The 72,089-nt window shown below is 44.5% G+C and overlaps 1 protein-coding gene across 3 annotated transcripts; it reads right to left on the reverse strand.

Moving 5' to 3' along the window:
• Nucleotides 1–8,478: 8,478 nt before the first annotated feature.
• LOC143960471 (prostaglandin-E(2) 9-reductase-like) lies at nucleotides 8,479–55,145 on the reverse strand. Of its 3 annotated transcripts, none has more exons than XM_077469115.1 (9): nucleotides 54,948–55,145; nucleotides 49,154–49,321; nucleotides 43,519–43,635; nucleotides 42,315–42,392; nucleotides 40,575–40,697; nucleotides 38,122–38,231; nucleotides 34,085–34,250; nucleotides 29,926–30,008; nucleotides 8,479–8,670 (listed from the first exon to the last, which is right to left on the reverse strand). In XM_077469115.1, the coding sequence occupies exons 1-9, from the start codon at nucleotides 55,128–55,130 to the stop codon at nucleotides 8,628–8,630; spliced, it is 1,071 nt and encodes a 356-aa protein (XP_077325241.1). In that variant the 5' UTR covers nucleotides 55,131–55,145; the 3' UTR covers nucleotides 8,479–8,627. The 3 variants fall into 3 exon arrangements, with proteins under 3 accessions (XP_077325241.1, XP_077325240.1, XP_077325239.1); XM_077469114.1 differs by lacking the exon at nucleotides 8,479–8,670 and adding an exon at nucleotides 21,920–22,013 and having other exon boundaries at nucleotides 40,587–40,697; XM_077469113.1 differs by lacking the exon at nucleotides 8,479–8,670 and adding an exon at nucleotides 21,920–22,013.
• Nucleotides 55,146–72,089: the final 16,944 nt, after the last annotated feature.

Raw genomic sequence — 72,089 nt, forward strand, 5'->3', positions numbered from 1 at the left:
CTGAGGGAGCATGAGCAGTACCTAAGGATCAAGCGTGTTCTTAAAAAAAGTAAGTAGTTGTCATGTGTTCATATCATTATTCTTGCTTGCATACATGCTCCATGTGCTTTGAGTTCATGTTGTGCATTTTAAAATGGCCACTTTCAAGGTCATGGTTTCGTTCGTTCGTATGAAAGATCGTTCTGCAGGGAAGTATTCCAGCTTAACAAAGTGGCCCCAATAATGTTCTCACCTTGTAACTCGGCCCAAAAACACAATTGTACAACAATTCCAAGCAATGTTTCAGATTCCTATTTCTGCCCTCTGTGTGCTAATTAATCTTTGTTTACATTCTCATAGGGGAGAGAAGACTCGGCAAGTATGAGGACACCAGGGACCATGAGGACACCAGGGACCACACCCCTCCCAAAGAAGGGCAACTTCCAAAAGAAGAAACAGAGGAGCAGGAGCAGGAGCCACACCACAACAGGTAAGCTCATCAATGTATATCACCATATTTGGATTACATGGTGTGTTTGTTTGCTTTGTTTTCTAGGTGATGTGGAGGAAGATTCCCGTTTTACCAGTGAAAGTGCCCAGATCTTGATCGGGGAGATAATGGGGTGCAATAGGGATTTGGAAATTGTACAACAAAACATCAATGATGTTAAAAATAAAATGAAGAACATCATTGATGTTTTGGGGAGAGTGTGAAAAATAAAAAACTAGATAGGGTTTTATTTTTGCTTTTTAACATAAAAATGTTGTATTTTGCATAATTAAAAATTTGGAAGATGCACAGAGTGTGTAAACATGCGCTATCTCCCATCATGGGGGATCGATGTACATGTTTTGTGTAAAGTGTCTGAGATGAAGGGGTTGCAGCTCCAAAGAATGTACATTGATCCCCCATGATGGGAGTTAGCACATGTTGACACACTGTGTGCATCTTCCAAATTTGGATTTTTCAGGGGTCACACCCCATGTGATGAAGGCAATATCAGCCCAGTTTGTACATACTCATGTCTGATATTGTCTTCACTTTTCCAAGTTGAACTTTGTAAGTTCCTGTGTTCTGTATTTTACGGTTTGATACATGCCTGTTTACACAAAAAAACAAGTAAAAAATAAATATGATTAAACTCGATTTTGGATACCCAAAATATCTTGGTTTGTTGTAAATACCTTTAAGAAACGCACATATGAATGTGCTTGTATTAAAAAGTTGAATTCTCAACAATGTGTGGCTTCCTTTTTCATTGGGCTTAAAATGTATTTGTAGTGAAATTTGAGTTTGTGCTGAGAAGGAGTGCGATTTAATAAAGGCAACTCCACTTTGCACTCCAAGTGCAGTTTCAGGTGTACTTTTGCAGTGCACTTGTAGTGCATAGTGGATGTGCCTTTAGTAAAAAGCACCCACAGTGATGTGTAAATTTGGACAATCATGCCATTTTCCTGCCATGGTGCTGAAAATGAGCATGATTTTGATCAGTAATGCACTACACATTAGTTAACAAAAAGAAGGTGTGTGTGTAGCAGACCCACAACATAATAAGCTTATCTAAAGAAGAGACTGCCCCCTCATCTCGCTCTGAACTTGGGTTTGTACTGTTGGTGAAAAAGGCACAACTATAATAAAAATGGCAAAGTGGGAGGCCACAGTCTGCCATTCCTGTGGCGTTGAAGGACACTGTGTAGTGACACAAGAAAAAAAACTAGTAATTTGACAAATCAACATTGCATGCAGATTAGACACCCACGTTTTTTGGCAAAATTAGTATAACATTTTTTGAAATGAGTATTTAAAGCCTAAAGTATAAGGTCCCCTTATGAGAGTCCTAACCCCCCCCATCTGATGGGCCCTTGCTAAAAAAAATGAGGGGGGGATGTTTAGCACAGGTAACGCTCTCCACTTGATTGAGAGCTGAATGCCTAAATAATGTGTAAAACTTTGTAAAGCCCCTCCTTAGTTACACTATTGGCAGCCCACCGGACAGGTAAGAAGTATCATAATAACAAAATGGAAGGACATTTTGACATTCTGCTATTACATAGCAAGAAAATTAATGTGTTTAAAAAATAAAAATAGCATTTGAAAGTATTGAGGCAGGCCCTTACACTACATGCTTTGGTGAATTTGTCCATAAATGTGATCATGATAAAGGTATTTCGAGTGTGTATTGGGTTTGGTCAAGTCATCAGATAGAGGATTGCTATCAGCTGAGGTAGTAGTTGGGGAGAGGGGGGTTCCTAATGAGTTTGGCACAACTCCAAAAAAACAAAAAAAGGTCACTTTGCATGAATTGAAGCACACACATCACATTTGTAGAGATTTTAGGGGGTGTTTAGGGGAAAGCAATACTATGGAGCTGCCAAAAGACATTGTTAAGTGACTAGACTATAGTTTTAGGGGCCAAGAAGAGCATGGTGGGGAAGTTAGTGAGGCAAATATGCATGAGGACAAAGGGGCAGAGCATATGAATTAGAGCATATTGCAATGATGGTAATTAGGGAATGAGGAAAGAAATGCAAGACATTAGCAATCATGAAATACATAGAATGTGATGTTTAAGGCTAAAACTTAGCATAATATAGTCCTTCTGCAGGAGCTGAATGATGGCAGAACAGGTCTCTGGAATAATGATCCCCAGAGCCTGGGGGGAGATGCCTGTAGAGAATTTGAGGTCCTGAAAACTTCTCCCTGTCGCCAAGTAGCGCAACGTGGCGATGAGCCTCTGCTCCGGAGTGATGGCTTGCCGCATGCAGGTATCCTGCCTGGTGATATAAGGGGTGAGCAACGCCAGCAGACAGTGAAAAACGGGGTCCGTCATCCTGAGAATAATCCAGAAATGATCAGGATTATTCTCGCGGTTCTCACGGAGCAAAGGCATGTGGGAGAACTGGTGACGCTGGCGCAACCAATTCTTGGTCCACAAACGCCTCCCCTCCCTGTTCATGGACTGGGCTTGTGTCAAAGTCAAAGTAAGAACCCCTGCACAGCACAAACTGTACGATGAGTACGTAGACGAAACATGTTTGGAAAACGGTTGGCTGGTCAGAACGGACACCGGAAAGCACCGATAAACAGCAAGGCCTGAAAGGACGACCTGAATAGCAGAAGCAAGCAGACAATAAAAAATGCCTTTCAAATGTACTATACCAAGATATAGTCCACAATGAGAAGCAAATACTTAATGACTGCACGCACTGATTATCAGATACGCAAAGACAAGCACAAACTGAAGAGCGGTAGCGATCTGAATCACTAATCTGAAAAGCGCGAATCGTCTCTCACCAAACTTCAACTAAAACATGAGATCAGCAGAAGGAGCCCAAAGGGTGCAGGACGTGGTGCTGAACTTCCTTTTTCTAGTCCCGCCGTACACGGCTTACGTCACCGCGTTCTTGGCAACCGTTAAATCAGACAACTTGGCCCGACCGTGTGTATGCAACAGTTTCGGACACAATCCGTCGGACTAAATCCGACGGGCAAAATCCGACGGATTTGGTTGCCAAAATCTCCGACCGTGTGTACGTGGGCTTAGAGTTAGGCTCTCTCCTAGCTTACTCCCGATCAGCTCCTTGCTGCTTTGTCACAAACTACATCTGCCTTCTGCAGACATGCATGCTTTGGCTGCACCCATGCAGCCCCTGAATCCTCTCAGAGGAATGGGAGTCCACCTGAGTCCCATGCACAGAATTCCTGCCTGTTGGGTGGTGCCCTGAGCCATAGTCAGGTCACAACTAAATAGCCCAGCGCACAGCTGTACAAACAGTGTGCTTTACTCTCCAAAATCTGGTGTAAACCAGCAATCTTCCAGGTAGCACAGGGTCCCACTGCCACACATGTGTAGCCAAGAGCTGGCTATTTTTCCTGCAATTCAGAGACATTGTGTTATAAATGTGGGGTTGGATCCCTCTAGTGTTTGCTGGACTCTATGTGTAATTTCCTTCTCTTATGACAAAATGTAGAGAAAAGCATCATGAGAGGTGTAGTTCAAAATGCTGAAGTTTCAATGTCAGCAGGACTGAGTTGAACTACATTTAACAGAATGCTGAGTGGACAGAACAGACTGCTGGAAAAGGATAAAAAAGGACTGGGACAGCCTAGATCTTTCTCTTGGGATGCTGTTTGACTCTGCAGGAGGTCTGTGTGACAGTGAGCTGCTGTTGATTTGCAGCCTACACAGCTGGGAGCCGTTCAGCTATACCCAGAGGTACCTCTGCCGACAGCATTGTTTCTTCCCTGCAGCGGACCAGAGGGTGTTCCAGGTCATACAGAGACACCTGCACTTCAGATCCAAGTGGGCCGCAGTGTGGTGCAATGGGCACCATTTCCCAGAGCCAAGATAGAGAGAGTTCCTGCATCATTACCAGCTGTATTTGAGTTCCAGAGTGGTGAGCCGGCACAGCCCATCTTATTGTTTAAAGACACTGCTTTCAGACATCGCTCACACAGTTCAGCTTGGTGGTGCTTGTAATTCCACAGGAAGTCAGTTCTTATCTTATAACGAACACTGAAAGCAGACACGGTGGGCAGGATACAGAGAGAGTTCCTGATAAAGTCTTCTTCATCCCCTACATCATTGCCAGCTGTATCTGAATTCCAGAGTGGTGATCTTGTTGTTTAACCGGTTCCTGACCGGCCGCCGCAGTTGTACTGGGGCAGGTTGGCTCCCCTGGGTGAGTCGCCATAACTCTACGTCGGCTCTTTAAGATGCTGTAGGAGGCATGCGTGCACCCAAACCAACCGGGATCTGTGTGCGTAAAAACACAAATCCTGGTTCTCTCAGGGGAGAGGAGACAGATTGTGTGTTCATACTAAGTATGAACACTGATTTCTCTCCTCCCCTAGTCAGTCTCATCCCCCCTACAGTTAGAACACACCTAGGGAACACAGTTAACCCCTTGATCATCCCCTAGTGCTTAACCCCTTCCCTGCCAGTGACATTTATACAGTAATCAGTGCATTTTTATAGCACTGATCACTGTATAATTGTCAATGGTCTCAAAAATGTGTCAGAAGTGTCCAATTTGTCCGCTGCAATATCGCAGCCCCGATAAAAATTGCAGATCACCGCCATTAGTAGTAAAAAATTTAAAATAATGAAAATGCCATAAATCTATTCCCTATTTTGTAGACACTATAACATTTGTGAAAACCGATCAATATACACTTATTTCAATGTTTTGTTACCAAAAATATGTAGAAGAATACATATCGGCCTAAACTGAGGAAAAAAATTGTTAAAAAAATTGATATTTATTATAGCAAAAAGTAAAAGATATTGTCTGTTATTTACTAAAGGCAAATCCACTATACACTACAAGTGCAAACTACAAGTGCAAAGTGCACTTCAAATTGCACTGAAAGTGCACTTGAAAGTGCATTCGCTGTAGATCCGAGGGGGACATGCAAGGAAAATGAAAAACAGCATTTTAGCTTGCATGTGATTGGATAATAAAATCAACTGTGCTTCCCCTCATTTCAGATCTACCCCTCAGATTTACAGCGACTGCACTTCCAAGTGCACTTTCAGTGTAATTTCAAGAGCACTTTGCAATTGTAGTTTGCACTTGTAGTGCAAAGTGTATTTGCCTTTAGTAAATAACCCCCATTGTGTTTTTTTCAAAATTGTCACTCTTCTTTTGTTTATAGCGAAAAAAATAAAAACCGCAGAGGTGATAAAATACCACCAAAAGAAAGCTTTATTTATGGGAAAAAAGGACGTCAATTTTGTTTGGGTACAGCGTTGCACAATTGTCAGTTAAAGTGACACAGTGCCGTATCGCAAAAAATGGCCTGGTCATTGAGCAGGCAAATCTTCCAGGGCTGACGTGGTTAAAGACACTGCTTTTAGACATCATTCACAGAGTTCAGCTTGGTGGTACTTGTAGTTCCATGGGAATCTTATTACGAACACTGAAAGCAGACATCCATGCCTCGTTCACATTATTGATTCTTGTAGCTATACTGGATAACACCATTAGGATCACATCAGAGAAAGTTACATTACAACAAGGATACCTTAAAGTTCTGCCAAATTTGCTATATAGTATCCTGTTATCAAGGATTTCCTTAGTTACAACACAACAAGGCTAGCTGAAGACATCTGGATTTCAAGGAATACCCTTTTACCTTTTGTTATTCTTTTCCTCATCTGCTTTAATTGCATCTGATGTCATTTAAAAGAGAGCCAGCAAATTTGAATACAATAGTCTGCATATTGCTTTCTTTATGTTGTGCAAGTTCTACTGGCCTATGGGTTGAGGAAACAGAAGGGAGGAGCCTGACACAGAAGATATAGGGAGTTATTTACTAAACGCAAATCCACTTTGCACTGCAAGTGCACTTGAAAGTGCACTGAAAGTGCACTTGGAAGTAAAGTAATTGTAGATCCGAGGGGGACATGCAAGGAAAATAAAAAAACAGCATTTTAGCTTGCACACAATTGGATGATAAAATCAGCAAAGCTTCCACTCATTTCAGCCCCTTTAGATTTAGAACGACTGCACTTCCAAGTGCACTTTCAGGTGCACTTGCAGTGCAAAGTGGATTTGCCTTTCGTAAATAACTCCCATAGTGTCAGCTTTTTACCCTCCTGCTGACCTGTTCACATAGGTTTCTGTGATTGGGTTAATATCTGTGTTCAATTACAGTTATAGTTGTATCACTACATTGCCTTTTTCATAGGTATAGATAAGTATTTGTAAGAGTGTCCTTTTATTATCTTACAGTGTTGAGATATACTCCTTTCTGTGTTCTCAATAATACAGTAAACATACTTGAACTGTTTCTTTATCCCCTTCCCGCCGAGCGTACGCAGATGTGTGTACTCGGCTTCCGGGGGTATACCGGGATAATGCCCGCGCCTGCAGGCATCATCCCGGTACCATTTTTTTCAGCGGGCGATTGGCTATCCAGCCATAACAACCGAAGCAGCTAAAAGCCACTCGGCTGTTATGCCGGAGGAGCGGGAGGGGATGTCCCCCCCTCCCGCCGCCTTCCGCCGCCTCCCGCCGCCTCCCGCCGCTGTTACCGGTGCTCCTGCTCGATCGGGAGCACCAATTAAAGATCCGGCACCTCCGGCTGCTAGGGAGGAACTGGAACGAAGCCGTAATCGGCTTCATTCCAGTATCCTAATCGTAAACACGGAAGCGACGTCATGACATCACTTCCCGTTTACTCAGCTGCCAATGGCGCCGGTTTTAAAAAAAAAATACACGGTATTCAGAATCACCGTTTTCGGCGATCTGAATACATTGAAGTGTAAAGGAGGGATGGGGGGTCTTCAGACCCCCCATCCCTCCATAAAGAGTACTCCATAAAGAGTACCTGTCACCACCTATTACTATCACAAGGGATGTTTGCATTCCTTGTGATAGCAATAAAAGTGATCACATTTTTATTTATTTTTTTAAAAACAATTTTATAAATAAAATAAAAAAAATAAAAAATAAAATTTTAAAGCGCCCGCCGTCCCCGTGAGCTCGCGAAGCAAAGAAAACGCATACGGAAGTCGCGTCCGCATATGTAAACAGTGTTCAAATCACACATGTGAGGTATCACCGCGATCGTCAGAGCGAGATAATTCTAGCACTAGACCTCCTCTGTAACGCTGACCTGGTTACCGTAAAAAATGTTTAAAGCGTCGCTATTGAGATTTTTAGGTACCGTACTTTGTCGTCAATTCACGAGTGCGTGCAATTATAAAGTGTGACATGTTTGGTATCTATTTACTCGGCCTAACATTATCTTTCACATTATGCAAAAAAATTGGGCTAATTTTACTGTTTTGTTTTTTTAAATTCATGAAAGTGTCCCTTTTCCCAAAAAGTTGCGTTTAAAACACCACTGCACAAATACCGTGTGACATAAAATATTGCAGCAATCCCCGTTTTATTCTCAAGAGTCTCTGCTAAAAAAATATATATAATGTTTGGGGGTTCCAAGTAATTTTCTAGAAAAAAATATGGATTTTAACTTGTAAACACCAAATGCCAAAAATAGGCTTAGTCATGAAAGGGTTAATACTATGTGAGTCTCTCGTTATTAATACAGTTGGTAAGATGACTGAACCCAGGGTGTCAAAGGTAATGGAGGATTTGCAGAGTCAAGGTAATCAGTGGGGTACAGAGTCTATTAGCAGCCCTCATGGGGGTACCGCTACACATGTAAACATTTATTAAAAGATAGTTACACTTAAAATAATTGTGAGTAGGCAGCTTTTAATTACAGAAGATATGTCTCTTCAGCAATAAAACCCCAAATTACCTGCCTGTTCACAATCTTCTAATGAATATACATTGACCTGTGCAGTTCAGCATACATTGTAGGCACTGTGCCTGTGTGCCAAGATGAGTGACTTGTGTGTGCAAGTTTGGGAACTGCATCATCCCCTTTGGCCAATCAAGAGGGTGGAGTTATTAGATACAAAAGTCTTTTTAATGGACTTAAATGTAAGTTCATTAAAAAGGGTCAAATAAAATGACAGTCAGTTTTTTTAAGACTTATTAGTATTTTATTTTTTATAATAGGTAGCAGGATTGACTATATTCACATTATCCTCTGTCTAATGGAAAATTTTTGCTATTTAAATAGAAATACAATGTCTGAATTCTTTGGTCAATGCAAGGGTCTTGATGCTTCAATATTCATCATGGAAGGGAAACTCAGGATGATTGATCCACCTGAAAGAAAAGACAGTTTAGCACAAAATATTAAAGCTGAGGTCCATCCTTTCCTTAATTTCTGTACAGTTGCACAGGTTACATAGTTACATACGGTAGTTTGGTTGAAAAAAGACACAAGTCCATCCAGTTCAACCACAAAAAAAAAAATAAGATCATACAATCCCATATACCCAATTCTATCCCCACAATTGATCCAGAGGAAGGAAAAAAAACCCAGCAGAGCATGGTAATATTTGCTAAAGCAGGGGAAAAAATTCCTTCCTGATCCCCCGAGAGGCAATCGGAATTTCCCCGGATCAACTTTACCTATAAATATTAGTACCCAGTTATATTATGTACAGTTAGGAAATAATCCAGGCCTTTCTTAAAGCAATCTACTGACCTGGCCAGAACCACCTCTGGAGGAAGTCTATTCCACATTTTCACAGCTCTTACTGTGAAGAAACCTTTCAGAATTTGGAGAGGAAATCTCTTTTCCTCTAGATGTAAAGAGTGCCCTCTTGCCCTCTTTGTTGACTGTAAAGTCAATAACTCAACACCAAGTTCACTATATGGACCCCTTATATATTTGTACATGTTGATCATATCCCCCCTTAATCTCCTCTTATCAAGAGTGAATAAATTCAGTTCCTCTAATCTTTCCTCGTAGCTGAGCTCCTCCATGCCTCTTATCAGTTTGGTTGCCCTTCTCTGCACTTTCTCCAGTTCCCCCATATCCTTTTTGAGAACTGGTGCCCAAAACTGAACTGCATATTCCAGATGAGGTCTTGCTGATGATTTGGACAGGGGCAAAATGATATCTCTCCCTCTGGAGTCCATACTTCTCTTAATACAAGAAAGGACTTTGCTCGCTTTGCAAACCGCAGCTTGGCATTGCATGCTATTATTGAGCTTATGATCTACCAAAACCCCCAGATCCTTCTCCCCTATGGATTCCCCCAGTTGTACTCCCCCTAGTATGTATGATGCATGCATATTCTTAGCCCCCAACTGCATAACTTTACATTTCTCAACATTAAACCTCATCTGCCACATAGTCGCCCAATTAGACCGAACATTGATGTCGGCTTGTAAATTGGAGACATCCTGTAAGGATGTTATTCCACTGCATAGCTTGGTGTCATCTGCAAAGACAGAAATGTTGCTTTTGATCCCAGACCCAATATCATTTATAAAAATATTAAAAAATAAGGGTCCCAGCACTGAACCTTGGGGTACACCACTGATAACCTTAGACCATTCACAGTATGAATCATTAACCACTACTCTCTGAATTCTGTCTTTTAGCCAGTTTTCTATCCATTTACAAACTGATATTTCCAAACCTGTAGACTTTACCTTACACATGAGCCGTGTGTGGGGAACTGTATCGAATGCTTTTGCAAAATCCAAGTATGCCACGTCCACCGCCACCCCTCTGTCCAAGGTTTTACTTACCTCCTCAGAAAAAGAAATCAGGTTTGTCTGACAACTTCTGTCTTTCATGAATCCATACCGTCTGTTGCTTAAAAAAAAATTTTTCCTGCAAGAACTCGTCTATGTGGTCTTATATTAATCTTTCCAGTATCTTCGAGACATGTGCAGAATGAAATATTTTGTTTCGGAATTTCGTTTTCGTCCGAAAAATACATTTATTTAGTTACTCCCGAAATTCGATTTTATTTATTTCGTTTTTCGTAAAAAAAATTGCATTTGTCCGAAAATCCAAATGAATTAAGGTCAAATCTGTCATTGAAGGCTTATGGTGTCTGTCGAATGTTTAAAGAAGATTCGACGGAGCAGCGAAACTCATTGTATGATGCTGCAATCATACATTCCCAGTTGAATATTTCGACTACAAGCTATAGTAGGATTCTAATGTTGTACGTCTTCTATTGTTTTTTTTAGGGCTATTTGCAGTGGCGGAACTACCGCCATAGCGACCCACGCGGGCGCTATGGGGCCCGCAGCCGAGTTGGGGCCTGGTGAGTGGTGTTAGTAGGCGGGTGCTGGCCGCTCCGGGTGACACCCGCCAGAGGGGTGACACGCTGGGGTAGCGGCAGCCGCCCGCATCACTAACACTGCTCTCTGTAGTGCTGGGACAGGGACACAGCAGCACGGACCGCAGCCGCCTCCCCCTCCTCTCTGTTTACATCCACAGAGGAGGAGGAGCCTACGCTCGAGGAACATGCACGGCACTGTGTATCAGCGCTGTTCTGAGGTATGTAGGGGGGGTCTGCACTACTGAGGGGGTCTGCATTGAGTGGGGGTCTGCTGCACTGAGGGGGGTCTACACTATTGGGGGGGTCTGCACTATTGAGAGGGGGTCTGCTGCACTGAGGGGGGTCTGCACTACTGAGGGGGGGGGTCTGCTGCACTGAGGGGGGGTCTGCACTACTGAGGGGTGGACTGCTGCACTGAGGGGGGGGTCTGCTGCACTGAGGGGGGTCTACACTACTAAGTCTGTACTGAGGGGTGTCTGTACTGAGGGGGGTCTACACTACTGAGGGGGGGTCCTGCACTGCGGGGGTCTGCACTACTAGGGGGGTCTGCACTGAGGGGGAGTCTACATTACTGTGGGGGGTCTGCACTACTGTGGGGGGAGCCTGCACTACTGAGGGGGAAGTCTGCACTACTAAGGGGTGGTCTGCACTACTAGGGGGGCCTGCACTACTGAGGGGGGTCTACACTACTGAGGGGGTCTGCACTACTAGGGGGGTCTGCACTACTAAGGGGGGTCTGCACTACTAAGGGAGGGTCTGCACTACTGAGGGGGTCTACACTACTGAGGGGGGTCTGCACTACTAAGGGGGGTCTGCACTACTAAGGGGGGGGGTCTGCACTACTAAGGGGGGGTCTGCACTACTAAGGGGGGGTCTGCACTACTAAGGGGGTCTGCACTACTGAGGGGGGGTCTGCACTACTAAGGGAGGGTCTGCACTACTAAGGGAGGGTCTGCACTACTAAGGGGGTCTGCACTACTGAGGGGGGGTCTGCACTACTGAGGGGGGAGTCTGCACTACTGAGGGGGGAGCCTGCACTGCTGGGGGGTGTCCCTGCACTGCTGGGGGGTGTCTGCACCGCTGGGGGGGTGTCTGCACTGCTGGGGGGTCCTGCACAGAGGGGGGTCTGTAATGGGAGGTGTCTGCACTACTGAGGGGTATCTGCACTGAGGGGGGGCGTCTGCACTACTCAGGGGGGAGGTGTCTGCAATGCTGGGGGGTGTCTGCAATGCTGGGGGGTGTCTGCAATGCTGGGGGGTGTCTGTAATAAGGGGGTGTCTGTAATAAGGGGGTGTCTGTACTGCTGGGGGGTCCTGCACTGAGTGGGGGTCTGTAATGGAGGGGTGTCTGCACTACTGAGGGGGGAGTCTGCACTACTGAGGGGGGTCCTGCACTGAGGTCGGTCTGTACTGAGGGGGTGGTCTGGACTGGGGGGGGGTGTCTGCACTGGGAGGTATTTGTACTGCTGGGGTGGTCCTGCACTGAGGGGGGGTCTGTACTAAGTGGGGGGTCTGCACTGGGGTGGATCTATACTAAGGGGGGTGTCTGCACTGCTGGGGGGTCTGTACTACTGAGGGGGGTCTGTACTGCTGGGGGGTCCTGCACTGAGGGGGGTGTCTGTACTGCTGGGGGTCTGCACTGAGGTAGGGGGTGTCTGTACTGCTGGGGGGTCTGCACTGAGGTAGGCGGATGTCTGTACTGAGGGGTGTCTGTACTGCTGGGGGGTCTGTACTGTACTGATGGAGGTCAGCAATGTGTGTCCTTCAGGGGCTGCATACAGTATACTGCATACTTTGTTGTTTGAAATTAATATAAGCTGTTGCCTGGGTACTGTGCCACATGGGTGTGGTAATCTGTTGTTCAATGGCATTAGTTATTTTTTTTTGGTGGAGGGGGGGCCCATACAACATTTTGCTATGGGGCCCTGTGATTTCTAGTTACGCCCCTGGCTATTTGCATTGCACACAGGTCATGTTAGCATTAGCATTAAGAAAAAAAAATGCGTGGGGGTCCCCCGAAATTCCATACCAGACCCTTCGGGTCTGGTATGGATATTAAGGGGAACCCCGTGCCAGCAAAAAAAAAAAAATGGCGTAGGGGTCCCCCTCAAAATCCATACCAGGCCCTTCAGGTCTGGCATGGATTTTAAGGGGAACCCCGCGCCCAAAAAAATGGCGTGGGGTCCCCCTCAAAATCCATACCAGACCCTTATCCGAGCACGCAACCTGGCAGGCTGCAGGAAAAGAGGGGGGACGAGAGAGCGCCCCCCCTGAACCGTACCAGGCCACATGCCCTCAATATTGGGAGGATGCTTTGGGGTCCCCCCCAAAGAACCTTGTCCCCATGTTGATGAGGACAAGGACCTCATCCCCACAACCCTTGCCGGTTGTTGTGGGGGTCTGCGGGCGGGGGGCTTATCGAAATCTGGAAACTGTGGTGGCGATTTTGAAATATCATATTTATAGCAAGGTGTTTAAAGGAAACCATTCTGAATGCAGGACTTAATATTTTCAGAGGTTTTAATACAGCTAATGGGAACCATTGAATGACCCCAGGTGCTCACTGTTCAGCATATTTGCCTTTGTTCTGTCTTGTACCTGTGTAGACAGTAAGGCTCCATCCCAGCAGGGGACATTGACATGCTAATGTCGGAACTATTTGGGTTTAAAGATCAAAGGAGGTGACATTCAGGCCTGATCTATGAACATTTCTTGGGACTTGAGAATCGGCCAATCAGAGGTTGATGTAAACTCAGAGCCAATGGGTGCGTTCCATCTTCTGATTGGCCCAGAATGCATATAAAATAGGGCTAAGATTAGCTCCCCACCCTCTTGAATTCCAGACCACCGGAAGTCCATGTAACGTATACTTGTATCTCTCTTCCCCTCTCTCTCTCTCCCCCTCTCTCTCCCCCCCCCCTCTCCCTCTCCCTCTCTCTCTCTCTCCCTCCCTCTCTCTCTCTCTCCCCCCCCCTCTCCCTCTCCCTCTCTCTCTCTCTCCCTCCCTCTCTCCCTCTCTCTCTCTCTCCCTCCCACTCTCTCTCTCTCTCTCTCTCTCTCCTTTTTTATCATGTCTCTTCTATTTCTAATTATTTCTTTCTTAGGACTTATCTTGAAATATTGATAAATATATTGAAAGTGTATGTTTGTTGTAAGCATATGACCTAAATCATCTTGGCAGCTCTGTAATTGTAACATCACTTGAGTTATATGATAAGTTCTAATTATTCTAAAGTTTCTTTTCTGTATAAATAAATGTAATTGTTTATCTTTTCGCACTGTTATCGTTCATTTTTATTCTTATGTAGACAAAGGTTTAATCACTTATTTCTTGTATCGTTAATCATTTAAGTGAGATATAAAAATCGCCATAACAAAGCCCCCTTTAACAAGGGGACCCCCAGATCCCGGTGAGGTGATGAGAGAGCTGTGGTGTGTTAAACAAGGACAAGCTGGATTGCATCCAACAGAGCCATTTTGAAGTTGAAGGACGGACTGTCAAGCTGAATGCCAAGCCGCTGAGAGGATCAGTAGTACAGCAGTTGTTTCCCAAAACTCCACCACTGATGCATCACCAACTAAGGGGACCCCCCCCGGGCAGAGAGTGCTCTAGCACTTAGAGACTGCCACATAAAGATCTGGTGAGAGGTTCTTGGACCCATCCAATGCATTTTATTAAAAAGTGAGTCTTGTAATTCAGACTCAGGGGGTATTATCTCCTTCCACTCATTCAGCTCCCCCCTAAGAGAGAGAGAAAAGCATTCTATCGCTGCCATTCCTCAATGAAAGCAGCAAGTATTAAGGCCAAAGACAGTTACCACAGCTGCTATTACCCCAGATAGCTGATTCTGTCTATATAAATTTTGATCCTGCAATTTTCTGCACAATACTGTACAGTTAAAGTGATACTAAAGGCTTAATAAAAAATAAAAAAACATGTTATACTTACCTGCTTTGTGCAATCATCCACTTCTCGTGTCCTCCCCTGGCGCTCTGGACTCCTTCCCTCTGCCAAGTGCTCACATAGAAAGCCACTTATTATGGGGGCACTGGTGTGTGCTCACTCCCGATCCCTGGTCTGTGGGTCCACTGGCAGTGACTGACAGCAGCGAGAGCCAATGACTCTGGCTGCTTTTTCAGAGTCAGTGAGAAGACATAGGCTGGACAGCACAAGCTGGATCGAGATTGGGCTCAGGGAAGTATTGGGGAGGCTGTGGGGAAGCTGCATACTGAAAATTTTTAACCTTCATGCATCAAATGCATTGAATGAATTACATTAATTCCTCAAAATCTTATGTTCCCAGTGCGCTCCCATCTCCTTGCAGATGCTTGCCTTGCCCTGCCACTCTTACAGTGAGGGAAAAAAGTATTTGATCCCCTGCATGGAGCCCCAGACCAAAGGAGATTGCAAGTTATTTTGTGTATCTTCCATTTGCAAATAATGGCACTGACTGTTGTCACCCTCTCACCAAGCTGCTTGGCGATGGTCTTGCAGTCCATTCCAGCTTTGTGTAGGTCTACAATCTTGTCTGACATCCTTGGACAGCTCTTTGGTCTTGGTGGAGAGAATGGAATCCGATTGATTGAGTGCTTCTGTAGACACGTGTCTTTTATACAGATAACAAGCTTAGATTAGGAGCACTCCCTTTAAGGAAGTGCTCCTAATCTCAGTTTATTACCTCTATAGAAGACACCTGGGAGCCAGAAATCTTGCTGATTGATAGGGGAATCAAATAAGTTTTATGGATTTTTTTGTTGTTATTCTGTTTGTCACTGTTAAAATAAACCTATGATCAAAATGATAGAATGATCATTTCCTTGTCAGTGGGCAAACATACAAAATCAGCAGGGGATCAAATACCTTTTTCCCTCACTGTAAGGGGGCACACCTACTGGGGATAACATTGTTTTTTACTTATTTCCTTGAACATCACAGTTTATGAGTGCCAATGTTAAGGGCCACACCTGAGCCGGCAGAAGCTAATTTGCAGAACTGTCCAGAGTTTGTGCCCTACCTGGGGGCTGAGTTGGGTTGGGGGTAGTGTGTCAAACTGTCGGGCCTAAACCTAGTCCCTCTTGTCTGAGAGCCTTCATTTAAACTAGCCTGTCACATTTACTATTACGGTCTCTTTTTGTCACTTGGGTGTTTTTCTAATGCCGTGTACACACGAGCGGACTGTATGGCCTACTTATTCCGCCGAAACACATTTCAGCGGACAGTCCGCTCGTGTGTGGGCTTCAGCGGACTTTTTCAGCGTGCAGTCCGGCGTACTAAGAATTTCGGATTTTTCAAAATTCTGTCCGTCGTACTCGCATTTCGGCGGACAATCCGGCCGTGTGTATGCCAGTCCGCCGTACTTTTGAAATGAGCGGACTTTTCCCGCCCGGAGAAAAGTCCGCTCATTTCGAGCGGGTATCCAGGTAGGCGGGGCCCGCAAAGGAGACGTCGCTGGCCCCGCCGCCTGGTATGGACTTAAAGGGGAACCCCAACGCCGAAAAAAATCGGCGTGGGGGTCCCCCCCAAGTCCACAACAGACCCTTGTCCGAGCACGCTACCCGGCCGGCCAGGAAAGGGGGGCGAGCGAGCGCCCCCCCCCTCCTGAGCCATACCAGGCCGCGTGTCCTCAACATGGGGGGGTGCCCTGTGGAAGGTCCTGTAAAAGAGCTATAAGAAGGCGCGGTGGCCCGGCAGAAGAACTGAAGAGGGGGACAAGACCCCCGAAGTCGGGAGAAGAGGCCGGCGGCGAGGAAGAAAGCCGGACTCCTCCGCTAGCAAAAGAGCTACAAGAAGATAGCGGAGGAGTCCGGCGAGAAGACCCCCGAAGACGGAAGACCCCCGGAGCTGTGCAATAAAGTATTTTATCTCGTGTGTTGTGTTTTTTTTGTACTTTTATTTTACAGGTGAATGGGTAGGGGTACATTGTACCCCATACTCATTCACATAGGGTGGGGGGCCGGTATCCGGGGGCCCCCTTATTAAAGGGGGCTCCCGGATTCCGATAAGCCCCCCGCCCGCAGACCCCGACAACCAACGGCCAGGGTTGTCGGGAAGAGGCCCTTGTCCTCATCAACATGGGGACAAGGTGCTTTGGGGTGGGGGGGCCGCGCGGCCCCCCCTTCCCCAGGGCACCCCCCCATGTTGAGGGCACGCGGCCTGGTACGGCTCAGGAGGGGGGGGCGCTCGCTCGCCCCCTTTCCTGGCCGGCCTGGTAGCGTGCTCGGACAAGGGTCTGTTGTGGACTTGGGGGGGACCCCCACGCCGATTTTTTTCGGCGTTGGGGTTCCCCTTTAAGTCCATACCAGGCGGCGGGGCCAGCGACGTCTCCTTCGCGGGCGCCGCCTACCTGGAGACGCGTTCGAAATGAGCGGACTTTCCTCCGCGTGTGTGGGAGAGTCCGTTCATTTCAAAAGTAGGGCGGATAGTACGGCGGACTTAGTACGCCGTATTAGTCCGCTCAAAAAGTGCTGTGTGTGGGCAAGTAGCGCGTTCGGAAATTCCGACGGACAGTCTGGCGTACTTTTCCGCCAGACTAAGTACGTCATACAGTTTGACCGTGTGTACGCGGCATAAGAGCTATCGTTTACACTTTGGTACTGCAGTACTCACAGAGTTTCCTCTTAGAGGTATTTGGGTAATTTATGATAACAAACATTATAGCGCTACATTGTTTGTTATCATTCGTTATTTTGACTTAGTTTGTTTGTATGTTAGCTGCTGTTTTGTGTTATATCACAATTTTTTGTCACTTATATAGGGAGCGCAGTGTTTTCCCCCTCTTTTTGATTTGGGTAATTTGCATTGCATTATTTTGCTGGTTTCTTATGTATTAACCCTTTCCCGCCGAGCGTACGCAGATATGCGTACTCGGGCTTCCGGGGGTTATACCGGGATGATGCCCGCACCTGCAGGCATCATCCCGGTATCGTTCTTTTCAGCAGGCGATTGGCTATCCAGGTATAACAACCGATGCGGCTAAAAGCCGCTCGGCTGTTATGCCGGAGGAGCGGGAGGGGACGTCCCCCCCTCCCGCCGCCTCTCGCCGCTGCTACCGGTGCTCCCGTTCGATCGGGAGCACCGATTCCGTATCCGATGCCTCCGGCTGCTGCGGAGGAACTGGAACGAAGCCGCAATCGGCTTCGTTCCAGTCTCCTCATCGTAAACACGGAAGCGACGTCATGACGTCACTTCCCGTTTACTCGGCTGCCAATGGCGCCGGTTTTAAAAAAATATCCGGTATTCAGAATCGCCGTTTTCGGCGATCTGAATACATTGAAGTGTAAAGGAGGGGTGGGGGGTCTTTTAGACCCCCGATCCCTCCATAAAGAGGACCTGTCACCACCTATTACTGTCACAAGGGATGTTTACATTCCTTGTGACAGCAATAAAAGTGATCAATTTTTTTTTTTTTTTTTTAAACAATTTCGTTATTTTAAAATAAATAAAAAAATATAATTTTTTTTTTTAAAGCGCCCGCCGTCCCCGCGAGCTCGCGAAACAAAGAAAACGCATATGGAAGTCGCGCCCGCGTATGTAAACGGTGTTCAAATCACACATGTGAGGTATCGCCGCGATCGTCAGAGCGAGAGCAATAATTCTAGCACTAGACCTCCTCTGTAACACTAACCTGGTAACCGTAAAAAAAATTTAAAGCGTCGCCTATTGAGATTTTTAGGTACCGTACTTTGTCGTCAATCTACAAGTGCGCGCAATTATAAAGTGTGACATGTATGGTATCTATTTACTCGGCGTAACATTATCTTTCACATTACGCAAAAAAATTGGGCTAATTTTACTGTTTTTTTTTTTTTATTCATGAAAGTGTCCCTTTTCCCAAAAAGTTGAGTTTAAAACACCACTGCGCAAATACCGTGTGACATAAAATATTGCAACAATCGCCGTTTTATTCTCTAGAGTCTCTGCTAAAAATATATATATAATGTTTGGGGGTTCCAAGTAATTTTCTAGCAAAAAATATGGATTTTAACTTGTAAACATCAAATTCCAAAAATAGGCTTAGTCATGAAAGGGTTAATGTTAAATATCTGATATCCTGTAGAGTGTTATTTTGCTACTTTGGTTTGCCAATACAAACTGTTTGCCTCTTGATAACCGGTGTGTGCAATTCTTGTGTGACCGCTGGGAGTTCCCAGTCGAGGTATTCTGGTGGTGCTAGTAAAGGTGAAGTTCTAGCCAGGGCCAGAGAACAAGTAGAGGACCCAATATTACCAGCGGCTCCTTCGGGGGTAACAATACAACTACAGTATACTACTTTTGAGTTGTTTAAATTATTGCACCACATATCTGAATGGTTAAACATAGGAACCTGTTAACAAACAAATAATAATAAAGTCTAAGGCCGCGTACACACGCGGGGACTGTTCGCTGAAACTGTCCGCTGAAACCAAGTTTCAGCGGACAGTCCGCTCGTGTGTGGGCTTTCAGCGGACAGTTTCAGCGAACAGTCCGCTGAACAAGGTTTTTCGGAAATTCCGAAAAACTGTCCGCTGAAACCTTGTTTCAGCGGACAGTCCCCGCGTGTGTAGGCTTGTTCGTCAAACAAAGTTGCGCGCATGCTCAGAAAGGATTTTCACGCCGAAAGTTATAATGCAGTGTATAGGACGTCGTATTTTTCGTCCCGTCGTATGTGCCGTTCACGTCATCGCGCACGGTTTCAGCAAACTGTTCGTCCGTCGTGTGTGGCCATGTCCGTCCATGCTAATTTTGAGCGGACTGTTTGCCGAAACTGTTTGACGGACAAAGTTGGGCGAACAGTCCCCGCGTGTGTACGCGGCCTAACCCTTTATTACTGCATGCTCCTCTCCTGTGCTGAAATAGCTTACTCTGATTTCACTGCATACTTTAAGCTTCTCACAATGTGCATTATAATATGCAGCAATTCAGAGACAGCACACCTTATTTCCTGGCTGGAGGATGTTCAGCATCATTTAGCGCAGGGGTCCCAAAGTACCGGCCCGCGGGCCATTTGTGGCCTGCAGACCAGTTAAAAATGGCCCACAGGCAGGGCCGATCCAGGGCGTCTTTTTGCACTGCACCCAGGCATCGCAGAGGGGAAGGCGCCGAAGAGCTTTACCTCTCCATCTCCTCTGTCCTCCCCTTGCACGCTGCTGCAGCCCAGAGAGAGAAGAAAGCAGAGGAAGGATCTGTTCATCAATCTGCCCATTGCCCTGCCCACCTAGGCACTAACAATCAACCAGAGCCCCGATCCAGGGTCCTGCTGCCACCTCAGGGTGGAAAATTGTGTTCTCTGGGTTCCCTGTCACTAGACCTGTGTGAAAGCCAGGAGGAAAGGACTCGGGAGGCAGATGACCCTGACTGCCTGGAGAGGTGAAGGAGATATCACACTGAGGCAAATTTGTGCAGTGCGGGGGGGGTATTTTAGGGAGTGTGGGGTATTTTATGGAGAGTGGGGGTATTTTATGGAGTAATTATGCAGTGTGGGAGGTAATTGTGTAATGTGTGGGAGGTAATTGTGTAGTGTGTGGGGTAATTGTGTAGTGTGGGAGTAATTATGGAGTGTGGGGGGTATTTTATGGAGTGTGGGGGGTATTTGTGAAATGTGGGGGGATTTGTGAAATGTGGGGGGATTTGTGCAGTGTGGGGCTATTTGTGCAGTGTGGGGGGTAATTGTGGAATGTGGGGGGGGGGATTTGTGCAGTGTAGGGGGTTAATAATGTGTTTGCTGACACCAGTGCTGGGTTAATATTGCGTTTGCTGACACTAGTGCTGGGTTAATAGTGTGTTTGCTGACACTACTTCTGGGTTAATATTGCGTTTGCTGACACCAGTGCTGGGTTCTATAATGCGTTTGCTGACACCAGTGCTGGGGGTTAATAATGCGTTTGCTGACACCAGTGATGGGTTAATGATGTGTTTGCTGACACTAGTGCTGAGTTAATAGTGTGTTTGCTGACACTACTGCTGGGTTAATAATGCGTTTGCTGACACCAGTGCTGGGTTCAATAATGCGTTTGCTGACACCAGTGCTGGGGGTTAATGCATTTGCTGACACTAGAGCTGGGTTAATAATGCGTTTGCTGACACCAGTGCTGGGTTTAATAATGCGTTTGCTGACACCAGTGCTGGGGGTTAATAATGCGTTTGTTGACACCAGTGCTGGGTTCAATAATACGTTTGCCAACAACAGTGCTGGGGGTTAATAATGCATTTGCTGACACTAGAGCTGGGTTAATAATGCGTTTGCTGACACCAGTGCTGGGGGTTAATAATGCGTTTGTTGACACCAGTGCTGGGTTCAATAATGCGTTTGCTGACACCAATGCTGGGGGTTAATAATGCATTTGTTGACACCAGTGATGGGTTAATAATGCGTTTGCTGACACTAGTGCTGGGTTAATATTGCGTTTGCTGACACCAGTGCTGGGTTCTATAATGCGTTTGCTGACACCAGTGCTGGGGGTTAATAATGCGTTTGCTGACACCAGTGATGGGTTAATGATGCGTTTGCTGACACTAGTGCTGAGTTAATAGTGTGTTTGCTGACACTACTGCTGGGTTAATAATGTGTTTGCTGACACCAGTGCTGGGGGTTAATGCATTTGCTGACACTAGAGCTGGGTTAATTATGCGTTTGCTGTCACTAGTGCTGAGTTAATAGTGTGTTTGCTGACACTACTGCTGGGTTAATAATGCGTTTTCTGACACCAGTGCTGGGTTCAATAATGCGTTTGCTGACACCAGTGCTGGGGGTTAATGCATTTGCTGACACTAGAGCTGGGTTAATAATGCGTTTGCTGACACCAGTGCTGGGTTTAATAATGCGTTTGCTGACACCAGTGCTGGGGGTTAATAATGCGTTTGTTGACACCAGTGCTGGGTTCAATAATGTGTTTGCTAACAACAGTGCTGGGGGTTAATAATGCGTTTGCTGACACCAGTGCTGGGTTAATAATGCGTTTTCTGGCAACAATGCTGGGTTAATAATGCGTCTGCTGACACCAGTACTGGGTATAATATAGTATATTATTGCTGGTATAGTTTATTGTTTTTGAAGTTTTGAAAGTTTGCATACGGCCCCCATGGAATATGAAAACCTCAGGATAGCGCAAGATAATCATTTCAATTGTGGAGGCGCATCTCATGGGAATGTTATCTAGGACAGTCTGAATGCAAATGCAGTCTGTCTTATAATGCCCACTCTTTCAGGCTGACATCCACCTATTAATGATTTTAATGATTTTTGATATTTGCATTACTCCTTCCAAGAGTGAACCCACTGCTTACATCAGGTCTGAGGGCTGTTAAGAGAAGTACTGCTGTGATGATTTCAGGAAGTTATGTACAGCACCCTGTTGGCCCCTCCCACCAGCCATGATCTTCCTGTATTGAATAGAGAAATATAGTATTGTCATAACTGGATCTAAAATAATAAAAACGCCATTTGCATGTTGCTGACAGGATAAGTAGGGTTGCCACCTTTTCCTCATGCCAAACCCACTTTATCGGCACAAGGCAATTTGTTTTCATAATATATACTATAGGATTATAAAACACCTGGGACATCTTTGGGTGCTCCAAGGAAAGTAATAATGTAGCGTGTATAGCACGCAGTGGCGAATAGTGGGTGTGGCCAAAATGCTCTTGCTGACATCATCGTCCAGCCTCCCAGTGATGCTGAACCTGCCACCAGACAGCCGCCTGCAGCTTCTGGACAGCAATAGATTTGTGTGTGACTATCCTGGTTACTTGGGGAGCCACAGCCCGCAACCCGGACACATAATTCAAAACCCTGACCCAGTGAATTCTGGACAGGTGGCGATCCTAGGAGTAAGGCAACATATAAGCATATTAAGGTTCGTCTTTAGGGTAAAACATCAACCTCAAGTGTTAAAGGCCTTAGTGAAGGTGTTTGACTGGAAGCTGGGAGGCTTATAGGCCAAGAAGCTTCTTAGTTGGTCAATGTATATGGTGGCAAGGATCCGCATGTGGCTTTACAGCCTTCTTCAGGTATGGGAAATCTTTGATTCTAGATGATCTCCTCAAATACCATTTATTAACCCCATTCACGCCTAAGGGTAAAGCAAATGTGTTAGTAAAAGGTGGATTATACCTTTTTTTTTTTCAGGACAAATTGGGCTTTCAATTGGTAGTAAATAGTTAGTGGCAATCTCCTGATTTATTTCTTTTTATTATCAATTGTTTTTTAAATGTAGCTGTATATTTCTTGTTACTACCATAACCTACCACTAAAGAACAACCCAAAATAATTTATTCTGCTCCTGACAATCGCAACATTACCACATATGTGTATATATTTTTTTGTTTGTTCCCATAGTACAGTTCATAAGCAATACATTTTTCTTCTTTTTTTTTTTTTGTCCAACCTAAAACACACCGACACTGACAGTGATTATAATTAAAAAAAAAATCCTAACCAAAATATACTGACCCTGACTTTTGACCCTGAACTTATTTTTCTTTATTTTCTATTTTATTTTAAAAAAAAATTATTTTACATTTTTTTTACAATCACTTTTTTTTTTTTTTATGCAAGGAATGAGAAAGATACATTGCATCTTTCTTCTCCATTCACAGAATGAAAGAAAAAACACAGAGGCATGCTTCACAGTGACTGATCACTGTGATAGCCAATCAGAGGCTACCACAGCGATCAGGTGACCCAGAATCGGGAGACCTGGGTCCTGATCCTTAGTGCAGGGCTCAGGGCTCTTGGTAAAACACAGCACAAAGTGAGAATTTGGAAACACATATATGCGGCCCCATGGAAAATAGCCTACTTCCGCGAGGCCGCATATGTGTGCTATGTTGGCCTGAAGGAGTTAATTTAAAAAGAAAGGAATGTACAATATATACACTATCTCACAAAAGTGAGTACACCCCTTACATTTTTGTAGATATTTTATTAAATCTTTTCATGTGACAACACTGAAGACATTACACTTTGCTACAATGTAAATTAGTGTGTGTACAGCTTGTACAACAGTGTAAATTTGCTGTCCCCTCAAAATAACTCAACACACAGCCATTAATGTCTAAACCACTGGCAACAAAAGTGAGTACACCCCTAAGTTAAAATGTCCAAATTGGGCCCACAGCTGTGGCGGCTGGTGCTCAATTTTTTTTGGAGGGGGGCGCAAACAAACTGAAAAAAAAAAAAAACATCAATTGCAGCCACTGTGCCATCAATTGTAGCCACTGTGCCAAACACTGCCACTGTGCCCAAATGCATCCACTGTTCCATCAAACGCATCCACTGTGCCATCATACACATCCATTGTGCCCAAACGCAGCCACTGTGCCATCAATCACAGCCAATGTGCCATCAAAGGCAACCACTGTGCCATCAAACGCATCCACTGTGCCCAAACGCATCCACTGTGCCCAAACACATCCACTGTGCCATCAAACGCAACCACTGTGCCATCAAACGCAACCACTGTGCCATCAAATGCAACCACTGTGCCATCAAACACATCCACTGTGCCCAAACGCAGCCACTGTGCCCAAATGCAGCCACTGTGTCATCAAACGCATCCACTGTGCCATCAAATGCAGCCACTGCACCCAAACACAGCCACTGTGCCATCAAACGCATCCACTGTGCCATCAAACGCATCCACTGTGCCATCAAACGCATCCACTGTACCATCAAACGCAACCACTGTGCCATCAAACGCATCCACTGTGCCATCAAACACAACCACTGTGCCATCAAACGCATCCACTGTGCCCAAACGCATCCACTGTGCCATCAAACGCATCCACTGTGCCATCAAACACAACCACTGTGCCATCAAATGCAACCACTGTGCCATCAAACACATCCACTGTGCCCAAACGCAGCCACTGTGCCCAAATTCAGCCACTTTGTCATCAAACGCATCCACTGTGCCATCAAATGCAGCCACTGCACCCAAACACAGCCACTGTGCCATCAAATGCATCCACTGTGCCATCAAACGCAGCCCCTGCACACAAACGCAGCCACTGTGCCATCAAATGCATCCACTGTGCTATCAGACGCAGCCACTGTGCCCAAACGCAGTCACTGTGCCATCAAATGCTTCCACTTTGCCCAAATGCAGCCACTGTGCCATCAAATGCAGCCACTGTGCCCAAACGCATCCACTGTGCCCAAACGCATCCACTGTGCCCAAACGCAGCCACTGTGCCCAAACGCAGCCACTATGCCCAAACGCAGCCACTGTGCCGTCAAACGCAGCCACTGTGCCGTCAAACGCATCCACTGTGCCATCAAACGAAATAGTGGGCGTGGCTCTAAGGTGGTTTGATTAGTGTCTGAGATGAACAAGGGATGGAGGGAGAGGGAAAGGGAGAGAGGGATGCAGGGACAGCAGGCCCAGATCCTACACAACAATAGAAATATGTGTATTCTAGAAAGTTTAACAATCAGCAGATAAAGATATTCCAAACACCTGGTGTTAGCACTTCAATCATCCTGGCACCATGGTTGTTATGGTGTCAGGACGATTGAAGCACATTATTTCTATTATAACATAATAATAAAGTAAAGTAATAATATAAAGTGAAATCATTCAACTCACCATAATGCAGAATCAGTGGGAGCTCTGAGCTTGTCACTAGCCAAATCGTCTGCCGTCAGATGCCATCAGGTGTCCCCAGTGGAGTCTGTCCTTACATCAGGTGCCCCCAGCAGAGTCCCTCCTTACATGCAGCCTGTGTCCCACCAAATTTCAGCAGCCTGTGTCACCCTCAATTGCAGCAGCATGTGTCACCATCAATTGCAGCAGCATGCGTCCCACCAAGTTGCAGCAGCATGTGTCACCACCAATTGAAGCAGCCTGCGTCCCGCCAAATTGCAGCAGCATGTGTCACATCAAATTGCAGCAGCATGCGTCCCACCAAGTGGCAGCAGCATGTGTCCCACCAAATTGCAGCAGCATGTGTAACCATCAATTGCAGCAGCTTGTGCACCACCAAATTGAAGCAGGATGTGTACCCCCAACTTGCAGCAGCATGTGTCCCACCAAATTGCAGTAGTATGCGTCCCACCAAGTTGCAGCAACATGTGTCCCACCAAATTGCAGCAGCATGTGTCACCATCAATTGCAGCAGCATGTGTCCCACCAAATTGCAGCAGCATCTGTCCCACCAAATTGCAGCAGTCTGTGTCCCACCAAGATGCAGCAGCATGTGTCCCACCAAATTGCAGCAGCATGCGTCACCATCAATTGCAGTAACATGTGTCCCACCAAATTGCAGCAGCATGCATCCCACCAAGTCGCAACAGCATGCATCCCACCAAGTTGCAGCAGCATGTGTCCGACCAAATTGCAGCAGCATGTGTCATCATCAATTGGAGCAGCATGTGTCCCACCAAATTGCAGCAGTATGTGTCCCACCAAATTGCAGCAGCATGTGTCCCACCAAATTGCAGCAGCATGCGTCACTATCAATTGCAGCAGCATGTGTCCCACCAAATTGCAGCAACATGTGTCCCACCAAGTTGCAGCAGCATGTGTCCCACCAAGTTGCAGCAGCATGTGTCCCACCAAGTTGCAGCAGCATGTGTCCCACCAAATTGCAGCAGCATGTGTCACCATCAATTGCAGCAGCATGTGTCCCACCAAATTGCAGCAGCATGTGTCCCACCAAATTGCAGCAGCATGTGTCCCACCAAGTTGCAGCAGCATGTGTACCACCAAGTTGCAGCAGCATGTGTCCCACCAAGTTGCAGAAGCATGAGTGAGGCTCAGAGCGAGAAAGAATGTGAGGAATGGTAGCAGAGAGCTGGGCATGACAGTGTGGACAGAGAGAAACATGTTAGAGGTTAACTCTGGCTGAGACAGTGTGAGGAGAGGAAGTAGGAGGGGGGAGAGAAACTTTTGGTGAGAGGGGGAGTGGCAATATAAAAGGGGTAGGAGGAGTCAGGACGGGGCTGTTGAACAAAGTTTTAGCAAGAGGAGGCAGTTTTTCCCACCCTGGTGATATTGCGGGTTTTTGGCTTTCGTTTCTTTCTTTTCTTTCAGGTTCGGCAGATTCGTCATAACAGCGGTGATGTGATTACAGATGTGGCGGTGTTACTGGTTGATCTCTGACGGTGGCAGTAAACGTATGTGATGACAAATGGGGTGGGGGGCTCATCTCTGATCAGCCCCTCCAGTGGTTTCCAGCAAGGGGGCTGGAATTTGGTAATGGTAGCACTGCGGGAAGGTGGATGTCTACGAGCGGTCACAGCTGTAGACTAACTGGTTTTAAATGGTCCCGCAGTGTGTGGTCAGATAAACATATGGAAAAAGGTGGGTCGCCGTCAGAGACCAATAATCTGGGCTAAAATGTTATGATGTGTGTATACACACACATATACACACATTATATATATATATATATATATACATATATATATACACACACATATACATATATATATATATATATATATATATATATATATATGTGTGTGTGTGTGTGTATATATATATATATATATATTGAGATGGGAGTTATTTTGGTTGAATTGTTTAAAAAAGACTGTTCTGGCCATTTATACTCCAAAAGGGCAGGCAAAGTGTGGTTTATGTCACATGGGTTGGTGTCACATGGTGACCCCCGCCCCCTTACGATGTCACAGTCCCGGAGGATGCTGGGACTGTCGCCATGTGACATCAACCCATGTGACCAACCCATGTGACATAAACCCATGTGACACCGCCCCTTGTCCCTATATAAGTGGCAGCGCAGCGCGTCCCTGGCATTGCGGCCGGAGAGATCGTCGAGTCAACATCTCCTGGAGAAGAAGAACGGAAGGCGGCGGCGGCGACAGAAGACCGGGCCACCGCCTGTAAAAGAGCTATAAGAAGGCGCGGTGGCCCGGCAGAAGAACCGAAGAGGGGGACAAGACCCCCGAAGTCGGAAGAAGAGGCCGGCGGCGAGGAAGAAAGCCGGACTCCTCCGCTAGCAAAAGAGCTACAAGAAGATAGCGGAGGAGTCTGGCGAGAAGACCCCCGAAGACGGAAGACCCCCGGAGCTGTGCAATAAAGTATTTTATCTCGTGTGTTGTGTTTTTTTTGTACTTTTATTTTACAGGTGAATGGGTAGGGGTACATTGTACCCCATACTCATTCACATAGGGTGGGGGGCCGGTATCCGGGGGCCCCCTTATTAAAGGGGGCTCCCGGATTCCGATAAGCCCCCCGCCCGCAGACCCCGACAACCAACGGCCAGGGTTGTCGGGAAGAGGCCCTTGTCCTCATCAACATGGGGACAATGTGCTTTGGGGTGGGGGGGCCGCGTGGCCCCCCCTTCCCCAAGGCACCCCCCATGTTGAGGGCACGCGGCCTGGTATGGCTCAGGAGGGGGGGGCGCTCGCTCGTTCGCCCCCCCCTTTCCTGGCCGGCCGGGTAGCTTGCTCGGACAAGGGTCTGTTGTGGACTTGGGGGGGACCCCCACGCCGATTTTTTTCGGCGTTGGGGTTCCCCTTTAAGTCCATACCAGGCGGCGGGGCCAGCGACGTCTCCTTCGCGGGCCCCGTCTACCTGGAGACCCGCTCAAAATGAGCGGACTTTTCTCCGGGCGGGAAAAGTCCGCTCATTTCAAAAGTACGGCGGACTGGCATACACACGGCCGGATTGTCCGCCGAAATGCGAGTCCGCCGGGAAGATTGGAGTGCAACACGGCATTCTAAGTCCGCCGTACTTTCGGGTCAAAAAATTATGCCGGAGGCTACACACGGGGGGATTGTTTGGCGGACTTGAGTTTGCCGGACTTTTCCACCGGATTGTTTGATCGTGTGTACGCAGCATTACTGTTTCCTCTCTCCTGGGCACAATTGGAGAGAGAAAACAGGAAGTGACATCAAATTCAGATGTCAATCAAACCACCCGGCCATAGTAATATATATACTACGAACGGGCGGAAGCTACTTTGTGCTTCAGAAAGCGCTGCAAGGTGGGCTAAACGCCCGCAAATGAAGCACCAATCTCGTGATTGCATAGACGTGGTGCTTCCCATAGGTGCACTGTGTCCGGCGTTGGACTGTGTCCGGCGTCCGAACACAGTGCACGTAAGGACCTTTTTTTAAAGGGCCAGCTTTAAAAAAAATATTTATTTTTTTACATTTTTTTTGTGACTGCCTGGAGGAGGAGCGGCGCCCAGGAGCCCCCTATGGATGGCCCGCCCCTGATCCATGTCCTTAGTCTGCTTGTCTTCAACAAACTGTTTGCAGGCTTTCTTGTGCATCATCTTTAGAAGAGGCTTCCTTCTGGGAAGACTGCCATGCAGACCATTTTGATGCAGTGTGTGGCGTATTATCTGAGCACTGTCAGGCTGACCCCCCACCCCTTCAACCTCTGCAGCAATGGTGGCAGCACTCATACGTGTATTACCCAAAGACAACCTCTGCATATGACGCTTAGCATGTGCGCTCAACGCCTTTGGTCGACCATCGCGAGGCCTGTTCTGAGTGGAACCTGTCCTGTTGAACCGCTGTATGGTCTTGGCCATCATGTTGCAGCTCAGTTTCAGGGTCTTGGCAATCTTTTTATAGGCTACTCTAGGCCATCTTTATGTAGAGCAACAATTCTTTTTTTCAGATCCTCAGAGAGTTCTTTGCCATAAGGTGCCATGTTGAACATCCAGTGACCAGTATGAGAGAGTGAGAGCGATAATACCAAATTTAACACACCTGCTCCCCATTCACACCTAAGACCTTGAAACACTAACGAGTCACATGACACTGGGGAGGTAAAATGACTAATTGGGCCCAATTTGGACATTTTCACTTAGGGAGAGTAGTCACTTTTGTTGCCAGCAGTTTAGACATTAATGGCTGTGTGTTGATTTATTTTGAGGGGACAGGAAATGTACACTGTTATACAAGCTGTACACTCACTACTTTACATTGTAGCAAAATGTAATTTCTTCAGTGTAGTCACATGAAAAGATATAATAAAATACTTACAAAAATGTGAGGGGTGTACTCACTTTTGTGTGATACTGTATATACTCACAAAACTGTATATTTACAAGAATCAGAGAACTGTGTCTGTTGTCAGCTCCATGCCTGGATAACCAATATAGAAAACCTTTGCCAAAATATACTGCACAAGGCAAGTATTCTGATACGTTTCAAGGGATATACCCTATCCATGAGAAGCACATTACCTGTCCTAGGATGACAACGCTCACTTTTCTGTATCTGGACAGGAAAAACAAGATCTTGACTACAGAACCCCACTCCTCTCCTATTTAACAGGCAATGGCTGAACAAGGAATACTCAGTAATACTTACTGTTTAGCTTCCACATAACGATAATTTCTGTTGAGAGCTTCAAGTTCCTTCATGTCTTCTGAAGGCAAATTGAAGTCAAACACCTGTAAAAATCAAAGAAGGGAGATTAAGGTCTCGTGTGACTCCTCTGACACCTCCATCTCTAATAATGCACAAAAAACAAGAAAAATAGCCCTAGCCATGGATTTACTTACCTTGTCCCCTGGATCCAGCGATGTCCCCCCGCTGTGATCTGCGAGCCGTCCTCCACTCGATCTGTGACAGTGCCGATCTCCGTTCCCTGCGAGCGTTGCGACACACAGGGACGGAGTTCTGCGCTAAATTCAAAAAGTAAAATACACAGTATAGATACAGTATACTGTAATCTTACAGATTACAGTACTGTACCAAATAATTACACATCCCCTTTGTCCCTAGTGGTTTGTCCAGTGTCCTGCATACAGTTTTATATTATAAATACTGTTCTTTATGCCTGGAAACTAGAGATTATCCATAGCAACCAAAAAATGTCTGTTTACATCAAAAGTGGTTATAGACCAGCTAGAAAACAGCGATAATAAATTAGAATCACTCGCAGAATTGAGCAATAGTAATTTGTGGGGAAATTCGTCATCAAACACTAAAAGTAATGACAGCGACAATTCTGCAATTCTGCATTTGATTTGATTACATTATTGAATAATTTTTATTATTATATTATTATTTGTTATAATTATTATTTTATTTTATATATATATATATATATATATATATATATATATATATATATATATATATATATATTATAATTTATGATTTCATATTTCAAATTTTATCATACCCGGGATGTCTATTAGACTCTTGTTTGGACAGATTTAAGTGAATGATTTCTAATGCCGCGTACACACGATCAAACAATCGGGTGGAAAAGTCCAGCAAATTCAATTCCCCGTGTGTAGCCTCCGGCGGACTTTTTTGACCCGAAAGTACGGCGGACTTAGAAAGTAGTTTTGCACTCCAATCTTCCCGCCGGACTTGCATTTCGGTGGACAATCCGGCCGTGCGTATGCCAGTCCGCCGTACTTTTGAAATTAACGCAAAGGATGCGTCGCTGGCCCCGCCACCTGGTATGGACTTAAAGGGGAACCCCAACGCCGAAAAAATCGGCGTGGGGGTCCCCCCAGGTCCACATCAGACCCTTGTCCGAGCATGCTACCCAGCCGGCCAGGAAAGGGGGGGACGAGCGAGCGCCCCCCTCTTGAGCCGTACCTCAACATGGGGGGCGCCTTGGGGAAGGGGGTGGCCACCCCAAAGCACCTTGTCCCCATGTTGATGAGGACAAGGGCCTCTTCCCGACAATCCTGGCCGTTGGTTGTCGGGGTCTGCGGGCGAGGGGCTTATTGGATTCCGGGAGCCCCCTTTAATAAGGGGGCCCCCGGATACCGGCCCCCCACCCTATGTGAATGAGTATGGGGTACAATGTACCCCTACCCATTCACCTGTAAAATAAAGTAAAAAAAAACACAACACACAAGATAAAATAGTTTATTGCACAGCTCCGGGGGTCTTCCGTCTTCGGGGGTCTTCTCGCCGGACTCCTCCGCTATCTTCTGCTAGCTCTTATACTAGCGGAGGAGCCCGGCTTTCTTCCTCGCCGCCGCCCTCTTCTTCCGACTTTGGGGGTCTTGTCCCCCTCTTCAGTTCTTCTGCCGGGCCACCGCGCCTTCTTCTAGCTCTTTTACAGGCGGTGGCCCGGTCTTCTGTCGCGCGGCCCCCCCTTCCCCAAGGCGCCCCCCATGTTGAGGGCACGCGGCCTGGTACGGCTCAGGAGGGGGGGCGCTCGCTCGTCCCCCCCCTTTCCTGGCCGGCCGGGTAGTGTGCTCGGACAAGGGTCTGATGTGGACCTGGGGGGGGGACCCCCACGCCGATTTTTTTCGGCGTTGGGGTTCCCCTTTAAGTCCATACCAGGTGACGGGGCCAGCGACGTCTCCTTCGCGGGCCCCGCCTACCTGGAGACGCGCTCGAAATGAGCGGACTTTCCTCCACGTGTGTGGGCGAGTCCGTTCATTTCAAAAGTACGGCGGATAGTACGGCGGACTTAGTACGCTGTATTAGTCCGCTGAAAAAGTGCCGTGTGTGGGCAAGTAGCCCGTTCGGAAAGTCCGGCGGACAGTCCGCCAGATTAAGTTCGCCGGATAGTCCGCTACGTGTGTACGCGGCATAAGAATTACAGGCCTACAATATAAAACGCCAAATTTCCATGCAAAATAATGGTACCGCTTTCAGCACCTAAAGTCTGAAATAATCATACCGCCAGGGAGGTTAAATGAGGTGAGAGAGGTTTAGCCAATGTCCGGAGCAAACACTGAGACAAAATCAATGTATTTGTTTCAAAATGTTATGTAACATGCTGGGTATTATTGATGTCTGCCTTATGTTTACATACTTTCCTGTCCACATGTATGACATTTTATTTTCTTATTGTGTATATGTATTTACTGACCCAGCAACTTTTAAGTTTTATTGTTGCTCATGGATGTACAACATTTGTAATAAATCTTTGTATATTTACTTTCAACTCTGTTGTGTACATTGGCTATTATGTCGGGTAACTCACAATCATTGTTGGTGCCGCTCTGTTACATAACATTTTGAAACAAATAAATAGATTTTGTCTCAGTGTTTGCTGTGGACATTGGCTAAACCTCTCTCACCACATTTAAAGTGCCAGGGTTTGTTTTCTTGTTTTTAGAACACCTGTAAAAATGACAGATTATTATAATTTGTTAATTGAACAAAAAGCTAGAAATAAGTTAAGTGACATAAGTCATTCCTGCATAGGTGAGAATTGAGGAATTGGGTGAGGGTATGTGTCAAAAAAAACAAAAACTGTCCCTTGTACGGCTTGGGGAAAAGAAATAGTGGCACTTTCACTTTTAACGTTTTATTTAGGACAGCAGTAACTGGTACCTAGCAGTGTAGCATTCGAATGGCCACCAATACCAGGGCACCCCTACTTTCACTGACCACTAATACAAGGGGCATGCCTCCTCCCCTGACCACTAATGCTGATAGCATTTCTCCCACTATCAATTTAAGAAACATGCTCCTCTCACTGACACCAATGTAAGTGGCATTCTTCCTCCCACTTATCACCAATGCAAGGGGCATTTTAGATTCACTGACAACAATGTAAGGGGACATTCTTCTTATCACTGACCACCAATGTAAGGGGCATTCTTCCTGCCAATGACCACCAATGTAAGGGCACCCAAACTGACACTAATGTAAGGGGCATTCTTTGTCCCACTAACCACCTATATAATGGGACATTATTTATCCCTCTGACCAATAATGAAGGGGGAATTATTACTCCAACTGACAAACAATCTAACAGACATTCTTCCCTTAATGACACCATTGTAAGGTGACATCCTTCCTTCCACTAACCACCCACACAAGGGACATTCTTCCTGCCACTAACCACCCACATAAGGGACATTCCTCAAACTGACACCATTGTAAGAGGCATTCTTCCTCCCAGTGACCATCAATTTAATGGGAAATTAATCCGTCCACTGGCCAACAATGCGTTGGGCCTTTTGCACCCCACTTTCCAACAATGCAAGAGTCATTCTTCTTCTCACTGACCACCAATATAAGGGACATTCTTTCCTTATTGACGCCAATGTAAGGGGCATCTTCATCCCAATGGCCACCAATATAAAGGGCATTCCTCCCACTGACGACCAATGTAAAGGACATTTTTCCTGCCAATGACCACCAATTTTAGAGTAATTCGTCATCCTACAGACCACCAATGTGAGGGACATTTTCCTGCCACTGACCAGTGATCACCAATATAAGGGACATTCTTCCATTCACACAAATGTAAGGGGCATTCTTTCTCTCACTAACCACCCATGTAAGGGACATTCTTCTTCCCACTGAGCAGCATTATAAGGGGACATTTTTAATTCCATCTAAGGCGCATTCTTCCTCTCACTGACACCAATGTAAGGGACATTCTTTCTCACATTCACATGAATGAAAGGGGCATTCCTACTCCCACCAAAAACAGTTTTTTTTTTTCTCCTACTTATTACCAAATAAAGGGATGGTAAATGACAACCTCCATGCCGAGCTTTTACACTAAATACACTTACTTTCCTCAACTAACCTGAAAGTTTTTTTTGATCCTTGTGGGATTAAAGCTTTTTGCCAGGACAACAACTCCAAGCTGAAGAAGGAACCTTAGAGCCACCTGAGCTGGTGACTTATTGTGTTTCTTGGCTATGGTCACTAAAACCGGATCCGCCAGGACAACCGGAGCATTCTGATCAATCCTAAAGAAAAGATATATTTATAATAACATGAGCCTCATTTCTTCATCCCTGTTAGCAGGTCATATACAACTACCAATAGATTAACAGCCTATTCATTACAAAGAAGACATCCTATAAGGGGTTAGCCCACCTAAATTAAATATTTTGGTTCTTAACCTCTTGATCTCTAGAAGGTTTTACCCCCTTCATGACCAGGGCATTTTTTGCTATTCAGCACTATGCTACTTTAACTGGCAATTGTTCGGTTATGCAACACTGTACCCAAGTCTACAAACTATGGTATATATGGTATATTTGAAAATTGATCAATCCTGATGTACTGATGCGGTGAGAAAAGTAACGCACTGTAATTGGGCACAACGTGTGTTTTTTTTACTTGAATTGATGGTTTATTCACTTTAGTGCTCTTTTTTTGGTAATGTAAATACTGTTTTTACTGAAGTCAAATTAAAATTACAACACTATGGGGTTGATTTACTAAAGGTAAATAGCCTGTGCATTGCAAGTGCAGTTGCTCTAGCTCTAAGGGAAACATGCAAGGAAAAAAAAAACTGAATTTTTGCTTGCATATGATTGAATGATAGAAATCAACAGAGCTTCCCCTCATTTCTGAGCTTCCCAACAGATCTAGAGAAAATGCACCTGCTGTGTACAGCATATTTGTCTTTAGTAAATCAACCTCTATATATGGGTTAATTTACTAAAGGAAAATATACTGTGTACTGCAAGTGCACTTGCTCCAGAGCTTAGTAAATGAGACAAAGCTTCACTTAGCAAAGAATACTCAATCACATGCAAGGAAAATAAAAACAACATGATTGCTTGTACATGATTGGATGATAGAAACCAGCAGAGCCTCCCCTCATTTCAAAGCTTCCCCTCATTTCAGAGCCTTCACTCAAATCTAGAGCAAATGCACTTGCATATATTTGTATATTTGCATTTTGTAAATCAACCTCCCTATGCGGTTCATCCTCCTGATGCTTAAAGGGACTGCATTACACATTGATGAAAAAGAGCTATTTGTCTACTTTTAACTTAGAAGTCAATAACCTTTGTTGAGCGTGGTGTGTTTCATCTCAGAGACATGGAGGAAATAAACCACTTTGATGAAGCACAACACATCTTTTAATAATTGGACTGATGGTTTATGCGCATGAGCACTTGGCATAATAGATACATTTGTGCTGATATGGAAGTGCTGTCTTCACTTTAACCACTTAAGGACCGCCGCATGCCAATGTACGTCATCAGAATGGCATGTACAGGCACAAGCACGTACATGTACGTGCTTGCCTTCATGCGGGTGGGGGGTCCGATCGGACCCCCTCCCGCTGGATGCGGCGGTCCTTCAGGAGCGATCCGGGATGAGGGGATGGCCGTTTAGCTTCTGGCCATCCCCTCTCGATCGCTCCTGGCGAATGAGAAGCTTCCCCCGCTGTGTATAGTAAACACAGGCAGGGAGGAAGTGATGTCATTCTCCTCGGGGCGGTCTTTTTGACCGGACTACAAGGAGAAGAGTGAAAGTAAGTGTGCACCAACACTACACTAACAGTTAGTGTTAGGTCCAGGGTAGCCCCCTACCACCCCCAATAAAGGTTTAACCCCGATTGCTCCTAGAGCTAACCCTTTCACCCCCTTTTGCCAGTGTCACTAACCGATCGTTTTTCTGATCGCTGCATTAGTGTCACTGGTGTCGCTAGGTAGCTAGTTATTTGTTTAGGTTCACCTCCAGGTTTTTATAGCGCTAGGTACCCGATATACTACCCAATAATGGTTTTAACCCCCTGATTGCCCCTAGTTAACCCTTTCACCCCCTTTTGCCAGTGTCACTAAGCGATCATTTTTCTGATCGCTGCATTAGTGTCACTAGTGCTGCTAGGTAGCTAGTTATTTTTTTAGGTTCACCGCCAGGTTTTTATAGCGCTAGGTACCCCCATATACTACCCAATAATGGTTTTAACTCCCCGATTGCCCCTAATTAACCCTTTCACCAGCGATCACCCTATAAGTGCCACTGGTGACGCTGGTTAGCCAGTTAGTTATTTAGGTTCCCCGTCAGGTTTTTATATAGCGCCAGGGACCCCCATTCACTACCTAATAAAGATTTTAACCCCCTGATTGCCCCTAGTTAACCCTTTCACCAGTGATCACCGTATAAGTGTTACGGGTGACTCTGGTTAGTTTGCTTTTTATAGCATCAGGGCACCCACCATTTATTACCCAATAAAGGTTTAACCCCCTGATCACCCGGCAGGTGATATCAATTAGGTTTTAGGGTCAGGGTCTGCGTCGCCCCAGGCAGCGCTAGGTTAGTGCCAGTACCGCTAACACCCACGCGCAAAGCATACACCTCCCGTAGTGGTATAGAATCTGAACAGATCAATATCTGATCTGATTAGATCTATACTAGCGTCCCCAGCAGTTTAGGGTTCCAAAAAAACGCATTGTTAGCAGGATCAGCCCAGATACCTGCTAGCACCTGCGTTTTGCCCCTCCGCCCAGCCCACCCAAGTGCAGTATTGATCGATCACTGTCACTTACAAAACACTAAACACATAACTGCAGCGTTTGCAGAGTCAGGCCTGATCCCTGCCATCGCTAACAGTTTTTTTTTTGTAGCGTTTTATATTTAAATCCGGAAGGCAGTGCTTGGTTTTCGGGGTCCCGTACATGGCTAGACTCCCAAAAAGTCCACCACATGTGGTATCCCGTACTCGGGAGAAGCAGCAGAATTTATTTTGGGGTGTAATTTCACTTATGCCCTTAGCATGTGTGAGCAATATATAATTTAGTGACAACTTTGTGCAAAAAAAAATAAAAAATTGTAAAATTCCTGCAACTTGTGGCAAAATATAAAATATTTCATGGACTCAACATGCCTCTCAGTAAATAGCTTGGGGTGTCTACTTTCCAAAATGGGGTCATTTAGGGGGGGTTTGTGCTATTTTGGCATTTTATGGCCTTCGAAACTGTGATAGGTAGTGAGGAGTGAAATCAAAAATTTGCACCCTTAGAAATCCTGAAGGCAGTGATTGGTTTTCGGGGTGCCGTACGCGGCTAGGCTCCCAAAAAGTCCCACATATGTGGTATCCCCGTACTCAGGAGAAGCAGCAGAATATATTTTGGGGTGCAATTCCACATATAACTATGGCATGTGTGAGCAATATATCATTTAGTGACAACTTTTTGTAAACTTTTTTTTTTGTGTCATTATTCAATCACTTGGGACAAAAAAAAAATATTCAATGGGCTCAACATGCCTCTCAGCAATTTCCTGTGGTGTGACTACTTTCCAAAATGGGGTCATTTGGGGGGGGGGGGGGGGGGTTGTACTGCCCTGCCATTTTAGCACCTCAAGAAATGAGATAGGCAGTCACAAATTAAAAGCTGTGTAAATTCCAGAAAATGTACTCTAGTTTGTAGACGCTATAACTTTTGCGTAAACCAATAAATATATGCTTATTGACATTTTGCCCTAAATGTATGACTAAAATTGAATTTATTCGATTTTTCTTATAATAAAAAGTAGAAAATATCATTTTTTCTCGAAATTTTCGGTCTTTTTCCATTTATATTGCAAAACGTAAAAATCGCAGAGGCAATCAAATGCCATCAAAAGAAAGCTCTATTTGTGGGAAGAAAAGGACGCAAATTTCGTTTGGATACAACATTGCATGACCGCGCAATTACCAGTTAAAGCAGTGCAGTGCGAAATTGTAAAAAGACCTCTGGTCTTTAGGCTGTTAATTGGTCCGGGGCTGAAGTGGTTAAAGGAATTTTATTCATACCTTTCATCCTTATATATAACAAAATTGCTACAGCAAGAGATAACGCTTTATTAGTGGACAGCCATATTGATGGGCCTCACCATCTCTCATCTCTGCTAGACCCAAGCACGCTGTACCCAACCAGAACAATGTCCTGAGATTTGCAGAATTCCAGAAGCTTTCTCTGGTTCAGGTAGATGTGACATTCCACCTGTAGAGGGCACCAGTAACCAAAAAGAAAAAATAGATTTTTAGTTGTACACAGAAAAAATATTTTCTACACATTTCTCAGGGAGAGTTTTAAGCAGGTGTTTTGTCAGGTTAGGCGACCCATCAGAATTTGTAACGGAAGTAACATTCTGTTGCCACCATCATACTACACAGTGCACTCGTCCACAGTAAGGCTACAGTGAGAAGGTGGCAAGCGGACATCTTTTTACACCCACTGGAGTCTGGCATTTCACACTTATTTTTAACAGTAAACTGAGCTTATATTGTGTAATACAGTATTTAAAAATCCGTCTGACTGTTTAAATGTTGACGTTTAAAAGTAGCGGCAAGCCTGCTGATCTCAAAGGTTTGCTAATCTGACAGAACACAGCTGCTTTGAAAAATCAACATCAAAACAGTCTGACAGATTTAAGAATACTGAATTTCACTATATAGACTGAGTTTACCATTACAAATAAGCGTGTAATGCAAGACTCTGGTGGGTGTAACAAGATGTCCGCTTGCTGCCTTTTGACTGTATACCTACTGTGGATGAGTGGGGGCTGTACCAAGATGGCGGCAACGGAACCTCACTTCTATTACAAAATCTGAAGGGTCACCTTATCTGATGAAACACCAGATTATTTGAATTAGAAAGGCCACTCTGCCTTAAATTTCAGTATTACAAATATGTCAAAAGGGATTCTTTTATTACCCCTGAATTCCTAGGAAATTATATTTAAAGAGAACCTGTCACCAGACCATTCATTTCAAGAACAATCTTCCCGTATGGTTATATGTGCTTTTATGTACTTTAGTCATGTTATTAACCTGTAAAATCCTTCCCTGTGTAGACATCCGAAAGCCTTGGGACTGCTGCTATGGGCTGCCGTCTTGGATAAGCTGCCCCAACAGAATCAGAACTGGCACTCACATTTTGTAAGCACTAAACAGGTGAAGTGAGAGTTGGAGGAGCTGGGGCAGCACAGACAGTAATTAAACACTCCTAGAGGAGGAAAGGACTATAGCTTACCATATATATTACAATCTGACTGTGCAATCTTTGTAGAATCACCTTTAGATTTAATAAAGCTATACAATATGAGGAAATACCTAAACTTTCCAATGAATCTGTATCCAAACAGGCAGGCCTTGCACAACATCTAAGGGAGATTCAACAATCGGAGTGTAATGTGTGTGCTGATCTTTAGATGTGCAACCGGGAAGGTGCTGTGGTAAAAATTTAAAATTTTTGGAGTGGAATTTCCCTAGCAAATTCAGAGTAAATTCATTGCAAGTAAATAAATATTGTTTAGGGGGAGGAAAATACTGCAAGTAGGAATTTCAAATACTATTTTTTTTTTACTCTTTTACCTGCCATTTTTTAAAGCTGGTGACAGGACAGTATCAGTCGGATGACTGGACTGCAGGTATGCCTTGCTGTTCCATGGCGTCCTGCCATTACTATTTAAGAAGGTTGCGCGTGTGTCTGTCAATGCTACCACACATCTAAACCCATAGTTAACATGTACAGTAAGGAACAGGGCACAGGGCAGCTTAAAGGAGGTTGGTCAGGATCACCACACATTCATTGCCCTGCACAAAATATAGAAAATAATGAATTATGAAGGTAAGCACAGACTCTGAAACTACACCTATACTACACCTAAAAGTAAGAAAATGTCTCCAGCATTGCTGATTGGAGACATCTAGCTCTGACTAGGCGTGTCAGACTTTTGCAAAAAGGCCACTTCAAAGAGAGTAAGGATCCTTCTCTGCAGCATGCTCGCAGGGGACAGGCTTTTCTACTCTGGTTGTGGCTACTTTCTAAAGAAAATTAACTGTAAGGGTCCTTTCACACTGACGTCCCGTTCAGGCCCGCCTGTCAGTTTTTCAGGCGGACCTGAACGGGTGCTCCATAGAGCTCTATGGAGCGTCGGATGTCAGCGGTGACATGTCCGCTGACATCCGACCCGCTCCGATCCGAAAAAGTGTAACGGAGGAAAAAGCTATTTTTCCATCCGTCTGTGGATCGGATCGGATGATGACGGGCACTGCGGTCCGTCGTCATCCGATCTCCCATAGGGGAGAGCGGCGCTGTGACAGGTCCGTCCCTGCGCAGTGTGCAGAGACGGAGCTGTCATCTCCCTGCTCAGCGGGGATCGGCGGAGTGATCCCCGCTGAGCATACGGATATCCACGGGGCGGATCAGAACTGATCCGCCCCGTGTGAAAGGACCCTAAGACTTTGCATACCTTTTTGTTTTGATGCACTTTTGTATATATTTAGCGGATTTAAAAGAAATTTTATGTTTGAATTTAAGACAGACAGATATCTATGATACCTGGTTACACACTGGCTTATACTTGAGTCCTGCTTTGTTAAGAATCAGTTCAAGCTGTCTTCGGTTAAAATTGGAAACGCCGATAGATCTCACTAGACCTGCATCCACGCATTTCTCCATAGCCTAGAAAATATAAAGTGGAGAAAGGAGTGGTGGAATAGCAAAAATGAAGGACAGGAATAGAGGAGAGGAAAGAAAAGAGGGGAGGGAAGGAGAGGAACAAGCGAAAGAGAGGGGGAAGGGAAGGTGAAGAGAGGACAGGAGGAGAGAGGAGGGGAAAAGAAAAGTAAAGAAGGGAAAGGCTCTAGAAAAAGGGAGGAGACAATGGGAAATGACAGCAAAGAAAAGGAGAGCAATAGGGTGGGTAGATGAAAGGTTGCCTACAGTGCACTGCACTAGCAAGGTAGTTGGCTCGCCCAGGCGGGGAAAGGGTTAATTTTCAGTACCTCAGTTCCCAGGTGTTTTGTCTTGGGCGGACCTTCCACCCAGTGTCATACATAAATAGGGGTAAGGTCCAGTTCAGTGGGCCTTCAGTGTGGCTGCAGGAGCTTGAGAATGAGAGAACACACCAGTACATGGAACAAGATGCCAGTATTCTGCTGGAAACTACCAGTCATTGAAGATCACCAGCTGTTGATTAGTACCTGCAAAGGTATGCTTGGGCAGCCACCACCATTAATTAGTTCAGGGTCTGCACTGTTATGCCATTTATCTGTTCTGCCATGAAAAGTTGCAGTAAAGTTATCAAACTGTTTCAGGTCTGGGCTGAAGTCATTCCAAAGGGGCGAATGATGGTTTCTGGCATGTGAAAGAACAGGGTCAATACAGCACATGTGGGATATCTAGCAAAGCCACTACAAAAAGGTTAACTCAGAAAGAAAAGTGGAGGAGGAATGCAGTTGCTATGGGTAACCAGAACTAGTGAAAGGTGCAAAGCAATCAGTCATGAAGCATGCTACCTGGCATGGCAGAGGGTTCTCTGGTAGTAAGGGGGTCAGTGATCTGACTTCCTCCCCAGCGGCCAGTTTCTTGAAGTATCTGGACTGAACCCACATTATAGAAACCCATAGCTTAGCTGCATGTTACGGGAGAGCGGAAGGAGTTAATTAAGTGCACGCATGAGGTCCACACTAGTTGCACGGCGGTTCCCTATTCTGTCACTGGTAATGAGGTGGTTGGAAGGTACACTGGACTGGCAGAGAGGGCAACGGCTCAACAGTGTCCCTACTAAATGTAGCATCAACATGTAAAGTATGTAGTGACACGGGACTGCATTTTTACAGTAGGAGTCTGTGTAATCAACTACTGCACACAGTGTACAGCTTTTCTCTAAGTCGTGGTACCACTTTAATGTTTCACTTCTATATGCACGTGGTCCCCACCTGATCCTGGCATTGGAAAGTGTGCACATGACGAAAGGTACCCCCATGCACAGGGTGACTTTCCTCGCTCACAACTTGAGGAAAAGAAAAGATTGGGAAGAGGAAAGCAAGCGTAAAGAGAGAACAAAGAGGGGAGGGGAGGAAAGGAGATAGGAAAGGTGGAAGAGGAATAGAGGCTAAAATATAAAAAAAAATAGGGGAAGAGAGAAATATAGAGAAAAAGAGAGGGATGAGGATCAGAACAGGAGTAGAAGATGAGAGGAAGAGAAAGAAAAGAGAAGTGGAAAAGAAGGGCAGTATTCTGGCCATTATGTCAATCACAGTATTACATACATATACATTGTCATCTAAAATGTACCTCCCATGTATCTCGTAAATCTGTATTGTGGAAAATTATTTGTCCATTTTCATCTACAGGAAAGGGATCATTACCTGGCTACAAGAGATAAAACACATACTGAGCAGAAACACAGACAGATACAGTAAGTTAAAAACTAGACAGAGACAAAAACCCAGGGACAAATACAAACAGATGTAGTGGTATAAATAAGATCATTTTATTACCATTGAAACTTACCGTAAAGTGTTGCTAAACCCACAACAGTAAAATCAATCTGAATATGCAGGAAATAATGCTTTTTATACTCACCGTGGAACATAAAGGGTTAATCATCCATGTTGTGTAAAAAAGCTGTTTTATCCTGTCTTCTCTGATCCTCTCCTTCTTCCACTGACATCGATCCATCTGCTGATAGCACAGAGCCTTTGGAGTCCCTATGCACATGCTCAGTTTGGGGTATATTGCTAGAGAGTTTTTTTTCTCTTTGGCCCTGTGCTGATCACATACACCCTCCTATCAGCACTGTCCATACAGAGGGACAGGGGTCCTGTAGCCTCATTGGACAGTCAGAGGAGAATGAAAACTCATCCTACAAGATTTACCCAGACACTGATAGAAGTCACAAGACTGCTATTTACTGCTGATGAGAAAAGGTATTTAGCAGTTTATTTATACTAAAATAATTGCATTTCCATGTTTTGTGTACTGTGGGAGACCAGATATAGTAAATGCAGGGTCCTGTGTTTAGTAACACTTTAAAATCACATTAAATATTTGGAGATTTAAAGGAGTTGTAAAGTCAGAAGGATTTTTTTCTTAATACATTCTCTGTCCAGCGATGTTCCACGAGTGTCTCAGCCCTCCAGATTGGCTGAGATAAAGCAGCGGTACCATTGGCTCACGCTGCTGTCAATCAAAGTCAGTTTACAATCAGTTTACAATCACTTTAGCTTTGATGGCTCAAACTGATTGTTACATTTATCAAAACAAACCTTTTTAATGAAGATAGTGATAATCACTAATTGTAGGTAGAACAAAATGCATAATAACATTTTGTGCAAAAGCAATATTGAACATGCTTTTTAAAAACATAAACCATGCATCCTCAAACATGCTAGGTCATTTTGTTTTCATGAAATGAACATACATTGGATGTTAAATGCATTTAGTGTATCCTATCATTCAATGGTACTCCCAACACATAAAGCTATACAGCACTTACCTTCATCTCCAGAGGCATGTGGATAATAAAAAGGTCCATGGACTCCAAGTTCAGTTGCTTTAGTGACCTCTCTAGAGCAGGCTGGACAAGTTCCGGGGTATGAAAGGTACTCCAGAGCTGTTAGGATATAAATCATAATTATCCTCAAGATGTGTACAAAATAATATGATTAAATTGTTACTTCAGCCAAAAAATCCTTAGATTTTTTTCCTTTGGGGTAGAGTCAGGAAGGGCTAGAACATAACATTTTGAAATGGGCCCCCTTTTTAGAGTGCATTCCCATTGATTGGTGGTTGGGAGGAATGTATCTTGCATTCAGCATCTTTATGAACTTACTGTGCCCATCCATCCCTTGCAAAGGTTTGTAGGGAAGTTACAGGGCAGTGACACTTTCCCTTGGTGCAGACCCAGTGATTGATAATGAGAAATTAGGTCACATGACCAACCATGTGTAGCACAATGGTATTTGGCATGCAGTGGGGCTCCTCTGTTTATTAAATAAGGAGTCCGAAGTACTGAGACTTTTTTTATCAAATTATCAAATTCCTCTGACCCCGGGCTGTCATTTTCCTTCCCCAGCCAGTGGCAGGATGATAAAAGATAGGCAGCACACTGATAAAATCATCACTCAGTCAAACTGCTCTCTCCTCTTATCAACAGATTGGCTCCTTGTGCTGCCCTTCCTTCTCCCAGCCTGAGATCTGCTGTATAGAGAATGCAGGAGGCTGGTAGTAAGTAAAATTTAGGTACTTGGGTAATAAGTGTAGACCAGTGTATTGGAGTTGGAGGGTTTGGTGATTTTCAATTGTTATGACTTTTTTAGCATGGAAGACTAACAAATGTAACAGTAGTTTAGTATAAGAGGTTCGGAGTCCTAGCTTGATAAGCATCTGGAGGGATCATAGGTGTGCACAGTCTAAAGAATTAGGCTGCGCACCCCAAAGCTCAAACATACAAGTGTGTGTGTGTGTGTGAATATCTATCTATCTATCTATCTATCTATCTATCTATCTATCTATCTATCTATCTATCTATCTATCTATCTATCTATCTATCTATACATACATATACACAGAGACACACACACACACACACTTATGGTAGAACAGGTCAGAGGGAGATAGTTCCCAACTCCCATCCACAGAGTGATAATTTGCAGGGAGTGATTAGGGTGTGCCCAGGCAGAACTGGCACACCTCCTGCACATGCCTATGAGCGGGATTACAAATATCGGGTACATTTAGTCATGGGCACATGAAATCTATGATTGCTGACCAAAACCTGCAAATATTTGGGCATTCCCACCATATGACAAAAAGTGGCATTTTTCGATAAACCATTAAGGCAAGAGGTAGAAGGTAGTTTACACATTTTTAAGAGATGGAGTGTAGTTCATGCAATGAAGACATTTACCTGGATCACCTTATCCCTGGACAAAATAACTGAAGATGTCTGAGAGACAGTATCACCTGCCAGGCTTCCTCGGACAACTAAAGTATGTCTCGGCACCAACAAAATTTGGTTTGTGTGAGTCTTTCAGTTTTAGGCTCCTTACACATGGAGCGGAGTACACCATTGGAGTCTGCCTGCTCAGCAGGGAATCTTTCCACTGATCCCCACTGAGCAGGCACAGACACAGCCTGCTCTCCTTTATGGGCAGTCGGATGTAAATGGACCACCTGTTTACACCCGACTGCCATCCGATCCTCAAGACGGATGGCAGATAGGATCGGATCGGATGTCAGTGGCACCTGCCGCTCCATAGAGGAGACTGGAGGACCCAATCAGTCCGCCCCTGTGAAAAGCCCTTAGTTTGCATTACTGAGGAATAATATAAAGAAATAAATTTAAGGTGCTCTGAAACAGCAAATCTTTTAACCTTAAAATTAACATTGGTTAAACCAAACTGAGCTGCTGCAGCATGACATATTTGTAGATATCTCAAGTATGCTGACCTTGGAATAAAAAAAAAAATCTATTTAATTATGTAGTCATAAAAAAAAAACTGTATTAATGTATGTCTTTTTTTTATCTGTAGTTCAATTATAATCCTTGACACACTGCATGACACCATTGTGATTGGATAAGGGTCACTGACTTATTTCTTCAACATTATGAAACTAGTCCAGTCAAATGCACTAAACTCCCACCAGCTAGCTAGACCAACAAAAGGGCAGGGTCCCCTGGGTAAAGTAATTGACCAAATATGAACATGAACCCTTACTCATTCGCATGGAGGGTTTAAATCTAGGGACCCCCATATTGTTAAAGGTGATACCAGACTCTGCTAAGCCCACTGCCCATAGACCTTCACAACCACTGGGCCAAGGTTGTGGGGAAGAGGCCCTTTTTGTTATGAACCTAAGGACAAGGTGCTTTGCCAGGGGACTCCCACCTGGCAAGGTCTACCTCTATGTTGACAGCATGTGGCCTGATATGATTCAGAAGGAAGGGGCCAGACACCGGTTCCCCATCCCTTTTCTGGGCTGCTAGACTACATGCTCGAATAATGGTCTGGTATGGATTTTAGGGGGGATTTTACACTTCAAATGTATTATTAAATGGGTTCTTTCTTTAAGTTCTACCAGACTTGAAGAAGGAGACTCCATAACCTATTTTTTTGTTGTTGTTTTTTTTGCATGGGGTCCCCCTTACAACTCATACTAGACCCTATTTAATCCTTTCACGACTAAGCCTAATTTTGACATTTGGTGTTTACAAGTTAAAATCCGTATTTTTTGCTAGAAAATTACTCGGAACCCCCAAACATTATATATATATATATATATATATATATATATATATATATATATATATATATATATATATATAATATTTTTTTTTTTTAGCAGAGAATCTAGAGAATAAAATGGCGATTGTTGCAATATTTTATGTCACACGGTACTTGTGCAGCAGTGTTTTAAACGCAACTTTTTGGGAAAAGGGACACTTTCATTCATTTTTTAGAAAACGAAACAGTAAAATTAGCCCAATTTTTTTGTACAATGTGAAAGATGATGTTACACTGAGTAAATAGATACCAAACATGTCACGCTTTATAATTGCACACACTCGTGGAATGACAACAAACTACGGTACCTAAAAATCTCACTTTGCTTACAAACAGAAGCTGGGATCTGTTATTTAACAGCAAATTAACCACTTAAAGCGGAGGTTGGTCAAAAAAAAATAATAATAATTAAAAGCCAACAGCTATACATACTGCAGCTGCTTGCTTTTAATAATAGGACACTTACCTGTCCTGGAATCCAGTGATATCAGCACCGCAGCTGATGTTTCCATCAGCCGTCGGGTGCTGCCATCGCCATTGCGAGTAAGGGAACCTGGCAGTGAAGACTTACAGCTTCAAACTGGAAACCCTACTGTGCATGTGCATGCTCACGCTCTTCTCTCCTACTGGTCCGGCGACAGGGGGAGGAGGAGGGAGCCCCACGTTGACATCATGTGCCACAATGCAGATTTACGGAAGTCGGAACAGGATACCTCTCAAAAACAGATATCCCGCACCCCCCCGAAAGGTGCCAATTGTGGCAACAGAGGTTTTACCCCCTTCATGACCAGACCATTTTTTACTAGTCAGCACTGTGCTACTTTAACTGGCAATTTTGTGGTCATGCAACACTGTACACAAGTTTATATCATTTTTTTTTGCAGACATACTATCTTTTGGGTATTTGATCACCGCTGGGCTTTTTTTTTTGCTATATGAACAAAAAAAGATCAAACATTTTGAAAAAAAAAATTGTATTTTCCACTTTCTGTTATAAAACATATCCAATCAAATCAATTTTTTCTATAAACGTAGGTCAAAATGTATTCTGCTACATGTCTTTGGTAAAAAAAAAGTTTATATCAATTGGTTTGTGTGAAAGTTATAGTGTGTCTACAAACTATATACAGTATGGGGTTGATTTACTAAAGGCAAAAAGCTTTGCAAAATGCTGCTGCATTCTGCAAGAGCAGTAGCTCCAGAGCTTAGTAAATGAGCAGAAGATTTGCTGACTTCCATTATCCAATCATGTGCAAGTAAAAAATAATTTTTTAAAATTTTCCTTGCACATGATTGGGTATTCTTTCCAAATTGAAGCTTTACCTTATTTACTAAGCTCTGGAGCAACTGCATTTGCAGAGTGCAATTGCACTTTGCAAAGTGCACAGTCTATTTGTCTTTAGTAAATCAACCCCTATATATTTGAAAATTGATCAGTCCTGATGTACTGACATCTCATTTCTTGAGGCCCTTAAAATGCCAGGACACCACAAATACCCCCCCCCCCCCCCCAAAGGATTAGTTTTTGGAAAAAAAGACAGTCTGAGGCATGGCAAGATTTTTGAAGTTTAAATTTTGTGTCACGATTTTTGGAAAAATTAAGAAATTAACTAAAATGTGTTTTTTATTCCCAATTTTTCTTTTTACATACTGTCACCAGTGCAGTACAGCATCATCATATGTTTGGTGTTGCAATGATCAGGGATACTGACTGGTGACAGTATGTAATAAATAAATAAAGAAATAATTTTTTATTCACTTTATAAACGTTTTTTTCCTTTTTTTTCTATTTTTTTTGTACATCCTGTCATCAGAGTAGTTCAGTGTCACCAATCATAGCAATCACATGATATCCAGTACCCAGTTACCAGTAATTGTAATCCGCTATGTCCACTGGACACAGCAGCCACAGGAGTGACACGCAGCAACCCCTTACCCAAAACAGGCTGGAAGACGTACAGGTACAGGTACACAAATAACACAAATAAATCTCCTGTGCTGTGCGGCGGGCCTTGATGTGATTGAAATTTCCTGTACTGTTACTTCTAAATGGATAATGCACGCCTCTCTGCCTATCACAAACTGGGGAGATCCAAAGCATTGGAACATAAAGAAAATAGAAGGCGCGTGGCCTAGCGCATTATACTCAATAAAAGATTTTTATTGTACATAGCAATAGATATTGTACTCACAAGTAAAGACTTGAATAAAAGCACATCATATCATTCCTGCATAGGAGTCCTATTGAAACTGTCTCTCAAAGGCATAGGCTTTTTCTGCTGGACTTGTTCTGGTAGGCTCTGAGGAAAATGAACTCCTTGAAACACATCAGCCTATGCCTTTGCAAGACAGTTTCAATTGGATTCCTATGGAGGAATTATATTATGTACTTTTATTCAAGTCTCTACTTGTGAGTACAATACCTATTTCTGTGTACAAAAAAAACCTTTAACTGAGGATAATGTGCTAGGCCACGCGCCTTCTATTTTTTTGTTATGTCCTCCAGCCTGTCTGTGTCATCTGCATTCAGTAAATATACTGAAGCTGGTTTGGAAGCCCTTTAATCATTATAAAAACCGCTGCTTCCCACCAAATACATTTTTTAAAAGTTGCTTTTGTGCATATCCCACAGGGCACTGCCCAGCCACTATAACCTTTAGTAATGTTTGCCAAACCAGCCTCAGATCAAAGCCAGGTACATTCAACTCATCCCTACTGTTGATCCTTCTCAGAGGATACACAATCATCCCATCACACAATGGCACCAACACTGTTCCTATTGCATCACAATAATACTCAAGCATGGACAGCCCATAAATATATCCTATATGATATTATGCTCACCTTCCCAGTATAGAACACATCTTCTCTCCTTATGGTTCCATCTGCAATTTTTGTCCGAATTGCCTGACCAACTTCTGCTTCATTTCCATAAATATAGGCGCCATCGATATGGCGATACCCAACCTCAATGGCAAACTTGGTGGCTTCCTCTGACTGGCTCTTAGGAATCTGAACAAAAACACATAACATTTTTCTATTGTGAGCAATAAGCAATAATTTGCGATTTATCTCTAAAAAAAATATTTAAAGGGTAACTCTGCTATGTACAATTTATACCTAAATTGACCTGTGTTGATGATATCAGTTTATATTTGATTGTTTTTATTGAAAAAGATCTTACAGTAACAAGTATATCATATAAACAATTGCCCATTCACAGGTTGTCATTATAGCAAAAGCATATGGCTATAGAGAACGAACAAACAAAAGTGAAATAGACCATCGTCAAGTAGAACAAAGAGTTGCAATAGAATGTTTATATAAGAAAAAAAAGAGTTGGAACAAAGATAGTCCCAGGATTGCAATCAAGGGGAAAATCAACAACGGTATTCTAATATTTTATGTTGTTAACTCTATTGATGAATGCATGAATATATATATAAAAATAATCCCACCAATGCAGCACAAAGGTCGCATGGGTAGGACATGTTCCTCCACAATATCCAATAGCAATTATAAACCACTATAAACTGATATAAATTGATATAAATTGTGCCCTAACTAGGGCTTGAATATGATAATAGTCAGAAGTCAATATGAACAGACAAGATTTTCAGGCTTCAGACCCTCCAGCCGAAGGGCCTCAATACTGAGTTAAGTCTAAAAGTACGGTATTCTTGGAACCCTAGATAGGAATTTATTTTATGGAGTCGCAGCAGTGCTCTCAGCACACATAAGAGTATGTACATTTTCTGCATTGTTGTGTACTAAATATAACTAATCATTGATTCATGATCTACTAATATTCATGTCCTGTACTCTGAATAATTGCTATCTTACCCACATGATGAGCTTTATTATTATTTCTTCCAGGAGACTGTGATTATTGGTAGCAGTTCTCCTTCCTTCTTTCTCTGGTATTCTAGCAGGTGATTTTTATGTAGGAAATGGTATGCAGGATGGTTTAAATGTATTATCAATTTTTTGATGATTGGGTGATTGTTTTTAACATGTTAGATCTAATTTTTTGAATTGCCCCTTAATCATGTTGTCTCTACGGCCAACTTGGGATTCTTACCTGTTATTTTTCTTAAATCAACTGTAGTTTTGGTTGTTACTACAAGATGGCGATATACAATGCATGTGCTATTTTAGATTTTGATTGACTGAGATGCCCCATTTAAAGCGGGATTCCACCCTAAAGTGGAACCTCCGCTGATCGGAACCCTCCCCCCCCTCCGGTGTCACAATTGACACCTTTCAGGGGGGAGGGAGGTGGAGATACCTGTCAAAGACAGGTATTTACACCCACTTCCGGGCATAGACTCCCGTGGGAGTCTACGCCATTTCCTGCCCTGCCGCTCTGTCTGCTGGGACACACACGGGTCCCAGTGACAGCGCGGAGATTTCCTATTGCGCGGCGCAACTCGCGCATGCGCAGTAGGGAATCGGGAAGTGAAGCCGATTCGCTTCACTTCCTGATTCCCTCACCTAGAATGGTGGCGGCAGCAGCCGAGGGCCGAGCGATCGATCGGCCTCGGCTGCCGGCATCGCTGGAACCCGGGACAGGTGAGTGTCCATTTATTAAAAGTCAGCAGCTGTAGTATTTGTAGCTGCTGGCTTTTAATATTTTTTTTTTTTGGTGGAATCCCTCTTTAAAGACTGTGATTACATGCACACGACATCCAGATGAAGTGCTTGTTTAAAGCATGAAACGCGTCGATGTAGCGATGCCATAGGTGCTGGCTGATCCCCTTGTTCCTGAGTGATTCCATATCCTTGACAGCAAGGTGATTCCTTGCGCCTGAACACCAAAGGACAAGTGTTGCGAATTAGCCAGAAAGTATCTCCTACTGGCTACCATATCTGTGCTCCTTGAACGCTGAACCAGAAGTAATCAGGCTCTTTGCTTCTCACTCCGTTGGATACACAGAACCTGCCACGCTCGAACCATTGCAGTTTGTCCCCACTTGATCTGCTGGCACCTGACAAGAAGAAGATGCCTATACAATGGCTAAGCAGCTGCAGTAAGGGCCGGTTCACACTGCGGGCGATGCGAGGCGACACCGACTTGCCTCGCCGCGACCTGCCGCGACCTCAGCGGCGATTTGCAAATGACTTCTGTATAGAAGTCAATGCAAGTCGCCCCGAGGTCGTCCAGAAGTAGTACAGGAACCTTTTTTCTGAGTCGGAGCGACTCGAGTCGCTCCTCTCAGAACGGTTCCATTGTACAGAACGGGGGCGACTTGTCAGATTGCGGCGAGGCAAGTCGTGTCGCCTCGCATCGCCCGCAGTGTGAACCGGCCCTAAGGGAATTGTAAGAACCCCTTGTGGACCAGTCTTTCCTTTACATGTGTCTCCTCGTGAGTTTATATGCCAAGACTGACTACTGACTTATTGACAAGAGCTTTAGAGGTTATGGGTTCTATACAACCAGCAACGGTCCCTGCAGCCGGTCACACTATTTGAATTGAATATCCTCTGCTTGAGTGTGTTCCTTTACACTACTGAATAACGGGAGACCTGTATGCTGTATTGTGTATAGACAAATAGACATTTGATTATATATATATATATATATATATATATATATAATATAATATTCATTATCAGAAGACCGTGATCCGCAAGGGACCAGGCATAGAACAATTCCGGTCAATCACTTCAATTTCAACCGGGTATGAAAAGGTACAGGAATAAATGCACATTATAAGGGAGTAGGGAGAGTAGGCTAGAAAGAAGGTAATGGATGGTGAATGACTGACAGGAATACCTCTGGCATCAGTTTGACATTCATTTGACTTCCTTCTGAGATCATTCAGAATTTATTGACAGGTGCATTTTACCTGAACTAGACCTCATTCTGACCTGCATTTGACCTGCTTCAAGTAGGTTTTGCCCTTTCATACACTTATATGGGAATGCAAAACCTGTCTGACATAAACGAAAGCCCATCTACAATGGCCCTAAATCACAGTGTGATTTCGTAAAATCCAAGGCCCTTTCAATACCACCTGTGAAAACAACAGAGTTTGTGGAGCCCCTAAGTCTCTAGTCATATATGTGAGACAGACCAACAGGTTTTAGAATCAGTATCATTAACCAGTTGCCCACTATCGGCATGTTACAAACGTCCATAAAACCCCCTCCTCTTTATGTCCCGGAGACTACCTGAAGTTTCTTACCTCCCCTGCTGGTTCCTATGCACAGCCCCATGAGACCTGGTATCTGTAGAAAGAAGACCTCTCAAACCTAGGACTGGGAACCATTCAGGAGTCTTCCTTATTGATTGATCACTGTGACAGCCAATTACAATGATTATTTTGTGTAATCAATAACAAAAGTAACACACTAGCTATCTTATCTTGGTTCCCTGGCAGAGGGGTATCTATGAGTGAGAGAGCTACAGCTTTTCAGAATTTCAGTTAGATCAACTTGTATAAGCACTATTAAAAGAGGTTGTAAATCCCCATGGGGAAGTTGTACCTATAGGTGAGCCCAGTATAAGGCTTACCTATAGGTAGTGTAAATTTCTCCTACTTGTGCGCCGTTCAGGAGACATTTACTGTTCCGATTATGTAATCGGCACATGCGCTTCGAAGGAGTGGCCGCTCGGAGAGTGTCCGCCGTGGCCAGCGGCTCCCACGCGCATGCCCAGGAGTGACATCACGCATCTCCAGCCAGTCACAGACCCAGAGTGCGCTGTCCCTTAAGAAAGAGGGGCGACGATGTATGCGGCCTACAGCGGGGAAGATACGGCTTCGTTTGCAGGTAAGTGTCACATAATGTGCTAGTATGCAATGTACTGTACACTAGCACATTATGTCTTGACTTTGCAGGTAGGAAGAAAGGAGGAGAAACCCACCAGGATTTACTTCCTTTTAACATTTTCATCTCCTGTTCCATGTTTCTATTTTAAATTATTTGTTGGGAAAAAAAAACATTATACAGCACATATATATATATATATATATATATATATATATATATATATATATAGCTATATTTAAGGGTTTACTGTTAAAAAATATGTGGTTTGGTCTGTCTGTACTTTTGTTAAACTTTTGAATAAAAACCTATTGGGGGTTATTATTGAAAGGCAAGTGCACTTGAAAGTGCAGTTGCTGTAAATCTGAGGGGTAGATCTGAAATGAAGGGAAGATCTGCTGATTTTATCATCCAATCACATGCAAGCTAAAATGCTGTTTTCCTATTTTCCTTGCATGTCCCCCTCAGATCTACAGTGACTTGACTTCCAAGTGCACTTTCAATGCAATTTCAAGTGCACTTTGCACTTGTATTTTGCACTTGTAGTGAAAAGTGGATTTGCCTTTCGTAAATAACCCCCATTGAAAGGAAAAAAATATGTGATTTAGGGTATATCTATCTTATTTTAAATCAGTAAGAACATTAAATTACGGATGCATTATGAGAAATATGAAATATATGCAAAAAAATCTAAATAAAAATGTATTTCTTTTGTAAATAACTTTGATATGCTTTTTCCCAAAAATGTAATTTTAATGTTGCAGTACTTAGAACAAGCACCAGAATAAAATGTAATGTTTTCCCCACAGTAATGGTACGTGTGTTCAAAATGTAACTAAACTTGAAAAAAAATTATATATTTTATTTTTTTTAAAGAAAGCCCTGTTTGAGCCATCCCCCCTAAAAAATATTTGTGTCATTTCTGTATCATAAATAATTGGAAAGTTATAGACTCATGAATAGACACATAGGAGGAATGTGAAAATATGGTCTGGTCCATAGGGGTAAACAGGTTTGAGAGCTGAAGTGGTTAACATTGTTATTTTGCTGCTGGAAAGTTGGATCTTGGGTGGTTATTTACGAAAGGTGAATCCACTTTGCACTGAAAGTGCCCTTGGAAGTGCAGTCGCTCTAAATCGAAGGGGTAGATCTGAAATGAGGGGAAGCTCTGCTGATTTTATCATCCAATCATGTTCAAGCTAAAATGCTGTTTTTTATTTTCCTTGCATAGCCCCCTCGGATCTCCAGCTTTCAAGTGCACTTGCAGTGCAAAGTGGATTTGCCTTTAGTAAATAACCCCCTTGGTGTTGAAGCTTCAGGTGCCAGTTAAAGACATAAACTCCAACTGAATGCCATATAGCTTGATTTAGGAGGTTATTTACGAAAGGCAAATCCACTTTGCAAGTGAAAACTATAAGTGCAAAGTACACTTGAAATTGCACTGAAAGTGCACTTGGAAGTGCAGTCGCTATAGATCCAAGGGGGACATGCAAGGAAAATAAAAAAACAGCATTTTAGCATACACATAAATCAGCAGAGCTTCCCCTCATTTTAAATCTACCCCTCAGATTTACAGAGACTGCACTTCCAAGTGCACTTTAAGTGCAATTTCAAGTGCACTTTGCACTTGTAGTTTGCACTTGTAGGGCAACGTGGCTTTGCCTTTTGTAAATAACCCCTTTTGTGTTATCTTTTTAATAAAATATCGGTTTCAACCTTGTTGCATCCTTTTTTGTATCATAGAGCTGTAGATCCTTCTAAGGGGGGTGAATTCACCTTCTTGGTCGCTTGGTCATTATGACTGGTCATCAATAATTTTCTTCTAGTTATTTTGATCAAAGAAAGCAAAGTAATCATAATCACTTACTTTTTGGGGCGCATAGGTGCCAAATCCAATCACTGGCATTTTATGTCCATTGTTCAGGATTACAACAGATTTTGAGCAAAGGTCCATGTCTTCTCTGTTTATCTCCTCACTGTTCAGAAGGCTGGCAGGTGTTTTGCAATGTGCATCTTTTATATCCCACAAGAAATATCCCTCCCTTCTCATTGAAAGTTCTAATCTTGTACCAGGCTGATTCAGGCAATCGGAAAGCAAAAAAAGCAAAATCTGAAAAAAAAAAAAATTCTGTTCAATGCCATCTGTGTCATATTTTAATCTCATGAACCTTGACATTTTGAGTAAAAAACTTTTTCTCTATCATAAGATAAGAAAAACATTGAACAATGCAGCATAGGAAAGTAGAGCATAAAATATTAATCATCACAAGTGTTATATGACATAGTATAGGGCAGGAGTCAGCAAACTTTCTAAACAAAGGGCCAGTTTATTGTCCTTCGGGCTTTTGGGGGGGGGGGGGGGGCAGATTGTGGCCAGCGGGAGTGGACATTTTCCTGTCATCAGTGGGAATAAACCGCTAAATTTGATATTATGGGGAGGAATAGCATCCCATTGTTGATGTAAGTAGGAAAAATGGTGCCCCGTTGTTGATGTCATTGGGTCACAATAGTGTCCCAAGGACCGGATAAAGGCAAACTGAGGCAAATCCGACCCCCGGGCCAAGGTTTGGAGACCACTTGTCTAGGGTAAACTATAAAAAAATGTAACATATACACCTTTTTAATTGTCATTGAAAAAGTTACTTGTATGTAATTTTTGATACAACTTTCACATTTACTGATTTGTTGTTCCTTGTTTTGTACAGCTACAGTGTCATCAGCTGTCATGTCAAATGTTCCACATTTTGTCATGTTACAACCAAAAACATAAATGTGTTTAACTGCTTGTCACCCACCGGCTGTCATATGACGGCCAGGCGGTGCGGCTCTTGTTCTGGGCAGACGTCATGTATGCGATCGTATGCGTGCAGCCCTTTACTGTCGGTGGCGGCATGTCAAGAAGACACTGCTTGTCACAGAGAGGAGTGAACAGCCATTGGGCATGGCTGTTTACCAATTGATCAGCCGTGATGAAGTCACGGCCGATCACAGATGGTACCTCCCCGCTTTGCATGGCGCTGGCTGCACATGCACATCGGTACACTGCTCACCACCGACACTGGTACACAGCCACTGGCTGTTTACCACATGATTAGCTGTGATCCTTTCACAGCTGATCACTAAGGCTTCATGTACACGGGACGTTTTTACCTGAACGATTTAACTTGACAGATAGTAACCCACGTTTCAAATGTTCGTTTTGCCGTGTTTACATGCCATGTTTTGCCTCGTATGCGTTTAGAAGCTTTTCTAAAAATAAATAAATTATATATATATATATATTTATTTATATTTATTATAAATGCCCAAAAACAAAAAAAAGCCTATAACCGAAATGCGTTAGCCACGTTTAACTGCATTTAGACGCATTTGGCATCTGAAACGTTGGAAACTTTGAGGTCTGAACTAATTTTTTTGTCCTCAAAAAAAGGCCTATAAACACAACTGAAAAAAAAATGACAGTAAATGAACCTGTGTACATGTACACATAAGATAACATGTTCAGGGGCAGTAGCAGCAGTGTACATGGGGCCTAAATGTAAACGCAGAGCAGTAACGAAATGTTACCGGATTCTCCTCCTCACACACCGATCGTGTGTGAGGAGGAGATTGCGGTAACATCTTGTTACCACTTACAGTGTACACCAATCACACTGATTGCCCCCCCCCCCCCCCATGAAATTACCTGTCACAGTCCACCAAAGTACCTGTCACAGCCCATATGAGTACCCCTGTACCTGAGTACCTGTCACAGTCCATCTGAGTACCTGTGACAATTCATCTGAGTACTTGTCGCAGTCCATATGAGTACCCCAGTGCCTGTCACAGTCCATCTGAGTACCTGAGTACCTGTCACAGTTCATCTGAGTACCGAGTACTTGAGTACCTGTCACAGTCCATCGGAGTTCCTGTCACCGCCCTTCAGAGTACCCGAATACCAGTTACCAGCCCATCAGACTACCAGAATATCTATCTGTAGCCCATTAGAGTACCCGAGTACTTGTCACCAGCCCATCAGAGTTCCTGAGTACCTGTCACCAGCCCATCTGAGTAATTGAGTACCTATCTGCAGCTCATCAAGTTACCTGAGCACCTGTCTACAGCCCATCAGAGTACCCGAGTACCTATCTGCAGCCCATCAGAGTACCTGAGTACCTATCTGCAGCTCATAAAGTTACCCCAGTATCTGTTTGTAGCACATGCCTCATAGAACATTCGTTGGGGTGTTTGCTTTCCAAAATGGGGTAATTTTGTGGGTAATTTCACTGTCCTGGTGCTCAAGGACCTTCAAAAGTGTGATAGGTAGGAATAAAATGAGATGTGTAATTTAAACTCCTAGAACGCCTGAAGGTGCTACTTCTATGTTGGACCTCTGTATGTGGCCAGGCTGTGTAAAAGTCTCACAGATGTGGTATCGCCATACTCAGAATGAGTAGCAGAATGCGTTTTGGGGTGTAGTTTTTGCTATATACATGCTATGTGTTAGAAATATCTTATAAATTGACAACTTTGTGTAAAAAAAAATGCGTTTCCTTTTTTTTCCCACGTTTTCCAAAAACTTCTGGAAAAAAATTAAACGTTCAAAAGATTCCTTATGCACCATTATTATACATTGGGGTGTTTGCTTTCCAAAATGGGGTCATGTTGTGGGCAATTCCATTGTTCTGGTGCTCCAGGGCCTTCAAAAATGTAATAGGTGGTTGAGAAATGAGATATGTCATTTATGCTCGTAGAATACCTGAAGGTGCTACTTCAATGTTGGGCCTTTGTATGTGACCAGACTGTGTAAAAGTCTCACATGTGGTATTGCCTTACTCGGGAAGAGTAACAGAATGTATTTTGGGGTGTAATTTGTTGTATGCATATGCTGTGTGTGAGAAATAACCTGATAATATGACAGTTTTGTAAAAAAAAAAAAAAAAATATTCATATTGCAAAGAATTGTGGGAAAAAATGACAACCTAAAAAAACTCACAATACTACTTACTTAATACCTTGGCATATCTACTTTCTAAAAAGGGGTAATTTGGAGGTTATTTGTACTTTCTTGACTTGTTAGTGTCTCAAGAAATGAGATACACCTGATGTACTCAATTTTCAGTGATTGGCAACAAACTTTGTAGACTCTCTAACTTTCACAAAGACCAAATAATATACACTAATTCGGGTTATTTTTTACCAAAGCTATGTAGCAGTATAAATATTGGCCAACATTTATGAAGAAAAATTACTAATTTGCAAAATTTTATGACAGAAACAAATAATGGCATTTTTTCCCAAAATGTACAGTGTTTTTTTATTTATAGCACAAAAAGAAAAAACCCACTAGTGATTAAATACCACCAAAAGAAAGCTGTATTTGTATGCAAAATAGAATGCAAATTTCATATGGGTGCAGTGTTGCATGACTGACTAATTGTCATTCAAAGTGTGAGAGCGCTGAAAATTGGTCTGGGCAGGAAGGGGGTGTAAGTGTCCTGTATTGAGGTGGTTAATTGGTATTTTATGTGATAGACCAACATAAAGTGGCACATAATTGTGAAGTGAAAGGAAAATGCTCGTCCCCTCCCTTTCCTGACCTGCCAGGCGGCATGCTTGGATAAGGGTCTGGTATGGATTTTAGGGGGGACCACACGCCATTTAAAAAAAAACAATTGGTGTGGGAGTCCCCTCCTAATCCATACTAGACCTGAAGGACCTGGTCTGGACCTGGGGGAACCCCATGCCGTCTTTTTTGTGATTTATTTTTTTCCGGCAAACTTTATTAATTGTTTTACATTCAGCTTTCAGTTCAGCTTTCAGTGGGGAACGCCGCTGACTGCTGATGACTCAATGGTTGTTAAGGAATGCGGCAGGCAGCTTCCCGGCCCCCTGCTTAGCAACCAGCTATATACAGTGGTAAAATAAGAACCACAAAACAACAAAAAAAATTACAAATCGCATCACAAACTTATGTTTCTGGTGCATTTCCATTGAAATCTATTAACTGCAAATCGCAGAGAAAAGGTCCCTTACCAGGGGCGTAACTATAGGGGGTGCAGAAGTCGCGACCGCAACTGGGCCCTGTGCTGCAGGGGGCCCATGCAGCCCCCTCTACATATGGCCGGCAGCAGCATAGGCAGCTAGGGGTACCAGTGCACCATGCACACGGGTAGCTGGAGGTGGAGGGTGACTAGCAGAGCTCCATGCTCGACTATCGCACTGGCTGCTCTTTAGTTGTGCATTCCCCGCATGTCCTGTGTCCTCGGCTGGCTCCTCAGAGTACCCCTCTCCTGCTCCATGCATTGCCGCTCAGTCCAATGTCTGTTCTCCCCAGCCAGAGTCGCCACCCCCCCCCCAAGTCCGGCCGACACTGCACTGCATACTTCTCCCGGGTAAACTAACTTTAAGCGCACAGATGCAGTGCAGCCCTATGAGAGCCGGCTCCCCGGAGGATACTGCAGGCTTGTTTGCCAGTCCCCCTCCTCCCCGGCCATACACAGATGATGAAAGGTCTTTCTGGGAGATATGCTGATCACCCGTCCAGCACACTGGATGGAGCCCAGGCCAACATGGATGAGTGCGCGGCCTTCAGCTTGGTCATGGTGAGTGAGAGGACCCCATCCCCCACACACTATTACATACCCCCTCCATCTCCCCCTGGGGACAGGGACCCCCATCTCCCTTGCGGACAGGGACCCCTTCTCACCTGGGGGCAGTAACTTCATCTGCCCTGGAGAAAAGGACCTCATCTCTTCTGGGGACGGGGACCCTATCCTGTCTAGGGACAGTCCCCCAATGGGGCACCTAAAAATTAAAAAAAAATGAATAAAAAAAAAAACTACTGATGTCAGTGGTGGAACTACAGGGCTCACAAAGGTCATACTTGTGACCATGCCCTGGAGTTCCACCGCCGAACTCTGAGGGAAGGGCCCTGGCTGGGGTTCAGGGGGGCCCTTCATGGTTTCTTGCATCGGGGCCCTGAAGGTTCTAGTTACGCCACTGTCCCTTATCCTTTCCAAAAATGCACCGGCTGCAAAACACATAGATGTGAACTAGTGCTATAGGAAACCATGTTAAATGGACTGTAGTGCGTATCTGAAAACTACAAAATGCACAAAAAAATGCATAGGTGTCTCCAGATTTTCATAACATTCTGGGAAAATTAAAACAGTAAAGTTTGCTTCTTCCTGTAAGAGCCGGTTCACACAGCGGGCGACGCAAGTCGCCCCCGTTCTGTACAATGGAACCGTTCTGAGAGGAGCGACTCGAGTCGCTCCGACTCAGAAAAAAGGTTCCTGTACTACTTTTGGGCGACCTCGGGGCGACTTGCATTGACTTCTATACAGAAGTCATCTGCAAGTCGCCGCTGAGGCCGCGGCAGGTCGCGGCGAGGCAAGTCGGAGTCGCCTCGCCTCGCCTGCAGTGTGAACCGGCCCTTAAGAACGTGGGCTGGTTTCAGTAAGTTTGTTTGTTTTGTTTTTACAGTGTTTGCACATATAAACAGCACTGCCCTGTACAAAAATAGTACACATTTGGCTTAATCTGGAGTTCTTTTAATATGACTAGGAGCCATGTATAAAGTGCAGTACCTTGTGGTAACCTAATAAAGCTCATTTTTTACAGACGACCACAGAGAAGTTAAAGTGGAGCTGAACTTAAAAAGATACAATTTGCTAAGTTATAGGGGACATTTAGAAGTTTTAACTGCTTGCGAACCAGCCACCGCAGTTTTACAACGGCAGGCTGGCTCCGGTGCGCAAAATCATGTTATTGTACGGGATCTCGTGAGGCTCGGCTAGCGGGCCCGCGCGCACATACCGCAAGCTCCATGACTCCGACAGCGGGTCCCGCGGACTCTATGTCTGCGGGCATACCCGCAATGGCCTCACGGAGAGGAAGAGTGGGGAGATGCTGATGTAAACAAGAATCTCCCTGTTCTGCCTGGTGGCAGTGTCACTGATCAGCTCTCCCTGTGATCGGGAGCAGAGATCAGTGATGTGTCACACACAGCCCATTACCCCACAGTTAGAATCACTCCCTAGGGCACTCGTAACCTACATTGCCACCTAGTGTTAATCCCTTCACTGCCAGTCACATTTACACAGTAATCAGTGCATTTTTAATCGCACTGATCGCTGTATAAATGTGAATGGTCCTAAAATAGCGCCAAAATTGTCTGACATGTTCGCCATAATGTTGCAGTCACGATAAAAATTGCTGATCGCCGCCATTACTGGTAAAAAAAAAAAAAAAATTCCATAAAACGATCCCCTATTTAGTCGACGCTATAACTTTTGCGCAAATCAATCAATAACCACTTATTGTGATTTTTTTTTTTTAACCAAAAATAAGTAGAAGAATACGCATTGGCCTAAACTGAGGAAAAAAATGTTTTTTTTTATATATTTTTGGGGGATTTTTATTATAGCAAAAAGTAAAAAAATAATGCATTTTTTTTCAACAATCTATTTGTGGGGAAAAAAATTATGTAAATTTTGTTTGAGAGCCACGTCGCATGACCGCACAATTGTCAGTTAAAACAAAGCAGTGCCGAATCGCAAAAAGTGCTCTGGTTTTTGGCCAGCCAAATCCTCCAGGGCTGAAGTGGTTAAGGATTCCGGGCATAGATTTTTACATAGAGTTGGGCTTAAAAGTTTGAAAACGCTTGGAGATTTGGCAAAATACAGTACGTACTATTTTTAAAGAAAACACGAGGGAGCAGGCAAGACACATTTATTTTATTTCTTATGGGATTCATATTCAGCTGTAGGGTATAACATAATGGCACAATCATAAAATTAGAAATGACAACAAGTAAACAAATTAAATGACCAATGTTTAAATTCTATATACCCTTATTTCTTAATACTGTGTATTGCCCCCGTTAGCATCAATGACATTGTGCAGTCTTTTGCAATAGTTGTCTATGAGTAAGGATGAGCCAAACACCCCCCCCCCTCCTGGTTCGGTTCGCACCAGAACCTGCGAACAGACTTAAACTTTGTGTGAACTTTAAAACCCTATTAAAGTTTATGGGACTCGAACGTTCAAAATCTAAAGTGCTAATTTTAAAGGCTAATATGCAAGTTACTGTCCTAAAAAGTGTTTGGGGAACCTGGGTCCTGCCCCAGGGGACATGTATCAATGCAAAAAAAAGTTTTAAAAACTGACGTTTTTTTGGGAGCAGTGATTTTAATAATGATTAAAGTGAAACAATAAAAGTGTAATATTCCTTTAAATTTCATACCTGGGGGGTGTCTATAGTATGCCTGTGAAGGGGCGCATGTTTCCCGTGCTTAGAACTGTCCCTGCACAAAGTGTCATTTCTGCAGAAAAAAGTCATTTAAAATCACTCGCGGTTATAATGAATTGTCGGCTCCCAGTAATACAGAGCACACTCATTGAAAGTCATTGATAAAAAAAAAAGCGTGGGGTTCCCCCAAATTCAATTACTGGGCCCTTTAGGTCTGGTATGGATATTAACCACTTGACCACTGGGCACTTAAACACCCTTAATAACCAGACCAATTTTCAGCTTTTGGTGCTCTCACATTTTGAATGACAATTACTCAGTCATGCAACACTGTACCCATATGAAATTTTTTTCCTCTTTTTCACACAAATAGAGCTTTCTTTTGGTGGTATTTAATCACCTCTCGGTTTTTTATTTGTGCTATAAAAGAAAAAAGACCGAAAATTCTATAAAAAAATGAATTTTTCTTTGTTTCTGTTATAAAATTTAGCAGATTAGTAATTTTTCTTCATAAATTTTGGCCAACATTTATACTACTACATATCTTTGGTAAACATAAGTACAAATTGGTGGATATTATTTGGTCTTTGTGAAAGTTATAGAGTCCACACCTATGGTGCCAATATCTGAAAATTGATCACAACTGAAGTACTGACGGCCTATTTCAATTCTTGAGACCCTAACATGCCATAAAATTACAAATACCCCCCAAATGACCCCTTTTTGGAAAGAAGACATTCCAAGGTATTTAGTAAGAGGCATGATAAGTTTTTTGAAGTTGTAATTTTTTCCTACAAATCTTTGCAAAATCAAGATTTTTTTTTCCTTTTTCCACAAAATTGTCATATTATCAGTTTATTTCTCACACACAGCATATGCATACCCCAAATTACACCTCAAAACACATTCTGCCATTACTCCCGGGTATGGCAATACCACATGTGTGAGATTTTTACACAGCATGACCACATACAGAGGCCCAAAATGCAGGGAACGCCATTAGGCGTTCCGGAGCACCCAGGACAATTCTGACATTTCTCTCCTACATGTAAATATCATTTATTTGCTATAAAATTACATAGAACCCCAAAACATTATATATATATATTTTTTTTTAGCAAAGACCCTAGAGAATACAGTGGTGGTCGTTGCAAATTTTTATCTCACACGGTATTTGTGCAGCAATTTTTCGAACGTTTTTTTGGGGGAAAAAAACAGTTTTGTGCTTAAAAAAAAACTGTAAAGTTATCCCAATTTTTGCATAAAGTGAAAGATGAAGTTATGCTGAGTAAATAGATATTGAACATGTCAAAATTGCACATGCCCGTGGAATGCAGCCAAACGTCGCTACTTAAAAATCCCCATAGGCGACGCTTTACATTTTTTTTACTGGTTACATGTTTTGAGTTACAGAGGAGGTATAGGGGTAGAATTATTGCTCTCGCTCTAACGTTCACGGCGATATCTCACATGTGTAGTTTGAACACCGTTTTCATATGTGGGCGGGGCTTACGTATGCGTTCACTTCTGCATGCGAGCACATGGGGACAGGGGCGCTTTAAATTTATTTATTTTTTTATTGTTCATTTTACTTTATTTTAGTTTGACATTTTTTCCCCAAACATACATTTTTGATCACTTTTATTCCTATTACAAGGAATGTAAACATCCCTTGTAATAGGAATATGGGATGACAGGTCCTCTTTACAGTAAGATCTGGGGGTCAATAAGACCCCACATCTCACCTCTAGGCTGGGAAGCCTGAAATAAAAAAAAAATAATAAAAAGATCCTGGCTTTGATCGTATTGGCGAGTTGGTAGAAGAACCGGAGGGCGGTGAGGGGCGTCTATGGCTGGGTGTTGCAGGGTATTACCGAGTATGGCTGGGTATCTCCAAATATGGCTGGGTATCTCCGTGTATGGCTGGGTATTGCAGGGTATCTCCAAGTATGGCTGGGTATGGCAATTTATGGCAGGGTATTGGAGAGTATTGGCGGGGTATTGGAGAGTATTGGCGGGGTATTGGAGAGTATTGGCGGGGTATTGCAGAGTATTGGTGGGTATTGCAGAGTATTGGTGGGTATTGCAGAGTATTGCCAGGATATGGAGGGGTTAAATTCGTTGAACAGCGATGTGGGCACTGCAGATGCAGCCCACAGCGCTGCTGACCCCGATCTCTTTCCCCTCCGCTGTACTGATCGGTACAGAGAGGGGGAGGGAGGAACCGGTTTGTTTACAAGTGATCACTCCGTCATTCCACTGGACCCGGCGGTCACGGATGCTCTCCGAGTTAAACAACCGCCCCGAAGCCGTTAATCGGCTATGGGCGGTTGTTAAGTGGTTAAGAGGAACCCCGCGTCAAATTTAAAAAAAAAAATTGACGCGGGGTTCCCCCTAAAAATCCATACCAGACCCTTTATCCAAGGACGCAACCTGGCCTGCCGCAGGAAAAGAGAGCGCCCCCCCCTCCTGAACCGTACCAGGCCACATGCCCTCAACATTGGGAGGATGCTTTGGGGTCCCCCCAATGCACCATGTTCCCGTGTTGATGGGGACAAGGGCCTCATCCCCACAACCCTGGCCGGTGGTTGTGGAGGTCTGCGGGCGGGGGGCTTATCAGAATCTGGAAGCCCCCTTTAACAAGGGGACCCCCAGATCCTGGGCCCCCTGTTTGAAATGGTAAGGGGGTACAAAAGTACCCCTACCATTTCACAAAGAAAGTGTAAAAAAATTGTTAAATAAGACAAACACACTTTTGAAAAAAGTACCATGTCCCCATGTTGATGGGGACAAGGGCCTCATCTCCACAACCCTGGCCGGTGATTGTGGAGGTCTGCGGGTGGGGGCTTATCAGAATCCGGAAGCCCCCTTTAACAAGGGGACCCCCAGATCCCACCCCCCCGTTTGAAATGGTAAGGGGGTACAAAAGTACCCCTACCATTTCACAAAAAAGTGTAAAAAATAGTTAAATAAGACAAACACACTTTTGAAAAATTCCTTTATTAAAAATTAAAAAAATTAAAAAAAGATTCCAGCGGTGGTAATCCACTCTTGCTATCCAAGGATGGATGATCATCTTTCCGGGGTCCAGTGATGGTGGATCTGATCCAGCGACGGGTGATCTCTCAGTCCAGCGCAGCGCAGTCCATCCATGCATTCTCTGTCTCCACCGTCTGAGACACTGCGGGATCCCGGCGGCCTGACGTTTCTTGTATAAGGAGGGCGGGGCCACCTGTCACCTGACCTCACCCCCCTCTGATGCAAGATTCCCACCCCCCTCTGATGTAACGGAAACCTGCGTTACATCAGAGGGGGGCGGGTCACCCATACATCATTGGGGAAGCCCGGCTTCGCCACTAGCATCAGAGGGGGCGGGGTCAGGTGACGATTTTTAGGGGGACCCCCTTAGTCAATTTTTTTTTTTAATTTGACACGAGGTTCCCCTTAATATCCATACCAGACCTGAAGGGTCTGGTATGAATATTTAGAGGGAACCCCACATCAATTTCTTTTTAAATTTGACATGGGGTTCCCCTTAATATCCATACCAGACCTGAGGGGCCTGGTAATTGAGTTTGGGGGAACCCCACGCTTTTTTTTTATTTTTTTTAATCAATGACTTTCAATGAGTGTTCTCTGTATTACGGGAGCCGACAATTCATTATAGCCGCGAGTGATTTTAAATGGCTTTTTTTCTGCAGAAATGACACTTTGTACAGGGACAGTTCTAAGCACGGGAAACACACGCCCCTTCACAGGCATACTATAGACACCCCCCAAGTATGAAATTTAAAGGAATATTACACTTTTATTGTTTCACTTTAATCATTATTAAAATCACTGCTCATGAAAAAACATCAGTTTTTAAAACTTTTTTTTGCATTGATACATGTCCCCTGGGGCAGGACCCACATCCCCAAACACTTTTTAGGACAGTAAGGCCGCGTACACACGCGCGGACTGTTTGCCCAACCTTGTTCGTCAAACAGTTTCGGCAAACAGTCCACTCAAAATTTGGATGAGCGGACTTGCCCACACACGAGCGGACTGTTTGACGAACAAGGTTGGGCAAACAGTTCGCTCAACTTTTGAAATGAACGGACTCGCCCACGTAAGGAGGAGGCAAATCCGCCCATTTCGAGCGCGTGTACAGGTAGGCGGGGCCCGCGAAGGAGACGTCGCGGGCTCCGCCGCCTGGAATGGGCTTAAAGGGGAACCCCAACGCCGAAAAAAATCGGCGTGGGGGTTCCCCCCAAGTCCACACCAGACCCTTGTCCGAGCACGCTACCCGGCCGGCCAGGAAAGGGGGCGAGCGAGCGCGCCCCCCCTCCTGAGCCGTACCAGGCCGCGTGCCCTCAACATGGGGGGTGCCTTGGGGAAGGGGGGGCCGCGCGGCCCCCCCCACCCCAAAGCACCTTGTCCCCATGTTGATGAGGACAAGGGCCTCTTCCCGACAACCCTGGCCGTTGGTTGTCGGAGTCTGCGGGCGGGGGGCTTATCGGAATCCGGAAGCCCCCTTTAAGAAGGGGGCCCCCGGATACCGGCCCCCCACCCTATGTGAATGAGTATGGGGTACAATGTACCCCTACCCATTCACCTGTGAAATAAAGTACAAAAAAAAACACAACACATGGAAAAAGTATTTTATTGCACAGCTCCGGGGGTCTTCCGTCTTCGGGGGTCTTCTCGCCGGACTCCTCCGCTATGTGTGTGTAGCTCTTTTGCTAGCGGAGGAGTCCGGCTTTCTTCCTCCCCGCCGCCGGCCTCTTCTCCCGACTTCGGGGGTCTTGTCCCCCTCTTCGGTTCTTCTGCCGGGCCACCGCGCCTGGTCCGGTGGCCCGGTCTTCTGTCGCCGTCTTCCGTTCTTCTGTCGCCGCCTTCGGTTCTTCTGCCGGGCCACCGCGCCTTCTTGTAGCTCTTTTACAGGCGGTGGCCCGGTCTTCTGTCGCCGCTGTCGTCGTCGCCGCCGCCGCCGCCTTCCGTTCTTGTTCTTCTTCTTGTTCTTCTTGTTCTTCTCCTGGAGATGTTGACTCGACGAGCTCTCCGGCCGGAATGCCAGGGACACGCTCCGCTGCCACTCATATAGTGACAATGGGGCGGTGTCACATGGTATATGTCACATGGGTTGATGTCACATGGGGACTATGACATCGTAAGGGGGCGGGGTCACCATGTGACCAACCCATGTGACATATACCATGTGACACCGCCCCATTGTCACTATATAAGTGACCGCACAGCGCGGCTCTGGCATTCCGGCCGGAGAGATCGTCGAGTCAACATCTCCAGGAGAAGAACAAGAAGAAGAACAAGAACAAGAACAAGAACGGAAGGCGGCGGCGGCGGCGACGACGACAGCGGCGACAGAAGACCGGGCCACCGCCTGTAAAAGAGCTACAAGAAGGCGCGGTGGCCCGGCAGAAGAACCGAAGGCGGCGACAGAAGAACGGAAGACGGCGACAGAAGACCGGGCCACCGGACCAGGCGCGGTGGCCCGGCAGAAGAACCGAAGAGGGGGACAAGACCCCCGAAGTCGGGAGAAGAGGCCGGCGGCGGGGAGGAAGAAAGCCGGACTCCTCCGCTAGCAAAAGAGCTACACACACATAGCGGAGGAGTCCGGCGAGAAGACCCCCGAAGACGGAAGACCCCCGGAGCTGTGCAATAAAATACTTTTTCCATGTGTTGTGTTTTTTTTTGTACTTTATTTCACAGGTGAATGGGTAGGGGTACATTGTACCCCATACTCATTCACATAGGGTGGGGGGCCGGTATCCGGGGGCCCCCTTCTTAAAGGGGGCTTCCGGATTCCGATAAGCCCCCCGCCCGCAGACCCCGACAACCAACGGCCAGGGTTGTCGGGAAGAGGCCCTTGTCCTCATCAACATGGGGACAAGGTGCTTTGGGGTGGGGGGGGCCGCGCGGCCCCCCCTTCCCCAAGGCACCCCCCATGTTGAGGGCACGCGGCCTGGTACGGCTCAGGAGGGGGGGCGCGCTCGCTCGCCCCCCTTTCCTGGCCGGCCGGGTAGCGTGCTCGGACAAGGGTCTGGTGTGGACTTGGGGGGAACCCCCACGCCGATTTTTTTCGGCGTTGGGGTTCCCCTTTAAGCCCATTCCAGGCGGCGGAGCCCGCGACGTCTCCTTCGCGGGCCCCGCCTACCTGTACACGCGCTCGAAATGGGCGGACTTTCCGAGCGGGAACAGTCCGCTCATTTCGAAAGTACAGCGGACAGGCCCACACACGGGCGGACTGTTCGCTCAAACACAGTTTCAGCGGACAGTTTTTCGGAATTTCCGAAAGACTTTGTCCGTCCAACTGTCCGCTGAAACTGTCCGCTGAAAGCCCACACACGAGCGGACTGTCCGCCCAAACACTGTTCAGCGGACAAGGTTGGGCGAACAGTCCGCCCGTGTGTACGCGGCCTTACTTGCATATTAGCCTTTAAAATTAGCACTTTAGATTTCTCCCATAGACTTGTACAGGGTGTTCCACAGCTTTTCGAATTTGCCGCGAACACCCCAAATTGTTCAATGTTCGCCGAACTGTTCGACTCGAACACGAAGCTCATCCCTATCTATGAGGCCCGAAATACTTGCAGGTATTGCAATACCCATTTGTCTTGGCAAAATGTCCAGGTCTTGCAAAGTCTTTGGTCATCTTGCATGAACCGCACGTTTAAGAGATTCTCAGAGTGGATCGATGATATCAAAGCGGAGGGCCACCCTAAAAAAAAAATTGCATCAATAATCTTAAAAAAAATAATTCAAAAAACATTGGAAAAAAATGTTTTTTTAACTTACCTGAAACCGCTGTTGCTAGGCAGTCTTCCTAATCTGCCTCTTCCTCTTCCGTGGCGCTTCCTCCTCTTCGGCGAGCATGTGTGTGTCCCAGAAAACAATGGTCCATGCACAAAGCTCAGTGAAGCCGCAAGGCACTGCCTGTCTCCCTTAGTGAAGATGAAGGCACCGGCAGCCAATACAATGGATGGATCGGCCTTGGGGGAGCTGACATCCCGGGCTCGCTGGACAGCTAAGTGTACTTATTAAAAGTCAGCAGCTACAGTGTTTGTAGCTGCTAAATTTAAAAAAAAAACACATGGCGGCCAAAACGCCCCTTTAAGGTCAGGAGTCTGTGATGGTAACTCCAGAACCTTCACCTTTTTCTACTTGGGGTTATTGTCATGCTGGAAGGTCCATGAGTGTCCCGTGCTCAGCTTTCGTGCAGAAGAATGTCAATCGTCTGCCAATATTTTCTGATAACATGATAAATATATATGATATTTATAAGATTTTCCATGCCTTTAGCGCTTATACCCCCCCCCCCCCCAAGACAGCAGTAAGCCACCACCATGCTTCACAGTGGCAATGGTATTCTTGTCCCTATAGACCTCGTTGACCCCTCTCCAAACATAGCGCTTATGGTTGTGACCATAAAGCTCAATTTTGGTCTGTCACTCCAGGTTACAGTATGCCGGAAGCTGTGGCGAGGCGTGTCAAGGTGTTGTCAGGCATATTGCAACTGGGCTTTTTTATGGTATTTGCGCAGTAAAGGCTTCTTTCTGGCAACTCGTCCATGCAGTTCATTTTTGTTTAAGTATCACTGTATTGTGCTCCTTGAAGCAAATACACAGGGGGTTATTTATGAAAGGCAAATCCACTTTGCACTACAAGTGCAAACTGCAAGTGCAAAGTGCACTTGAAATTGCACTGAAAGTGCACTTGGAAGTGCAGTCGCTGTAGATCCGAGGGGGACATGCAAGGAAAATAAAAAAACAGCATTTTAGCTTGCACATGATTGGATAATAAAATCAGCCGAGTCAGAACTACCCCTCAGATTTACAGTGACTGCACTTCCAAGTGCACTTTCAGTGCAAATTCAAGTGCACTTTGCAGTTGTAGCATGCACTTGTAGTGCGCAGTGAATTTGCCTTTTGTAAATAACCCCCACAGTTGACGATTACCTGTGGGGTTTTCTTTGTATCCCAAACAATTTTTCTGGCAGTTGTGGCTGCAATCCTTCTTGGTGTACCTGACCTTGGGTTGGCAACAAGAGATCCTTGAATTTTCCACTTCTTAATAAGTGATTGCACAGAACTGACTGGCATATTCAAGGTTTTGGATATATTTTTATATCCTTTTTCATCTTTATATAGTTCCATTACCTTGTTATGCAGGTCTTTTGACATTTCTTTTCTGCTCCACATTACTTAGTATCTAGCCTGCTCATTGCATCCACGTGAGAGCTAACAAATGCATTGGGTATTTATACACAGACACTAACTGCAATTTAAAAACCACAGATGTGTGTCTGTACCAAGGCCAAACATTCCAGGGGATTGAACATTTTGATCAGGAGCATTTGGGTGATTTCTGTTATCATTCTGATTTAAAAAGAAGTCAAACAACTATGTGATAATAAATCGCTTCATATAATCACTATCCTTAAACAAAAAGCATTTTTTTTTGGCACGATCGGTCATATTTTCAATATCTATACCAACATTTCACAGTTTCTTCCAGGGTATGCAAACTTTTGAGCACAACTGTAGTTACATTGGTCTGGGTTGGACCAATGTAACTATGCATACACAATACCAGTGGGATCACTCTAGAAGCTGGAAATAACTATAGTAGACACTGCTACTATAGTCTGGGCTGAGCAGTTGCCTTGCTGCATTCTGAACACAAGAGGTCAGCCACACTCAGAGAATGCTTTGCATTCACTGCCCCACCTCTCCACCTTGTCCACTCAGGAAGCACTTGCCATCTAATGAAAAAATGCAATCAACCTCCTGTGTTCAGCAGAGCAGCCACTTCACACAGACCTTGTAAGCTAGAGGGAGCTTCTAGAGGGATTCAACAGGTATGGTATATGCATATACCAGTCCCCAGATGATGCCTGTTTAGGAGAAACGCATCCGGAAGGGCTTGTTGATGCCACTGCGTTGCCATATTTTAACACTATACTTGTTCTTGCCTACAAATATGTGAGTACCCATTTATGCATTTAGTGTGCAATAAAAGTTTTAAATGGTGTTTAAACGGTGTTACACTATGAGGCTGTATTTTCTCTTTGGTCTATAATACACGTGGAAGAACCACCGTCCTCAGTTACCCCATATGGTGGATATCTACATCATCCATTTCGGGTCTTCTCTCTGTCTGCTCTGGTATCCATGAGAAGTTGCAAGTTTGCCAGCTGTTTCCTTGGGTGCATTTATACCAACAAACTCGTGTGACTCATTAGGTATACACCTAATTGGGTCCATAACATCTGGTAAGCCTCCCCTCAAGTGGTGGTGGATTTCTGCAAATCATTTACAGAAGTCACTATAATCCTTCAAGATATTGCACTTAGTCACTATTTTGATATTTTTGTTATTTATGGACTTTAACACGTTCACTTTGGTGGATATATGTATATATTCGTCTATTTAGTATATTTGATATAGCATTGTTCTAACATTATATAACCATCTAACGGTATAAATTTGAGGAGCTTTAAAAAATCACTATTGAAATTGATTATATATTCATTATTATAATCTTTTTTTCACTGGTGTAAGATTATATTGTTATTATTACTTGTACAATCTAAGCGCCGCACTTTTTCTATATTAGTATGGTATATGCATAGTTACATTGGTGTAAGATGGACCAATATAGTTATGTAAAAATGCCATACCTGGAACTCTTTTTCTCCAATCATCTTTCAGGAGGGCACACCTGAGATGACTGGTCCACCTGACAGGAAACACAATCAACAACAAGTTCCCA

The sequence above is a fragment of the Lithobates pipiens genome, unplaced genomic scaffold, assembly GCF_037356315.1.
Source record: "Lithobates pipiens isolate NorthernLeopardFrog02 unplaced genomic scaffold, aLitPip1_a1.2 Scaffold_8, whole genome shotgun sequence".
In the NCBI taxonomy this organism is placed as follows: domain Eukaryota; kingdom Metazoa; phylum Chordata; class Amphibia; order Anura; family Ranidae; genus Lithobates; species Lithobates pipiens.

What these genes read in the sequence shown, in the direction of transcription:
- LOC143960471 (XM_077469113.1), bottom strand. Translation starts at nt 55,130, where the DNA reads ATGAGAAGGGAGGGATATTTCTTGTGGGATATAAAAGATGCACATTGC. An exon ending in GCACCTATGCGCCCCAAAAA is followed by an intron (nt 49,322 to 54,947) that starts GTAAGTGATTAT and finishes GTTTTTGTTCAG; the next exon opens with ATTCCTAAGAGCCAGTCAGA. An exon ending in CGTTATGTGGAAGCTAAACA is followed by an intron (nt 22,014 to 29,925) that starts GTAAGTATTACT and finishes TATTCAATACAG; the next exon opens with GAAGATCATGGCTGGTGGGA.